The sequence below is a fragment of the Dicentrarchus labrax genome, unplaced genomic scaffold (assembly GCF_905237075.1).
Source record: "Dicentrarchus labrax unplaced genomic scaffold, dlabrax2021, whole genome shotgun sequence".
Taxonomy (NCBI): Eukaryota; Metazoa; Chordata; class Actinopteri; family Moronidae; genus Dicentrarchus; species Dicentrarchus labrax.
In genome coordinates, this window is record NW_026136715.1 from 5,133,536 (window position 1) to 5,205,624 (window position 72,089).

Consider the following 72,089-nt stretch of genomic DNA (forward strand, 5'->3'; position numbering starts at 1 on the left):
TAATGCCCTTAAAATGTCAATTGTCAGTGTGAGCATGCATTGCATTAGACATAAAGTACAGTTCACCACACACAAAAACAGCAGAGAGTCGCAGTGTTATACAGAAAGAAATAAAATATGGAGCTTGCACTTCCCTTTTCCCTGGAGGCCCTGCGCACTTATTATTTGTCAGAGTGACAGATGTTTTTCAAATGATGGTGTCTCATGTGTGCTGAACTTCTACCAAAGCCCTACCGTGAGAGACTGCCAGACGCTATACACCATCTGATGGTGGAAACCTCCATGGACTGAATCCCCGTGCTGTGAGGCTTTCTGCAGGGAAGTCTAACTACAGAGGAGGAGATAGTCAGGGTGGTCTGCTGAGGTGATCGCAACACTTAACTGAGCAGCAGCAGGCTCGGACCTGAGCCCAACTCACAGTACAGCAACACATACAGCATGCAGCAGCACAAAACTCAGAATCCACAGTTAGATTTGCTCATCAGAATTGAATTTGCCGAGTGCTGTGAATTTGTTTTGGTGGCTGCAACAAATATTATTTACAGCACAGACATAAATATTAATATAGACAGAAAACAAATTTGCAAGTAGCTCTGCGAATGCTCAGTCCCACAAACTGAGCAGGAAGAAAGAGGTCATTTTGCTATGTGCATTTTTTAACTGTGTGTGGGAGGAAAACACTCAGGTAGCATCACAGAGCTAAAATAGTTTTAGCGGGTGGTTGTCGAAATATGCAGTGTCTACCAGCACAGAGAGGGTCAATGAGGTATTTTTGCTGCTTTCTTTCTCACCTTCAGCTCAAACCATAAAGGGTCAACAGAAGCAGACTGCACATCAATTTTATTATGTTGGTTTTTTTTATTGATCAGTCAGAAACACTATACAGGAGAAGTGTTAATATGTATTGCACACTACATGGTTGCTTTAACAATTTATAACCTCAGAAACGCACAACCACTCTTGTTTTAAAATACACGTACTTAACTTGAGGATATCCCAGCGCAGATGTACTATTTTAGTTCCACTACATTTATGTAACATCTGCAGCTACATTGTAAAGCAACATTTTCCACATGTAAATGCTTTACAGCCCACTTAAAGAGAGAGGAATCACAGCAAAGTATAGCTGGATCACTACTCATAGCTGACCCATGGATGTGTGGACAAAGCGTTGGGCCTTTTCTTTTTGACATAGTGCATTTAAAATCAAGTAGTACACTGTATTTATTTTACATCTTTATTAGACTGCTTCCACTTTTGCACAGTAAAGTGTTTGTTTACCTCTATAACAGTTTTTATAAGATTGAAATCACACAAAGGGATACATCTTGCGCATTCAAGTATGACTTGTCAAAAAAAAAAAAAAAAAAATCATCCGGAGAGAGGGCTGTTTCTGTTCTACATACGCTGCAAATTCTCCCAAGCGAAAGTGCAACTTTGTTATTGTGTTTACGACCATTATATGATTTTTGTAATGAAATCACAGTGTGTTTTCCGGACCAGTGGGTGCTTTTAATAGTGTTGGCCACCTTTCTTTTTCCAATTCAAGGTGTCCTCTATACAGCATGTATATCCAGAGCAGCAGCATTGACTAGAGCCAGCACTTGTGAAGCGAAAATGCTTATTAGTCAAACAGTCCCCATCGGAATAATGCCACGGTCAGCCAGTGGTGAGGGATAACTCTGTGTGGATGACACTCCGGAGCCTATTCTGTAGGGGATCTGCTTTAGTACAGCGTGCACAAACATGATGTATGGACACACAAGCAGAGAAGCATCATGGGACCACACAATGGAAGAGCTGCAGATGAGTTACTGTAGCAAGAGCAGGGCTTGCATCGAACATGCACTTCAAAACAATGACAGTATGCTCTAGTTTCTTTTTTAACGATCCATTTGCCCCTGCAACCTTGATCAAAATGTGGCGGCAAAAATAAAGCAGTTAAAAATGAATATAGAATCATTATAGACAATGTTAAAGCCTACAGCCTCCATACAATCCCTTGATTTATTTTTTTATTTTTTTTGTGGTGGAAAAAAAATATAACCCACAGCCAAACAAAAAACAGGCATCCAAAGTCATATGTCTGCTTTTAGGTGCACAGTGAAATCCAGCGTGTTGTGGAAGGATGGAGCACCACAGCTAACAAGCTAAGCTAGCTTCCTTGGATTTTGTGGCTCTCTGTTCCCTCCGAGGTAAACACTGTCAGGACAGCCTGTTATTGTTCGATGCTACAAATGTACGCGTCAGAGTTCACCCACAAACAGTGCAGCTCTACATCCACTGGTTGTGGTGATTCCAGTGAAATGAGCTGATTTTGCTTGTTTTCAATGCAGGTGTGACGAGGCCTTAACAGAGTTATATTTAGTCTGACTTTCATTGCCAGGGCCCTTCAAGTTTAATACAAAGAGGTTTGTCAAAGCATCATATATTTATGTGGAACATTTGCTGCGTATGGGGAAGGGGGAAATCAATTTCCCGCCCCTCTTGATAATTGATCGTTTTTTCTGAGTGTACTAGAACGATGACATGCCAGGTCTATCATATTTTGAATGGTAGTAAAGCATCCAACACCTACTTATCTATCTATCTATCTATCTATCTATCTATCTATCTATCTATCTATCTATCTATCTATCTATCTATCTATCTATCTATCTATCTATCTATCTATCTATCTAAATAAATAACATTTAACATATATTTACACATATCATAAATAAATTCTGCTACGTTTCTGTACCCTGACAAAGAAATATGGTAATGATTAAAAGAACAGAAAACATTAAGCAGGGACAGGGTTGTATACTTCACTGATTTAATTCCTCATCTCCACTTAACAGTCTCTGAGACACCTCGTCATTAGCCAGTAAACCTTCTCAAAATAAATCCAATCCCATAAATCTACCTCTGAAGGAATCTGATACTTTTAAAAAGTGACAGTGACTGACCTTGAGATTTATTTTTGTCACACTAGAAACTGTCTCCCTCAGCAACGAGAGATGTGCCTGTCCAGATGGTTTTGTGTGGCATCGTCTTGCTAATTGTCAGTGATGCCATCAAAGGGATGTAGCAGACCTGACAACTTAGCTGATGAGCAATAAGATGAGTATGAGGGGGGAAATTAGAGCCAAAAACATGTGACAGTTATTTTGTGCAGCCTACCTATGCTTTTAAGGACTTTAAATCCTTTGGCTTCCTTTGTTTCCTCTATTTGTTACAGACTTGAATAGAGTAGAAAGCAAAGCTATTATTATTAAACTGGGGTTCAAAATTGTTATTTCTGTGTAATTATTATGTCTAATTACATTATGCAAGCTATAAATATCTTTGAAAATATAATAATGCAAAAATAATTGGTCCATAATAGCATGCTGTATTAAATAGGCTTCTGAAAAACTGTCTCTATGGTAATAATACAGTACATGTTTTTTGACGCTATCACCTGTCTAAGTTCCCTTTAAAGTTGAATTGGCTGCAGCACAGAGGCACAGCAGTACATCCCTGGTGACTGTAAAACATGCAAGACAAAACATATGACACAGGGGATGATCCTGACCTGAGAATGACATGTGCTAAAGTACATTATAGTCATTGCCAGGATAAAGGTCACATTGACTCCTGTTATAAATTGGACAGGACAGCTCCAGCATACATGGAGTGTCAAGTGTGAGGAGGTCTGAAAGAAAATCCCTCGGATGTTTCAGGACACACACACACACACGGGCGAACGGATAAAAGTGTCTACGTCTCGCTCTCACTTGTGATTAGCACACTTAATCATCACATTAAAGGAGAAGTCCGCGCTAAGTTCATCATATAATGGAGATGCGGTGAGTAAGATGTAGGATGAGCTTTTCCTGTCTTCACTTTAAACCCTGCTAGTGGTCATCAAAGTGATGCAGAAAGGTAGGATACGAGTTTAAAGTGCAGGGTTTATTATTGCTACTGTTTACCGCTAATGAGTAACTTCACAGTTGCAGCTATTCTGTTGCTGAAACAAATATATATTTACATGTTCATTGGAGGCATAATAGTCTTCTGACTAAGAATACCCTGCCTGGAACGACAGTAAGCACAAGAGCAGACTTTTGCTCTGAGATACAAAGGGAAGCGACTTGAAAGGAAATAAGCAAATGAATGCAATGCCTCATTAGGCGGGCTTTATTTGACCGTAGCCAATTAGAGAGCATCTGTAATTTAAAACAGTCAACCTAAAAAAAGACTCAACGAAGAACACATTTCTCTCGTGGGACTGAATCCTTTGCCTTGTTTTCATTCAAATTATTTTTTGCTAGTGACATTTTCTATTTGAACGAATATAAATAATACACAGAGGACACTGAAGTTCAGAAATATGCAGATAACCAGCCTACAGTAGGAGTTTGTAAGTTGAGATGAAAGCGTTGGGTCTGAGGGAGTCCATGGAGGTCAAGGTTGTGCACTGATTTGTTTGGCCTTGCTCTCGGCTGGCTGTGCTGACTTGTTTTGCCGTTGCTTTGTGATCAATATCTCTCCTCCGTCTTAATCAGCGACACGCTGAGGTATTTTCGGGCTGTTACCTTAATGACACAAAGGTGCACTTTGAAAAACAGAGCTGCAGTCAGGGCAGAGACTGACAGCTGTTTAGTCATGAATCACACCTGAGTGTAGATTAACGTGGTGCTCCTCACAAACAGAGACAGCACTGAAATATTGATAGGGAGAAGTAGATTCTGAGGCTTGTGTGAGTGATCCGCATCAAAAGATACCACCAAAACAAGATCCCGACTGCTTACTTTGCAGGGGGAGCCTCGTGAAAAATAGTAACACCTGTATTGCTTATACTGGTTGTTAAGCATTGGAATAAAATTTTGTGCAATATGCATAACCAAATGCTGGAATAATGAGCCATCTGTATGTGTGGTCCCTTCCTTGGAGATGCCAAGAACGGCACCATCTGTGATGCAGCTACCAGCTGTTTTCCTTCTTATTACATGTTTATTAAAAGCTGAAGTTGTCCTCTTCAAGAAGAGTAAAAGAGAGCACGGGTGGCAATGTTGGTTATCTGATTGCCTCCATCTCCATTAGAAACAGACTTGAGCTCCGTTCCTGGTCCTATAAAAATACACTAACTGTTTCAACAGAACAGAGGGAGTGCTAATTAAATACTCCTTCTTTTTCATCAGCGACTCGCAGGAAATTAAGAGAACAAACACAAGATTGACTGGCAGCAAAGCAACAAACATGAAAGAGGATGAATGAATCTAATCCACCAGGACTGGAAATAAATAAATAAATGTTGTCACTTACCCCACCTTCACTTAGCCCTTTGGGTTTGTATTTCAAAATCCCTCAGCAGGGTTTACGCGTCTTTTCTATTTGCATTGTTTTCAATTTTCAAAACCTATTAGCAAGATATCGATCGACCACAATTGAGCATTTATGCACAGCAGGCAACCTACATCCCTCAAGTCAGAATCAGATCACATCTCCCATAATTGAGGGTGGCAGAACTGCAGACCACCCTCTGCAACTGTCAACAAATTTCAGGAGCTCAAACTAAGATGCGTCAGGGAAGCATCCTGCACCGAGTGATGGACACTGAGAAGGAGAACTGGAAATGTCCATCAGCGTCCTCTGCCATGTGCTGAACAAGACAGGTCAGGTCTGAATAGACACTGACAAACCCAGGGTGGACACACTGTCGACGCAGACTAAAGCAATACCAAGGGACAAGTGACAGGCTGCTCTGATGCCTTACTTAACTGCAGCACACGCACGCAAGGAGGCAAAAATAGTGTGCGGCACATCGGACACCCACGTGCACGCCAGTCCATATGGACAGACAGGCCTCACATCCTTCAAAAGGAGATTAAACAAACTTCAGAGGCCGCGTTCAGCCTGCTATGAAAAAGTCAAAACGCTGAAGACTGCACTGTATGTTAATATGTGTGATGAGAATTGCAATTGCAGAATGCAGTCTAAAACAGCAAATTGATATTTCTGACAGTGCATCCATTTCTGAGGTTAGTGTGTTCACTCTGCTCAATGCTCAATAAAACAAACAAAATGCCATCTATTTCTGTATAAACAATTACCTGCCATAGATTGTAACCTTATTGGATCGAGTGAAATGTTTGAAATAAATCATTAAAGGCGCTGACAGGGCATTTATCTTCACTCTTGCTTTAATGCTCGGTGCACAACACAGTGGATGAAGTCAGTCATGGGTGTGTTAGTTTTTTTTTTTTTTTTTTTTTTGAGAAAGCCAGGCCCCAGTGTGCCTCAGTGTGTGTGCTTGTAAGAGCACCGTTGCGTGTGTCAATCCTCCTGTGGAGCCATGTTCTCAAAGCTCTTCATTTTGAAATCAAGCATGAATAATTAAGCCATTTCACAAGGCTGCTTTAACGATATATTACATGAGTAGAAATAGGTCAAGCAGCAATGTTAGAAGGATTGTTTGCATGGGTGTTATTGGGTTAAAAAAAACGGTGAACAATACTCCCCTCCCTTCGTGGCCCACATACTGTACTTACTCTGCAGAATGACTGACAGCGCCAGCTTCAGACCCATTTTCCTACAGATACGAGTTCAGGTTACATCTGGGTCATAGTGCCATTCCACCTGAGATAATATGACAACTTTAACCCTATCACTGGAGGTGATGTTCGCTAGCACACAAAAGGTTTGGACAAAACAGAAAATTATAGTACTTCAATGGGTAAATGTGCATTTCCAAGAATAAATATTAAGAAAATAAAATGACAAAAGACAAAGCTGCCAGGCAAGGCAAGAGGAAAAGAGGAAGGCCAAAGAAGTTTATGGATGCAATGAGGGAAGACATGCAGGTGGTTGGTGTGACAGAGGAAGATGCAGGGGACAGGAAGAGATGGTAACAGATGATCCGCTGTGGCAACCCCTAATGGGAGCAGCTAAAAGAAGATGAAGAAGGCGTCCCCTGTATAGGATAGAAACATTCCTACATACGCTGAGCAGCTTTGGGCTGTCTCAGACAAAAGTTTGAAATCGTGAGAGAAACATGGGGAAATCTTTGATTGTCAATCGACAGTGAGAGAGACGCAGCCACTAGCAGCCGATTTAGAGCTTTGGCAAACCACAGAAAAGAGACCGCTATGAATCCTCCACGTACGAACCAGCACCAATATCCAGCATGAAATGATGCAGAAAACAAGGGGCCGACATGATATTGTTGGATTAAGTGTAAAAAACAAGCAAACAGTGCCAGCACCATGTCTCTGCTTGCTTTTCTTTTTACATCATAGCACTACGATTCACCAGGTATTCATCGTACAGTCTGACGTGCCTCAAAATGACTGTGACCGTGATTTTATTAACGCCAGCTCGCACAGTGTGACATGCAATCAACCCGCAAGCTCTGTTAACACACAGTATGTAGGGGCCTTTGTATACATACTTTACATCCCAACTATAGCCTTTATTTTTGAGCGTGTACATTTTGTGATGCACAAAAAGGCCACGGCACTACCAAATCAGAAGAAGTCACCAAAATAATGGAATATTAGAGGAAGTGTGAGGCATTAACACCTGTCAAGAAGAGAACGACAAGCACCCACTTGTCAAGTACCAGCACTAGGTACAAACAGTGCAATAATATCACAATAGTGTCTGTGTCTCTATAGTACACTATAAAATTGTGAAAAAGAGTAAGTTCTGACTGAAGTAAAAAAAAAAAGCTCCAATGATCTCTGTCATCTGTTACATTCAGCCCTGAGGACAAACACGCTGAGTCCCACAAAGCTCCTTTAACTGTGCTTTCAACAACAACAACAACAACACTCACATCAGCTTGTTCAACCTCACCTACTTTCAACTAAACTGTGTTCTTCTTACACAGGATGGGACCACATACTATTGTGTGTATAACCACAAATACCCTTTGCTTCTTTGTGTTGTTGAAGGAATTGTTACACGGCAAACATGTCTTGAAACACGTACATTTAATGTTATTTAGTCTGTTTCTGGAAACGTTTCAGTGCTGTCATTAGAAATATACTGTACAGCCGAGACGTGATTCCAAGATGTGTTTAATAATGTTTGTATGATCACAGATTATAACCATGTTTCATGTGATTTGTTGTTCCCCAACCTTGAAACACGTTCATATTAGTCTTGCATAATTATATTGCTGCACTATAGTCGTGCTGTGAGAAATTTTATTTTTAACCGCTTGTCAATCACGCAACTAGAAACTTTTATTTTTTAGACATCCTCTGAATTAGTAATAGCTCTTTGTTTTTAAGTTATCACGAGCGTTACATGAATTACATGTTAAAATCAAGCAGATGCTTTTGACTGTATGCATATGTTGTTGTTCCGCTTTGAAAATTGTAAAACCAGACTTCAATCACAGGCTGTCCATTGTACATGAAATTTCATATTTGGATTAAAGACAGGTTTGGATTTCCTAGACCACCCTCCTTTTATCATGACTAGAGCATTATAATTAGACTCCCTATTGTCGAAAGACTGTGTAACTAAATAGTTCAACCGCATAATATGAATGAGGCCAGTGTTATGATATTGGAAACAGTCTCAGGTTGAGTCCAGATTTTGCTCAAATGCATAAGTGATCAGTGTGGATCCTCAAAAAGCTTTTGATGTTTTTAAATGTTCTTGTAAATCTCGTGTGAGCAGGGCTGTGAAGTCAGTATGACTGTGCTTGTTTGTGTTCAGTTTGAACTCACTCTGCTCCTGGACATCGATGTTTGTCAGATGTTTGTTGGAGTCTATTGCCTTGTCAGAAGAATCGTAAATTAATTCGGAAAGATTTCGCATTTTCCCCTGGATAATGTTTGCCTGGCAAAGCATAGTCATTATTTGGACATTGTTTCCTGAATTAGAGTTCTGACCTGGGGAAAACGTCCCCATAAATCTTGTTTGAGAGTTAATGTTTACCAAACCACAGGGTTATAATGAACAACCAGACCATGCTGTCGTTTCAAAATTGTTGAATTCCTGCAGAGATACATTGAAAAGGATTTTCTAGAGTACAGTTTTAAATACTTGAACTGTGTGAGCTCACATCCAACCAATTATACGTTTGAAATGTTAGAGAGAGGGAGAAGACAGACATAAATGTCAGAGATGAGAAAAAAGAAATAAAACAGCTTAATTGCAGTATTGTCCTCCTTCTCATTGCACTGGCTGAAACCAGAGTAAGAGTCCAAGTTAATTTTGTCTGAAGGCCCTTAGTTTCATAAGGAAACAAATCTGTAATACAGAAATCTGAAGGAACTTTCTTCTGAGTGCACATTGTGTACCTGAGAAACTTGATGAACATATTATTTTTTAACATTAATCGATTTGTTTGGCCACTTTGGGACAGCGCAACAAGCTGTAAACACAACATTTACTTATTATTGCCATATAAAGATTTATTGATTAACATGTGAGAAAACAGTTGCTTATTTACACATCCAGCTGAAACTATTCAAAATTAGCATTTATTTTATATCACGTTTCTGGCCATCCGACAAATATTCTCTCTCCTTTTCGTCTTTCGGTCTCCACCATCTCCTGCAACCGAAACTACACTGTGAGAGTGGTGAGACTCAACCAAAACATTAAAGTTGCGGTGCATAAAACCAAAACAATGAGCTAAAAGAAGCTAAAACGCCCCATAATGCTGAAGGGTAACTGCAGAGTCGGATTATAATTCTCTGTGGGTTCATCACTATGAGTGAATCCTTTCATAAATAAACTAATATTGAATATAGATTATAATATAGGTCTTTAAGGCGTTATTATATTGCAGGGAAAATGAGAAATAGGCATTTTAAAAATACAATGATCTGTATCTTATTGCTGGTCAGGTCAGTTATACAGGACAGTTAACAACAGTGTCGAAATGTATTGTAAGAAGTCAGATTGTACATATACTTACATGGGTTATTGGACCATAATCAATGCAAAAGAAATCCTGTTGCAAAGTTCACAAAATATCATCACTCAAACTGTCTGATTCGTAAACTCGTTGAGTTTGTATCTTTCATTCAGTCTATGTGAGCATACGAGGTGTCGTACATAAATTGGTCTTTTACTAGTAGCTCTGCCATGTCAGTGAATAATGTAAATACATCTCGATACTGGTTTTAAAATGTTGTTTATACTGCAGTGTTCTCTAGTGGTTTGCCTTAAGCCTTCAAAATATTCCTTGAACTTACAAGACAAAAATACAATAAATCATTGTAAATGTAACTAAGCCTGTAGGCTTATGTCAGCAGGCATGATTTACACAGTATGTACATTTTTGTTCCAGACAGTGACATTACACAACCTGAACTCCTGTTCAGATTGTGAACTCCAAACTGTCCGTTTTGTCTGTCCTGTACTTTCATCTCTGGGTAAAACACTGAATGTATGTTAGATTCAAGGTTAGCCTAAATCTCCACTCCAAAAACAGCAAATTCTCCACCTGCGAACGGTCCAGATTCGTCTGTGAAGATGAATCGAACTCTCTCAAAGCTAAGACGATAAGAGGTCAAAACTCTGGCTGCTGTTAAAAGATACTTTCTGGAGCTTCTTTGTTGACAATAAATACAAGGCTGAAGTGCCATGGGTGACTTCCAAAGAATGTGGGCACATTTTCTGTTGAGCTGACTGGAAATCGAGCTCACATGGGTGTAAAGGCTCATACAAACATTCAAAGAATGTAAAAACTGAGAACTTCCGGTTCTTTGTCAGATAAGCAGCTCCAGTTCTTGATGATAACTGAGACAGAAGAATTTGTCTGATTTCAGGTTTTGGGAAACATCTGCTTGTGTAACTCTAAAGATTTTCTTTCCTTTTTTTAAAATAAAATATATGATTTCAGTTCTACTTCAGGTTTATAAGCCTGTCATCAAACACAGGACAAAGTTCACAGCCATTAATTAAGTTTTGCTGTCTACTTTCTCTGCATGTGAGCTGCGTCTTTACTGCAAGGAGAGCCACAGGTGGCTCTAAAATAGCACTAACAAGACATATGTTTGTCACTTTGTGTTACAGCCGTGGATCCAACTTAAGTGAAATCTGTTGAAGTTGTATCCCGGAAAATCCTCAGGCAGCCAGGTATGAGAATTGCAACCATGTGAGGAAGGAAAAGCTCATCAAGACTTAAGGGATGACAAATTCCACCATCTGCACGTGAATCGGCCACCGACACTGATGCATGAATGGTTTGTAAAAAAGTTTGAAGCACAAGCGCTGATGAGAAAGTTTTTCAGAAGCAGTTTTGTTGTGGTGGGGGAGTCAGTGAGGCGATGCAGATGACGTAAGGATACAGTAGGTGTGAGCGGCAGTGGAGCGAGGCCATTTCAAGAGAGATAAGGTGAGGTGGCGGTGGGCGCTGGTGTAACGCCTGTCACCGCACACGCATGCTTTGTGTACACACAGGGTGTTAAGAGCTGTCAGACAGGTATGGCTCAGGCTTGATCTGAGCCGTGATTGATCGCTCAGGTTCAGGTGGAGTTCACGGGAGGTCTCTGGTATCATTGGCAAAATGAGTGACAGACACAAAATAGGGTGATGGAATATTATCAGGAAGCCATTTGTAATCCGGGGCGAGCCTGGATCTCTAAGGGGTGTTGTCTCTCTGAAATGAAGTCATCCATCACCTCAACTTCATATTTGATTAGGTCATGAGTAGCTTTTAAAGAGAAAGAGAGGCTTTAGTATTGTGCTCACGCTGGATGATAACCAAAGTTCACGGTTGTAGTGTAAAAAATACTCATTTGAAATATTGAGTATTGTAAAAAATATTCAATTTAAAGTAAAAATCCAGCGTTGCTCTTTACTGAAGTGGGAAAAATATACAAAAAAGTTATTAAAATGTCAACCTTATAAAAGTTTTTTACCACATTTGGATTTCAGTTGTTATGTGTGGTTTGCAAAGTCCTATTCTGTCCACATGAAGTGAAAAGTATATTTATTGCTCAAAAAATGGAAATACCCGCTAGAACCAAATTAAAATACTTATTTACCTTGTTACTTTTAGAGAATGAGATTAAATAAGATTTGGCATGATCGATAATCTGCAAATATTGCAACAATAAATTAAATGTAATTTGTTTTTGTTGTAAAAGCCAATAACCCCTAGTTACAGCTTCATTGTTTTGAGGATTAGCTGGATTTCTTTGTTTTATTCAATGGTAAAGTGAATGTTTTTAGGTTTTAGGAGTGAGGGACGACATCATGTTGGGCCTGTTTATTGACTTTACAGTTAATCAATGAAAATAATCATTATGTGCAGCAATAGATTAAATAGTTAGTGTTCATTTGTAACAATAATGAATGAGGAAGTGATCAGATCAGATAAATGTATACCTGAAACCACTGACTGAGAAAGGATAAAGGATAAATATGATATTTATATCTGATGGACATGAATGAATGTACATACAACATCCTGAAATGTCAGTTGGCCCAGTTGTTTTGATGCCTTCAAGTCCCCACTGTTTATATTTCAGTCAACTAGCCTGTTTTAAATAAAGCATGATTTATAAATTACACAAGTGTAATCAGATTACATTACACCCCCCTGGCAGTGTTCAGTTTTAAGTAATTGAAATTTTAAAGTAACTTTATCAAGCATGAGGGCTTTATCAGGGCCTCCCACAGAGTCCATTCAGTGTGGAACATTATTATTGTACCTTGTTTTGTTTATCTTGCAATGAGACACTGCTGGAAACGGCTCAACAGCGGATCGATGGACGGATATAATCTGTTTTTTTAAAGCAAACATGTTCAGATAAGCAGGTTTTTCCTTACATCTAGCGAGTTATTCTGTTAGCACTAACTGGCGTTCGTGACCGCAGCCGTCCATTCATATCTGCTGGAAATCTCACAAACTTTATGCCTTTCATTCAGCCAGCAAAAGCGGAAGCTGCAGGAAGGGATCTAAAAACCAGGAGAAAAAAAAAAGAGAAGAAAGAAAAAAAAAAAACCCTGCATGAAAAGACACCGAGCACAGAGTGATAGAAAGCAGCAGCCCGGCAGCACACAGCCTGCTCCACTCCTTTTCCCTGGCCTCTGTTCCTTTAATAAACTCATGGTTATCTAGTGTAACAAATGTCTCGCTGCCATCATCAAGTCCAGGCGAGGAGGGAGGAGTTTTTAATGTTCAGTTTGTTCTATGGATCGATGTCTGCTGGCATCGCCTCTCCCCCTCGCCTGCACCGTGCGTAATATACTGTACCATTACCAAACGCTTTTTACGCGCATTCCCTCCACATATTATCCGCCGAAAAACTGCCTGCGGGACTGACTGACACACGTCGATCAACATATGTGGCACTGATGGACAAAAACGGATGGTGAACGGAGACGATTCGCCCCCCGTAGGAGGAGGAAGAAGAAAAAGAAGAAGAAGGTGAAAGAACAAGCCCGATTTAACATCTGTTTCCCCTCCTGAAAACGATCCATAACTGGAATTTTTTTTTTTTTTTGTTTCATAGTGAGAGAGACTGAACTACTCCGAGAGCCAAAATAAAGACTCGCGCACACACACACACACACACACTCTCTCTCTCTCTCTCTCTCTCTCTCTCTCTCTCTCTCTCTCTCTCTATGCATGGACTATCGTAGACCGCATTCAGATTTCACCTGGGCACAGTAGTGAACTGCGACTCCAAAAAATGCCACGGAGGAAACAGCAGGCGCCCAAACGGGCTGCGGGTAAGCGATTCTTTTTTTTTTTTTTAAAGAACCTGTTTTTAATGTGAGTGTGATATTTGTGGGTTGTTGGTTGTTTTTTTGTTATGATTCTGCGGATAGCTTGCCTATAACACAAACTTTTATCATGTGGGACCCCCGAATAGATAGGCATCAGACCCCCGCATATACAGAGATATGGTCCCGAGAGCCTCATCTCAGCAGGTTTTTGTAGTTGGTGGATTTAGCAGGCTACAGAGTTATATAACTGTATGTGTACTGTGGTGAAGAATATGTGGATACAGTTGCCTATGTGTGCTTACGGGGAATTTAATAATACTGATATTCAACTAATTCTCATTTCATCTGGGATCCCTCTCAGGGGCTCCAGCAGGGGCCTCGGACCCCAGTTTGGGCACCTCACTGCTGTTAAAGTCAAATGTTAAAACAATAGGAGGGGGGGAAGTTGCAGCATCACAAGCTGCTTCTGCAGTGGAGGGTAAATTAATAAGACTAATAACGCAAACACACAAGGAAACACTTCATTTTGGGATTTAAAAGAAGCTGTGTAGTTTCTCCTCAATAATCCGATAATGTGTCACAGAGCATTTATTCATTCATCGATCAGAAAGTTTAGTTAGTTTTTTTGTTTTTTTTAACCACAAGTTTTTTTAAAAAACCTCCCTGGCTGTGTTTGATTTGACCCGCATGAAGTGTAGAGAGGGGCTGAAGGATGTGGAGCCGCTGCATCCGTAGCAGATGAACTCTGTTTGAACTCTTCATAATCTTATGGACAAATGGAGAATGGGTTACACTCACTCACACACACTCACTCACTCACTCTCACACACACACACACACACACACACACACACACACACACACACACACACACACATATATATGCACTCCATCCATGCTGCTGGCAGGGAGAGGAGGACACACACACACACACACACACACCTACAAAACACACAGATTTCACTTAAAAATCCGCCATATGCTTATGTGCAGTCTGGTGTTTGTATGTCACATTAGCAGTCTGGTGAATCAATAATCTCATCTTCAGGAAGGCCCTCATACGCTTTAGGCCAACGTTTCAGTTGTAAACTTGTCTTGTGTGTGTGAACGTCTGTGTTTATTATGGCTTTCTATAATGTAAATCCTGTAAGATTTTGCTTGTTTGGGACACTGAATCTCAGCGTTTCTCCTCCTCAGACGGACACCAACGCCTCCCACAAACCACATCTTTTTATGTTCGTTCCCCCAGAAGTACACAACTTCTTCTTAAGAAATTTCCAAATTCACAAGGTCACAAAATCAGCGCTACCCTTGACCTTAATTCTCTGCAGTCTCAGCCACTCTCTTAGTTCATTTGAATTATTATGTTCCCAAAAACTGCCTCATTGTGATGGAGTTGGCGGATTAAAACTAGATTGATCAATGGTATTTCAGCATATGAGGATGCAATTACTTGGTTGTGGCGTGTTGAGAAGTTATCAGTCTTTATTATGGTTGCGGATGTAGCAACCAGATGGCGATTGTTCTCTGCCAATAATAGCGTCTCTTTATACCCGCTTAAGATACTGAGACCCTTATCTGCCCGGCACACTCTCAGTTTACACATACACATGTATGCACACATACACATACGCTCACACACACACACACACACACACACACACACACACACACACACACACACACACACACAGAGGCACTCGTTGGCATACAGTCACACACTAAATATTTTTCCCACATTTCAGCCTCCAAAAGCCCCCTTTTCTTAAAAACAATGCCCCCAGTTTTTATTCAGAGAACTTTTGAGAAGATGCCTAAGTGATCCCTTTACACGCTCTCAGCTGCCTCGCCTGTACTCTGGTAAATGTGTCAGCCCTATAGAGAAATAAGCCTTCCAGAAGAGTTTCTTCATTGTTGAGGTAATTGTCTCCTCTTTGACAGGCACATTCATCAGTGGCTTAATGGTCAATCAAAAGTTGGCAGGCAGAGTGTTTTCATTCTTTCCTATCCACTACATTAGGAATACTTAATCAAAATGTCTCCCGGTAATGGCTGTGAAGAGTTCATGACTGACTGATCCGTTGTCTGTGCCGATAGAAAATTAACAGCTCGGCACTGGAGAGATGTGGGCCTGCAGATAAACAAATTGTGCATTAATATTTCATCTTCAAGACCTGGGATGTGCTATCAAGCGGTGGAATATTCCTGGGCTGTGTTGTCATTTTTCTCGTGTTCATTTTTTTTTTTTTCCTCCTGTATTCTTGAAGGCTCTTTGCAGCTGTAACTCATTTCACTTGATGACTTTACTGGGGTTACAGAGAGTGACGACAAATTGATTACCTGGCAGAGCAAGAATGGAGCGAAGAGAGACGCAGGCTGACAGTCATGTTATAATAATATGTTTAATGATGTGTGGAGGGGGAACAAGGAGAGAGGAGTATTGAAATAAGAGCATGGAAGATGCAAAGGAATAGGTTTCATTTTTTGTAGGGCTCTTAAAGATGCAGTATCCCTCTCGGTGGAAATAGTATTTGTAAAAAAAATACCATTCCCAGCTCAAGCATCAATTCAGAGGACATTCGGCATCCAGGGTGCTTGTAATCTCCTCTGGGAATTGTATTATTAATAGGCATATTTGTAAACGTGAGACCACAGACGCACTAGTAAAGGCCAGTTGTATCTGATTTACTTCCTTTGCATACATGGTTTGTATGGTAATTTAAAATCCCAATTACTCACCGCTCCAGGATAGGATGCACTAAACCTTTGCTTTATCACTGAGAAAGCATCACTAAGACAGAGGGCTATCAGGCTACAGATTCCAGGATGAAATTTGTGTATCAGGTTTATATATGGTGTAAACCTAAAGCCCTATAAGTGCATGGGATGCATTTTTGAGTGAAGGGAGCCATATGTTATTTTTCGGCCGTGGGAGTATTCCTCTTACTGTTTTTTACAATAGCTCTGTGCCTCAAACCGTTAGCCCAATTTGCTGTTAACAAGATAAATTGGAGAACAGACAAAGGCATTAAGTGTTGCAGTGCCAGCTAGTGACTGACAGCAGCTTGTGGGAATTGGCTAGCAGAAATTCCTCCTAAGTGGTTTGTTCAGAAAACATCCTACGATCAAGGCAGATGTTGTTTATCCAGTTTAGGTAGAAAAAGGAAGTCCATTTTGAATGACAAAAGCTGTGAGGAAAATGGCAGCAAATACAAGGGTGTCTTATTTTATTTTTTAATGCCAGATTACCACCCTCTTGGTTTTTTTTTTTTCTTCCTGTATTACCACACTACTCTTTTGTCTGCAGCCATTATAACAGCACGTCTTTTCTTCCTGTGATTTGCTTAAATTTGTTTTAACCATTGTTATGGATTTAGATCAAAAAGAGAATGATACTCTCACTGGACTTTGATTCAAATGGTTTTTTCTAGAATTTCAAAGTCTATGTGTGATTTCATGGATGTTTTTGAGGATACATTTGGTCTCTATAACTGTAACTATAAGGATGATGATGATGATTTTAATCATTTTTGCAATCACATGAGTGTGACAGCTCATATTTTCACCATTCTAAGCTTCTCCGTATACTCCACAATTTGATTAACTGCAGGAAACCAGAGTTCCCATTGGCTGTAGCGTTTCTTGTTTAGTATCTAAGTAATTAAGTTAACAGTTGAATTATGAAAATGACCAATGGAACAATATTATAAAGACAGATTACAGATGGACTGCTTCACCTTTTTTTCCTCTTCCAGTTATTGCAATATACAGTTGTGAGAGAGTGCAGCACATAATCTTACTGCTACTCCAAAATACATGAAAACAATGAGGCAAAGCTCTTTCTTGGCCTTGGTAATCATGTGATTGTAGCTGCACAAATAGTTTCAATGGGCCATTTTGATACTTGAATTCTAATATTGTAGAAACATGCGCTGCTGAGAAGCTCTTGTTCGTGTACTTTTCAAGGCTGAAAAAGGAAGTTGTGCATATTCACCAACTCAGAATCCATACAATGAAACGTGAAAAGCTCCACTTAATACCAGATCCGTAGTATGTAAGAGTGTTGGGTCACTTTGTCAGCTTTTTTTTATCCAGACCTACGTGCAAAACTCTGCCTCGAATGAAGTGATATTATCATTAGTGGGCATTAAATCTGTATTTTTCTCGGCACCGTATCTCTCTGGATTGGTGTCAACGAGGCAAATGTTTTGTTTTTGATCAAATCCAGCCGTGAAATATCCGTTGGCTTATGAGCACACCAAACCATACACTTACACTTTGTTGCAATGCTTGCGATTTTCTAACTTGCAGGCGCTCCCCATAGAGATACCCTTTAATAACTTTCTCCTCATCAGCTAGTTTTCATGCTGTATATTCCTACTACAGTAAGAAAGAAAAAAAAAAGAGTAATATAAAGTCAGGTGGTTTTAGTGTGATCTCATTGCATTTTCTCCTGCATGCCAGTTAGGTGACAGGTGTAGATAGCTAATAGTTTGCGAAGGCTTTTGTTTGCGTGAGAGGCAGACAGGGTGGTGCACTGTCTAGGTGATAAGAACCAAGACTCCTGTGCCCTCCAGCACAGTGATCTCTCTCCTCCGCTCTGCGCTCTCCTGTGTGGAAAAAACAGCCTGTTATGATTGGTCTCAAAGCAAGTGCCTGTGCAGTGTTGCACCTCTCTACAGCAACTGCTCATTCACCTTGCCTTCCCTCTGAGACCTGCACTAGTTTCCAGGCAAATGACACAATTTGATATGCCGTTGGGGTGATTCATGTGGATAATGTTTCCATGTGATCATCACTGCAGAAAAGAGACTATTTCTTGTTATGATTTTTTTTTACTCATTAAGTCTGACAATAACTAGAATATTGGGAGAGTTTATTGCGAGCAGGCTAAAACTCATTATTTCTGCTAGACATCCCAAGTACAAAAGAAATTATGTTATGGTATTTTGTCCAGGTCCCAACAGATATAATGATTTACAGAAGAAAATATGGGGAGGAGACTTTATAGCTTGGGTTGTTCATTTATGTGGATTTAGAGGATAAGAATGCAAGGCAAGCTTACAGTTAATACAGTAGCACCGTGGGCCTGGTATTGATTACACGGAGGAGGTATGGTAACAACGTTTTATATGGTTTATGGTCAAATGCACTGCACCTCATGTGCTTTGTATTATTGTAATGATAGACCATAGTAATTTATATCATCTGCAGTTTTGTCAAGAGCACGTCGTCTCTGTTTTTTTCTCCATACAGAGTCAAGAAGTTTTATGTGAGGACATCCATCTTGTAGTTATTGACCTACATGTTCAGTTTAGTCAGTCAGAGGGCACGCATGTTGGCCATGTGGTTAGGAGGTCTTTTAAAAGCCATCACAGCCAGATCAGGTTAAACTAACCTGAGATGCTTTTGAATGAGGCTTTGAATGAAGCTGCAATATCATTTACACACACATATATATATATATAATGTAAAAAAAAAGAAGTCCTTTGCAGTTTTAAAAATCACTGTACTCTGAATTCAGAGGTGTAGACCTTGTTTTTATTCAAGAGCTCCTTGGATGATAATTCAAAGCACAATTTGTTCAAACTATGAAGAGAAAGATCATGATTTCAATATTTTCCAATAGTTCACATGTTAAAAGTCATACCATATACCGCACAATGATGCAAATTGCCAAGAATTAATGTGACATTTCCCTTCAGTATGTGAGCGACAAAAAAACAGAGAAAACATTAATCTTAAGTTATCCGCGGTGTACCTGATTTGCTTCTTATCAAATACTTAATGAGCTTCAATTAAGATTTATTATGCAAATTAACCCTCAGCTGCTACTGACTGCAGGAGCAGGAGCTATGACAATATTGTGCTAATGGTGTGATCTGTAACAATTACAAAGGTAAACTGCTTTCACACTGCACGCTCCGCAAGTCTCTGAGAGGTCAGTCCGCTAAATTTGCATTCAGGTGTTTGGGAGATTTGGAAATTAGGAAATTTGTTTATTAAGTCTCCGTCATGGTGTTGTTTAGACAACAGCAGATACAAATGTGATCACTGATATAAGACATATATTGTTAGTAGCTGGAGTGTTTATATACTAATAATAAAGAATCTCAGCTATCAGCCTAAGTATATTCAAATCTAGAGAAAAATGATTATTGGTGTGTCGAAAACTAATTAGGCAAAATGGAGTTAGTAAACATGTTTCAATTTAATATAAGCATTACTTAAACAAAGCAAGAGTCATTTTATCAATGAAGTAATGTATGTAAAACCCTAAAATGTAGACGTGCAACCAGGATCAGTTTCCTGATCGCCACGGTGACCACACACTGTGAGGTTATGACCAGAGGAAGTGCTCCTGGACACTTTACTCGAGCACTGTATGAAGTCGTGAACCTTGCACCTTTTGTAACTTCATTTAGCACGAGGCTGATGGCTTCCTGACAGCTTTACAGCCTCCATGTTTTATGAGTCGTCATGCAGCGCAATTACATAGGACCTAATTTGATGAATCAAGTCAATGTTTCACCGGCTCGGTTGACCTCGCCGGCCTGTGATCTTCTGTCTCTCCACGCGGGTCAAACAGAGGCTTTCACACTTTGTACGATTCAGTCACACAAAAAGAAAACCTGTTATTACAGCCAATCAAGAATGTACTGATTTGTAATGAGCTATTGTCGGTTTGTTTTAAATGGCTTTGGCAAACCTTCAGTCCAAATGAATCAGTTAATCAGCCCGTCAAAGCAAATTAATGCATTTTTAAATTCCACCATATTGCAGTGCAAAATGATTCTTATGTTTCTCATCTTTGTTTATATTTAAAATATATGTTATATAGTCTGAAAATAAACCAGCAGAAATAATCCCAGCTGAAGGTGTTTAAGAGTCGCTGCTTTAACTCGCTGATTTAAACTGGTGTGTGTTTGAGTGGCACGGCCAAAGAGACAACATTCAGGGGTAATAAGGAGTAAATCACATTTAACATGGTGGAAAACATCAACTTAACTAAACCAACAAAAGAGCAAACAACATATACTGCTAACACAATACTTTAAAAGCTGTTTTTTATGTATCAAGACCTAAGATATTTAACAAAAAGTAATTAACCTTTAGCGTAAATAGACTATCAGATGGTTAAACTACATTTAAAAACATTTTGTTTAATTGTAATCCTACATATTGCTCCAAGAAAGCTTAATTAACAAATGAAAAACATATAATAGTTAAGTAACAATTTGAATTGGTACAATTGAATTGGAAAGCAACCAGCGCTGTTAGCTGGCTAATTGTTCCATGTATTGTTAATGCTTTCAGTGTTGTTATCTAACAAACTCTTCTCTCAATAGAAACACTGATTTGGAGGATAGAAACTCCAGCTTTCTAATTAGCGAAGCTTTCAAATACTGAATGGCTCATTTGATAATTTTTGTGAGCAGCAAACAAGTTTTAATGTCAAACTGAATGTAAAGTGACAAGAATAAAGAGTTTGTTTTTCCTCATGGCAGGGGGTCCAGTGGATCATGCACCCTATTAAACACATTAACATTTGGCCCCTGACACCTCGAGCTGCAATTTTGATGTTTTTGCTGAAGCCAAAATGTAGACATGAGTACAGTTAATTTATAACTAATATATATTTTTATTTATTTACTAAGATTATTATTTTTTTAATTGATGTGCTTGTGATTAAGATACATCTGATTGCAGAGTAATGTGTTTACACATAATTTATCTACTTTTGTTATGGACAGCATGGACACAAAGAAAATTTAAATGATACATTTTATAAAAAAATAAAATTGGCCGTACATTTTCTCAATATATGTAACAACTACACATTAACTCTTTTGCTAATTGGTCAGATATATTGCAGCACAACCATACGCCTACTGGCTACAGTATTGTTCTTGTCTTTTCATGAACTCGCCCTTGAACAAGACTTGTGTAGGTTCAAACATGCAGAAAGAAAAAAGGCAATAAATTAATTTAAAGAAATGTAAAAAACAAAACAAAGAGCAGGCTAATTTCCAAACATACAAAAGTGTGAGAAGCAGGTTTATATATGTATGTGTTATAAAGACATACTTAAAAAACTCCTTTGATTGTCATCTGAATAAAAATGCCGAACATGTGCTTTGTTTTAACCCTAATCCTGTACCTGAACTACCTAAGAGACTCTGCAGCGCGTTGTGTTTCGAGCCTGCTCCTTAGGGCTGTGCCTGCCTGTTTGTGTCTACAGTATGTGCTGAGCTAGTCTGTTGAAACAGCTTAATTGATACTCATTAAACAGCAGTGACAGCTTAGGTGTCCTTGATGAATGTAGAATAATTCGGTTGTACTTACAACTTGATTAAGGAGAAGCACACAACATGTCAGTGTTGTAGCCTATGGCTTGGTCTGTATGCACTTATGAGCTACTTAAAATGATCAGTCTTATTGGTCTACCTGCAAACCGCCCTTAAGTTAATCCGTTGCAATTGCGTGCGCCTGAAATAAACAACTTTTCAAACTCTAAATGAAAAAGTATTAAAAACAGTTTGTAGTTTATTTGACTTTGATTTTGATAACTTGGTGAGTGTAACACCTAGGAATATACTTCATCTAAAAATGTGAATTATGTTGACTTTTCTTTGTGTTTATTCAGCCACAGTCTGGCATTTCCAGACAATAATAAAGTCAATGGATGTCAGGCAGATGAAAAATGTGCATCTTGTATTATTTCAGTTAAAAATTAGGGGCAATTGGAATTGGTTCAAAATTGACTGTCTTTGTAACGAGTGCATGACGAATGGTATAATTTAGAGAAGAAAATGAATGCTGGGAAACCAAAAATATTATTCTGCAGCATTTTATATGCCATGATATTCCATGAAGATGAACTAATTTCACTAAATACCCCACGAAATCTACTCACAATATTTTTCTACATTATCATAAAAACATGGTTCACAGAGTGGAGATCAGGTCATCAGGGCATGTGGCACATACTCAAGTTATCATAATGATCTGATTTAGTTTTTTTTTCTTTTTGGTTTTGTTTTGTTTTTGTTGTCTTAGACAGCCTCAGAGCAAACTCTGCATTAAAATCCTTATCACTCGCAGATTTCAAGGCCCGTGTAGCTTCTCGCTTTGCTGACATCTGATTAAGCTGCCGTAACAGAAAGGGCCCTCTTCTCTCCATTTTGAGAATACATGAAAGATGGGGAATTTCCGCAGAGGAAGGATTTACAACTTTATCCTCACATGATTAATATTACACAGGGAGGTCTTTGTACAGGAAACAGCATGTCTAATTATGGTCCAACTGTGTCTGACTGAGAGCAAACATGATGCCAAAGACTGCCAGTAGGAACTGCACTGACACGTCACACAAACGCTTCACGTGGGTGCGGGCTGATGTCATAGTCACCCAGATTTCATGATGCTAAGCCCACAACTGATTGAGCAACGGCAGAAGTCAGTATAGTACGTCCAGCTGGCACCAACCTTCTAGACACACTGTAGGCATATGGGATTCAGCTTCAATAAAACCCAACAGGGAAGTGGATTTTTTTCCCATGTTTTCAAGGTTACGCATGTCTACCAAAACACATAATGATACCCATGACCTCACTGATGATATCTACAGTATGTCCAAATTTGCTGTACTGTTAACAGCAGATGCAGATTCATCACCCTCCCCCCTTTACAAGAATTTCTGGGACTCCATGTCCTCCCACGTTTGCCTGTTCATCATATATCTCAGCCCAGACATTCAAGAGGTTGCTAGCCAGGCCAGCCATAAGTCATCCTGCCTATCAAGACGAGACCGTGTTTCTCTGCTTGATTTTCAGCTGTTACTTGTAAACCAGAACAGCATTCTTAAGATTAACTGAGTGACAGGGAGGCCTCTAAAAGCAAACTATAATAGTACAATATGTTACAGTCATATTTTATGGCCTTTAGTGTGTGAGGCCAAGTGTGCGTATGTGTGTAGATGGATCAGCTGAAGGATCTAATAGGCCTGCATTGCACCTCAGGGAGCGTAGAAAATAATGGTGTTGTGTTACTGCTGTTTTTCATTAGGCTGATAATAATAACAATACAGGTGTACACGTCACAGGAAACCTGGTTGGACCTGGTCATCCTCACAAGTGCACATCAGATGTGACAAGGTTATTCTTTTCATTTTTTCAAAGCTTGTTTTCAATACGTCGAGTATTCCTTTGAAGAATGTGTTTTTGTCTTGAAGTGTGTGTGCACGCATGCTTCTGTGTCTGGCTGCGAAAAAGTCATTGATATAGAACTAACTGTCAAAATAAGTCGTGTTCAATCCAAAACCGTTTAAGTTGTCAAGGACACATTTTCCTCCTTCCCATATCCTGACAAACATTGAGTCAGCAATTGTCTGTTGTATTTTCAGTACTGGTATCTCGTGCTCCCCCCCAGGCCATTTTAAAGTTGTAGAAAGTGGTCATTTTCTCTGTGTCAGTAGGAGGTCAGTGTTGTGGCAGTCAGCAAAGCTATTCAGTCTGGTGAAACAGAGTCTATTGGGAACCCTAAAGACATTTTGTCCAGGGTAGTCGCTTCTCGCTGTCTGTCTTCATGCCTGTCTCATTGTACTCACGGCGCTCATAGAAAGTCGAAAAAAGCTTGAAACATTTGTGAGATTATTTCCAGATCTCCAAACTTTTTTTTTTCAGACCTGACGCACCTAAGGCTACTCAGCTGTCAACTGACGGAAATTTTAAACTCGCCCGTGAAATTGACATATAAGAACCCACTGAATATTTGCATTCGCTGCCTCTCTCAGTGTGGCCATTTGTCCTTCTGTCAAAACTAGTTCTTGTTATATCTAGCTCTTATTCTGTCTGAATATCTACCTGTCCCTCCAGCTCTCTGTCTCACCCACTCTGTTAGTGACTGACATGTCCTCTCTGAGCTGTAGTGTATCCCTGGTAACTGTCGCCTGGGGCCCAGTCATCCCTAAAATGTAACGGAGGTCACACACAGATCATTGCTTTCGCCAAAGGCCCTGACTTTAACACAGAGTGACCTGTGCAGGACAGTGGTGCAGCGGCTGGTCAGTGATGGATCTGGAAATAACACAAGTAGCTATAATCTGCTCCATCATCACTATTATAGAGAGTCTGGTGTGTTTGTAGAATCCTGGCTTGAGGGAAGAGGGAAAAGGTGAGATTGGAGGATTAACAGTGGTCGAGTCATATCTGATATATATATACGAATCACAGAAACATCTCAGATCTTATCTCCTTTTTTTTTCCCGATCAGAGTAGCATGCATGTTTTTCACACTTACTGGCTTATTTACACCTACAAGCATGCAACATGTGTTCTCAGTGTTTGAGCCTTGAAACTCAAATGGGCCTAGAACTGATACTAAACAAGTTATACTGGACATATACAACTTGTTTTGTTTTAATTTCACTATACAAATGATAATATTTAGGAAATTATAAAATCATTTGGATGAAAAATAGGGTGATTAATAACCCCTCAGTTTTACTTGTGCTGTGCCACTAACAAATTATTTTAATTAGCATGTTGCATTAAAGTCATCTACAAAACCAAGCGACTTTACTGCAGCTTTGCTATAGTTTTTTCATTTGTTCTAATCATCATATGTCAAAAATATTGAGTTAGGAGAATCAATTGGCAGAAATGAAATGTAATATTCAGAACTATGTATGTATATAATCATGTATAATCACCTGAAAATAAGAATAGTTGTTTTTGTTACCTAAGAATGAGCCGTTAATGTCTACAGGTGCAGCGGGTCGCCTTCCATGGAGTCCGCCATGTTGAATCAACATGTTTCCACACTAGCCCAGAACGTATAAACCAAACACTGGCTCTACATAGACCCGTTCACGTGCAATCTGCAGCTACAATGTTAGACGCTACTAAATCCTACAAACTGGTCCTTTAAGCTGCTGACAGGACAGCCTACTGCTCTTAAAGTCCGGATACCCTGATTAAGATCATGAAGATTTTAAGGGTGTAAAGATTTGACTGAAAGTTTGTGAATATTGTTTATCTATCACTCAGTATGTAAACACTGGAAAAAGACGTGCACATTGAGCTAACGCTACATTGCTTTTTTGCTGACAGACTTGTCACTCTGTTGGTCTTGGTGAACAAAAAAATAATAATTAAATGATCAAGAAGCAACAGAGTTACATGTGTCTTTCCAATAAACTATCTTTTGCACAGTGTAAAGACACCGATTTGAATGCACGTTAGGTAGATTAATAGAACTCCTGAATGTTGTTACTTCTTATGAAATCTAAAATGAGAAGCCTGCCAACAGCTTTGATTCTGCCCTTGATTCAGTGGAGGACAGTTGGGTGCACGGAGGTTGTAGTGACGGGTCATTGTCACAATGGCATGCTCTGGCCCAAACCCCGAACATTGCACCAAATTATTTCTAATCTCACTGTTGGTCTCTAACAACAGGATAATGGGACAGCTGACCTTGTAGGCCAAAACCTCATTAAATCAGCAAACAGCAACCTCAACAATGTAAAACAGTTACATCAGTTATCACAATCCACTTCATTTGTCACCGTATGCACTTCCGCCTTTTGGTATGTGGTTTGTTGCTCTCCATTCAGAGCCACAGCTCTTTTTGCAGCCTTGAATAGCTTCCTTTGAAGCCTGCTATAATCCCTAACCAGGAATTCCTCACTCCCTCAGTGAATTAGTTGTTGATGTGGTGGATCCGTTGCGCCCAACTTGCAGGGGGGCACTCTGACTCTCCGGCCTCACTCTCCTCAGCTGCTAGCTCATTGTATCCAACCAGTTTCTCTTATGCCTCGTCTGCCACATCCTCACATGGCACAGTGAAGCAAGTGGCACCCGTTGGTGCCATACGACTACTTGCAGAGTGTGATAACAATTTATTCCTTCGTTCTGAGGCTTGTTACTGAGGATGGCTTAGTAGGGGTTGATTAAGTTTCTGGACGGGTATGTCTGTGAGGGTTCATAAGGGTGCTTTTAATTGTCCTGTTGAAACATGAGAATTAAAGCCAGGTGCCACATGGACACATTCCTCTTTTAGTTCAGAATTTATCCTGATGGTTTTGGAACATTTGCTTTGTCCCTTTTAAACACACCGAGATGACTTTCATATCAGTATATTTTATATTTTGAGTGCCTGCCCTCCTACATTCTATTCACCTTTTCCCCTCATTTCTATAAGTTACAATGAAAAAGAGAGGAGTTGTAAGCCCTTTAGTTAATCAGTCTCTGTGTGCACATGCATGTGTGTCTTTGTGCCCTTGCAATTGTTTGTGTGTTTGTGTGCATGTTTGCATATGTTTCCTACATGCTCCATGGCAGCTCTCACACCCTGGCAGCGACCCAGCTGAAAAGTTCCGGTACTGTCCAGACGCATCCTTTAGGGACCTCATCAGCCCCTGAATTTCCTTCCCCTCACGCCTGAGGGCATCCATATTCATTTCCTCCACTGATTTGGGGAAAATGATGAAAGGCTGGCTTTTTTCCCATCTCTTATTTCCTGCCAAGGTTGCCTGCATTTCAATGCAACGTAAATCTGCAAAGACCTGCAAACACGTTCCCATTTGGACATGACCAGTTCCATTTTATTAGTATCATGCCGTGTCCAAAAGAAAGAGAGAGGCCCAGGCTTATTATTGTAATAATACAGTACGTTAGTGTCAGAATCTTTGTGTGGATCATTGCGCAGTACAGTATATTAGTCATTTCGTCTTAAAACTGGCTCATTGTTGAATTACTCAAGATTCACTATTATCTTATATTTACTTCACACGGTCTGCTTCTCATAAAATAAATATCTCATCCACCATCAAGTTATGAGGGCTTGATGATATCATGGAGATAACTGCATTGGTTTGAAATAAACCTGTGATTAAACTGGTGGGTGGGTATTTACTCTTACCGGAGACGGGAAATGAATGTTAATGAAAATAACAGTCACATACAGTAATAACCCAAGTCTGTAATTATTGGCATGCTTTGATGATGCCATATATACTCAACACACACATGCGCCTACTTAACTAAACCTCAGGTAGACTATTAGCTCCGCTAGCAGGATCCTGCCCTCCGCTATGCACAACAGCACTCAGGGCGGGGCGGCCCGGCCCAATGAAGGAACGGGCTTTCAGTTGCCGAGACAACCCTAAACACACATGTACACAAAGGGAAGGCCCCACTGTGAGAGAGGATCATCTCCACCTCTGGCTGGATAAAGAGCGGTGTCGCTCCACTCACTGGAATGCACTCCTGCCCTACAGGCGTATACAGCAGAGCATGTATAAGGTTTGCAAGCATCCCACACTGATCATTATTCATGACACATCATTCATGGAGGTTCATACTGACAGTCCTATACCTAGAACACATTGTTCATGTAACTGTTTCTGCATATTCAGAATTGAAGCACACAAGCAGTTATTACAAAATTATGATTTGCTTGAAATAAATGAGATCTTTTGTTGGTAATAAAAGATTACAGTAACAAAGCATGAAAATGTAGCTGATTGCAAAATAGTAAACCTAAACCTAAAGTTATTAATCTGTCTGGAGGATTTTCAGTCTGCTTTTCATTCCAAAACTGAAGATTGAAATCGCTCTAAAGTGGTGATCTGGACAACTTCATATCAGATACTTGCTCCGCTGTTTTGTTTCTTGTAGTCAGTGTGACAGCTCACTCTCAAAAATGGCACTTGATAGTTTTCACCAGTGGATTTATAGAGCTCAGAACTAAGTCTGTATTGTTGGGCTCCAAATCTGGGCCACATATGATAACAGAATTATCCTTCTGTACAGTAAGCATGAGGATACTCATGAAACTGTCTGTCATCTGAGGCCTGCAGGATGCAAAATAGCTTGTGGCTGTGGGTGTCTGATAGACTTCAGTTTCTTTTATAGTGCAGCTTTAACTCTACACGGAGAGTGTGTGGGCATGTATCACTTTGACCCAAACACACTTTTCCTGCTGACCGGTGCAGCAAAGTAGTTCGTGTTAAGCAGCCAGTGCGTCTCTTACCGTGAGGGCAGGTTATATTTTGGTGGACACGGTGTCACCTGTGTACTTATATAACGCAATTTCCTCAACACATTCCACAATCTGAAAATTAATACAGTTCATGTAACTGTAGAGGCTCAGCTTTAGTCAGATTTTTTTTTACAAAGTAAAGCCTGCCATCCCTTAGCTAAACCATATAGACCATTTTAAGTCCAGTAACTTTTTCCATGACTCTGTTTTAAAATTAATAAAATTCTTATTATGTGCAGGTTGAGCTGCATTGGGCTCACGCAGTATATAAAGGAGCTTCAATGTTAGGCCATCTGGAAAATACAGATTTTAAAGAGGGTGAGTAAAACTTAAGCGCCGCTACGGGAAACAGTTCAGCTAATTGTAAACATCTGCAGGTGATATCACCCCTCAGACTATAGAAGAAGCAGGGGCAAAAGGTCCCACTGAAAAAGCTCCAGATTTGAAGGAACACTGAAATCCAGTCTGACCTACTGAGGAAAATATAAAGTGTCTGTTTTAACAATAAATGATACCAATTTAGTCTGTCCCAAATGACAAATGTATTTTTCTGAACCGTCATGCATTTGCACTGCAACGTCCTACAGGCAAAACCCCCACTGAAAAGCCCATTAGAATCAAATGAATGTCAAATTCTGCTAAGTGTTTGCACATGACAAACATCTAACATGGCTAATTGCAGATAAGTGTCAGGGTGAAATGTGTTTTGGAGTCTAAGATGGTGCAAAATGGCGTCAAGTATTTTTTGTTTTAGTACAGTAGTGATAAAGCCTAAGGTCTAGTAAATGTGCTAAAAACATAAGATCGCTTTTAGAAACTGAAAAATGTTTGTCTGCATCCTCAGTGTTTGTCAGCACTGAATCTTAGTGGTTGTTAAGAAAGACAGACATCTTCATTTCATGTAAAAACAAAAAGACACATGCTACACAGACTATTTATAAAGAAAAATAAAGATCCTGGAGTTTTTTCCCCCCCAGCATGCAGTATAGTATGCATTTAACACCAAAGACTGCTGTATGTGTATGTTTAGAGTTGAAGCAATTAATCAACACAAATTAATCGGCAACTGTTTTAATAAAGAATTAATTGTTTCAGGCAAAAATGTTAAAATGTCACGTTTCAGTTTTTAAATGTGACTATTTGATGCTATTGTTTGTCATATGTAATAATTAAATTAATATTGTTTGGTATTGGACTGCTGCTCAAATAAAGCAACACATTTAAATATGTTAACTTGGGAAATTGTGATGGGCATTTTTCTCTTTTTTCTGATATTTAATGACAAAACCATTCAGCAGATTAATGAAAAGGATCATTTGTTGCAGCCGTAGACCATAAAAGTTTTCGAGTATTAGGTTGGTATTTTTCCTGACTTATGCAGTATTTCACATTGTGTCCCTGCGTCTTCTTGTGCTGGAGTTGTACAGCTTCCAGGGTTGCCATGTAGTATTGTGACTGGGCACCATCTTGTGTCCTGAGCAATAGCAGCAGACTGTTCCATGGCAGCACACCAGCTGCCTGTAGTAGAGAGGGAGAGAGGTGCTGGTCGCCGGCCTATCTCAGATTTGGGTCTGTGAGTTATTGACCCTCTTTGATAAACCCCTCTGAATGACACTGACATAATTCAGACTAAAAGTTTGCACTGTCACCGGGATGAGCTAACTGTCTTCGCTGAATATATGGGTGCAATTTTCGAAATAGGTTTATAGCAATTCTTGGGAGAGGAGGGCGAGATAGTGATATTACTGACTTTATCACTGCAGCTGAGCAGCATCTAGCACCTCTCCCCTCTGTATCTCTCTATTCCTCCGCTGTAGAGCAGTGAAGGATCACACAACACATATATTGTAGGTATTACTAAAGAGAAAAGAGTCAAGCTCCTAATGGGGGACAGGCAAATGATATGTCATTATTACAGAGATGCCGTATTATCCACTCTTATCATAATCTTACATGTTTCTTCTTCCCCCTGGTTGGATTTTGCATTAAGTTTAACTCAGTGTTTGTCTCATTGTTTGTCTTCTTGCAAATGGATATTGTGCTCTGGGTGTCTGGATAAGCATTTATGGTGTTTTTTTTTCCATCAGATTGGTCATTTTCTCTAAATTAGTATTCAAGTGCAGTTTCTTATGTTGCTATGAAGATGTCTCACTTGGCTGTTTTCCTTCTCAAATAACATAATCTTTGGTCTTACATGTAATTTAAGGACATTATCAAAATTTGCCAAAACTTTTTTCAGTTCATTCTGCCTGATTTTCTGTGATTATCCATCTATATTTATCCTAACAATTACTACTTGCAATGAGTGAAATAGTATCACAGTGAAGGTAATTTAATAATAATGGGAGACTTGTTAAGCAATAGGCAAAATAATGACTCATCCTGTCTATAAACTGCACCTTTAATCTCACCTAATTTTTCTCAGTCAGACTGCATTCTTAATGTATTTTCGTCAGTGTAATATGAACAGCTCATTGTTGAAATCTCACTGAATCTTTTTTTTTCTTTCTCCTTTCATGTGTCGAGACAGAATCTGAACCCGTAAGAATCTAATATACTGAGCCCAGTATAGTGCATCCTATAAATTGATTTTGACCCAGCCTTTGAACAAAAGGAACACTGTTGCATTGCCATCCACGGCTGATGCCACTCCCTCTTTGGCTCACACTGAATACTCTCCTTTAATAGTGTGATGGGTGGTAGCTGGCTGACAAAAAAGTGCCTTATTTAGTTGGTTGCGGTTGAGGTAGGCAGAGCGAGGATGGGGGTTTCTGTGACTGGCACCGATCAATCACTCTGTGAGGGGAAGCTAATGAAGCAGGCTATAGTTTATTAAAGGGTTAGCAGAGAAAAGATTACTGCAGGGCCTCAGCTTCCCAGAAGCCCAGGGAAGGAGGATACAGTGCACCTCTAATGGTTAGGGGCTAGCCATAAAGCAATCAGGGTGTTTACTCTAAGCTGGTTCCTATTATGCGATTTGGGTGTGAATACAGATGGTTTTAAAATCTGTCTTTTTGGAAAACGCGAGATAAAAAAGTAAACATAGCTCTGCTAAAGAATGTGGCTGCAGGTTTGGATGCAGATTTATAGTTTGAGGGTGAAGTCAAATTGCGTTGAATTTTAACTCAAAACAATAGTCTCCACAAGAATACAAACTGTACTGTTTCGCTATATTTGACCACTGCAAGTTCGCACTTGTTTTGGCATTTGCAAATACAGACCTGATTGTAGGCTTACGTTCATCAGATCTGGTCTGTATAATAACCGTATTCTGAAAAAATATGAGCACATTGAAACCAAGGCACTCTCTAAGATAGTTTGAAAGACAAATGAGTAGCAGGGGAGTGAAAAATGCAAAGCAGATGTTTTTCCCACCGTTTTTAATGGCAGCAAGACATTACTGATGCCATTACAGAGACCTTTTATGGCTTCTTTTAATCCCCTGGCCTGCCTGAGGAAAGAAACCCCTTGTGGTGCAAAGTAGCCTCTTTACTTCAGAACGACAATTTGAACCCATTTCCAACTCACTTCCCTAATCTGCCACGGGGTTTTACATGGCTTCCTCTGTAATTATTCTGCTCTGAAATCAAAGGTAAAGAGGCATTAAAATACACCTCATAGGTAAACATATGCTGCTCATCATGTAGGGCTTGACTCAAAGTGTCTTTTGCAATAAATAGTCCAAAATATACTGCAGCTTGTGCATTGTTTTTTTCCCCTTCCTGCTGCAGCTTATTTTGGTCATTTGGTTCACATTTTCAAACAAAGCAATCATTGATAATGAGATCCAATAACTATCTTATAACTCTAGTTCTACGTTCACATTTGGAGTGCTAGATTTACATGCGGTGCAGTGCTCGCTGTCTGCTTCCTGCATCAGACCCAACCTGTAAAGCTCAGAGGAGCACTTACAGGGGTCTGGTTAGGGGCTAAAAATGAGGAGGAGATGAACTATAAGGCTCCATCCCACAGTCCAGCCGACAGTATATCAGCGGAATCGCAGCCGCATGGGCGTGTGTGTGAACGCTGTGCTCATAAATATCTCCCCCAACCCCCCTTCACAGCACCCCAAAGGGGCCTCTCTGATGGTGATGGCGAAAGGATGTCGCTGTCTGGGTGATTGAGTGCTGCTGGTCCTGGCCCTGGGCACATCCCTGCGCTCTGAGCCCAAGTGGGAGGCCTACCGCTGAGCGTTGGCCTGAAGGGACTAGCCTGAAGGCGAGCAGCCGCCCAGCAGCAGGATGTGCCTCTCCTTCTGTCTCTCTGACACAAGAACACCAACTTAGTGCAACTGCTTCAGTCGCTATACAGACAATAGAAAGTATTACATTAAGTGAATGTTTTTATGCAAATGTTTTGAAATTAAAACAATATTTTATGCATTAATTTATATATGTTAAATGTGTTTGAACTAACCTTATCTGAACTTGCACCCCGTCTCTCCAAGTCTTTGTCATTCTCACTCGCTCAGAAATCTAAAACAATCAAGGCGCAGTAATTAGCCTCACTTGCAGCATTGTAATTGGGGGCAGAAGGAGGTTGCTCATTCTATATTTTTTTCCCCCTGTTTGATAATTGCAGACTTTGGCGTGCCCTCTGTTTTAATTTTTTTGATCCTCCTAAGCTCGTTCCCATAGATGCCGCTGTTATTTTAATGCGGTGGCTCTTGTGCCTTTCATCAGTCATCAGGAGCTCCAGCGTTTCGAGAGAGGGGAGAGTTCATTTTGGAAACCCACTGTCTATTCCCTTTTTGGGTTTCAGCGCCGTCAGCCTTCCCACTGCCTCCACCATGAGAGCCTTGACACTGTCCAGGTCCGTCCTACTTGGCAAGAGGGAGAGCTACAGAGAAAGGCAGAGTTTATTTCCTGTTCTTGTGAATCATATATCAGTACAATTCCCCTCTGTGCTGTTTGGCAACGGCGGAATGACGGGTGTCATTTATCATACGGACTGAAAGAGGCTGTGGGAAAAGGGATTTGAATTCTTCTGGAAGTGTGTGGACTCTCCTTAGTGGTGAATCATTAAACGGAGGAGTTTTTCAACAGGGATATGAGTAACTCCTTGCGCTGGTACTTTGTTCCACGTTTCACTGGCTGGCTCAATCATTAAATGTCTCAAAAATAAGATTTACTAGTTTTATATAAATTGTGAAGAGACATGGCATTTAACTTGTAATTGGGGATTTTGTCCTGCTGAATCCATTAAGTCGCTCCTCAGTCTTTGGTTTGCTGCATGCTGCCTGGTCATGCTTTGCAAGAATTATATTTAAGCTAATTTGAATTTACAAATTTGATTAGCACTGCATTTGTCAGCCTCTTGTTGTCCTGCTAAGTGATGACATTTTCATCTTCACTATACAGTTATTTTCTGCTCTCGGTTATGTTGACTGGTATTTAAGATTGTGCTTTATAAACATTTTGTGTTCCTTTGGATTTTTCTTTTCACTTGTCAGGGACGGTTACTATTTCCCACACTTTGAGTTGGGTGATCAAAGAAAACGACTTTTGATAGGCTGTCACCAGCTCCTCAGCTGCATTGGCAGAAATAAACGTGTCAAGCTTTAACTTATCCTCACAAAAACATACTCCTAACCCCTGCTGCTCTAATTGAGTGTAACTCCCAGAAACCTGTGAACACACATGCAAAACTGAGTAGATCATAAATCAGGCTTCTATAGACAGCCGCTGCCCCCATCCCCCCCAAAAGCCTCCCCAAAGGAACTACTGGTTTCCATGAGCTGGCTGGAAATCAACCTTTTCTTTATGATATTTTTGTACCCACCATCCGGACTTTTTGTTGTTTTCATCTGAAAGTTAGTTGAAGTCCTCATCAAATGCAAAGTGTCAATAAGGTATCGTATAGGGAAATGGGGCTCGGTGTGTTTCAGCTGTCAGCAACTGTTAGCTGTCTCTCATGTGCAGATCACAAAGTTAAATGTGCTGTCAGCAAGTCCTCAGCTAGAAATAGACGTGTTGAGGTTAGCCTAAGAAGCACCGCCACCCCCTGCTGCCCAGTAGAATGTGGATCCATCAAACAATGTGAACACATATCAAATCTGAGTGTAAAGGTGTAATAAAGCACATTTTCAGGTTTCAAGGTGTTGTAATCTGCTATGAAACAGAATGAACCAGAGCTACCTTTGGTATGTCTTTATGTGCAAGGCTGCATTAATAACACATCTGATGTTGATGTTATTTAGCAGTACTTAGCCATGAGGCTACGGCAGTATGCAATGTGGAGATCTGGGCTGCCTTCCTTCTTGCAGAGGGTTATATCTTGATGTTTTCTGAACCTAAGCTCCGAGTGCGTGACCTCTCCCAGAGGCCCAGAGTCCCGGGCCAGTATCTTGACATGTTAGCCTGCCACCGCCTGCTAAAGAAGAGTGTAGATGCCCCTGAGGTAAATGAAAACATTTGGTTCTTGCCAGACCTGTTCACATCTCAGCTGGGCCACATGAGCTGGCAGGTGACGCGTGTACAGAGGAGAATCGGAGACCGCAGCGGTGGCCTACTTCTTTTCTTCCACATAGGCCACGCAGGCCACAACCCAGAAACACAGATGAATATGTTCTTGGCTCAGAAAACACCCTGGTGAAACTGACAAAGACTGACCTCCATCCAGGTGAAATTCAGGCTGTATCTTAGCCATTTTATGCTTTGGGATCTGTTTCATTCACTACCTGTGATAGTGTTAGTCTGGGTCAGTATTTCCCCACTATAATGTCTTATAAAATCCCCTCTTTAGTGATTTTAGTAGTTCATTCAGTGGCTGTGCGTTCCTGCTCATCCTCCGTTTTGTTCTGTAATTTTCAGAAATAGACTTGACATTGTGTCACCATCTCATATCAACATCTGCAATTACCAGACAATCCACATTCAGGTCCCATGGGGAAGTATGATTGCAATTAAAAGCGCGGGGCAAATGTTAATTAAGTAAACTACTTGAAACTGGAAACAGCGCATGTTTTAAATGTTTTTACTTTTAACCTTGCACTTCTTTTTCACATTCATTTATATTGGCAGGCTGGTCCAAATTACAGTACAATTTTAAAGACGCAATCAACGTCTAGTTTTTTTTTTCCAGTCTTTAGTTAAGCCCTGAGATAAAAAACTAGAACTGATTAAATATATTCTCACGTTGAGCTTCTCTGCCACATAATGCTGGTGGTAACTGTTGGGATGTTGATCCACTTGAAGACTTGTGGTGGGTAACACTGCAGTTCATCGGGTTATTAAATCAGAGGGAATAACAGGCCAACTTCTGGCCATTCACGTGATTGATGAGCCAAGCTTTATTTGCTGAGGCGGTGTGTTTGTTCCTGTGTAATTGTCTACCAGATGGCTAAGCTAACTGTTCTTAAATGCCTTCAGACCTGCAGGGGTCCTGGGTCTTAACATTTTCCCTGCTAATGACATTATGCCTGCAAACATTTCATAGTTGTTGTTTTTTTCTTTTAACTTTTCTGATCTCTAATGTTCAGGATCAAAATGGCTTTGCAAGGCATTTAGTTCAAATTATTTTCTCTCTACGATTCTGTTTTTAATTTGTTCAAAGTGGATGTTTTGAAGTCGCTCTGTTGGTAAACTCCTTTGCGAAAATGAGCCCACTTGAATTTGAAGGGAGATGAGAGAGACAGAGGCGGGGGGGTTGGTGGAGGGAGGGGGGCAGGACTCCACTCTACCTGTGAGGAGTCAGATTGGAGGAGAAAATGGATCTAGGTGGCAGTGCGAGTCATCAATCACAGCCCCTCAAGGGGAGCTGCAGCTAAAGCTGCTCTGAAGTGCTATCTGTCAGCTGCTCCGATCCAGCCGGGGGACCAGAGAGGGGCCATATCGCCACCCATCAGCTCATACCCAGCACACAACTGCCATGTAAACATGTGCAGGTGCTACTGTCAAAATAACCCCCGTCCCAGTTCACGAGGTCGCACATATTTTCACAAATGGTCAGCCCGGCCCGGCCGTTTCATTGTGAGGAAGTGTCTTCCTTTTCCTTGTTTTTTTTTTTTTTTTAGAGAATATCTCCGGATACTGCAGTTCCTATAATAGGTTTTTGATTGTTAACAGTGTTGGGTGGTTTATTGTAATTTAAAAGTGAGTGCACTGTTTCTCCTGCTTTCCTCCTTCCCTCCCACCCCAATCCTGAATAAAGCCACCAAGTGCTTCTCCGCCGATGTCGAGCCGCGTCTGTCGATACCTCTCAAGATGGATAGTTGTTCTGCATGCTTATTGATTCGGCACAGGCCAGAGATATAAGTATCATTTGTCATTTCTGGAATTATTTGGAGTCCTAGTTAAAACCCAGAGTGGGGGGAGATGGCCGTGCCTTGGGGGGGTTGGTAGTTGGTGGGGGAGTAGCGAGTTGTCTGGGCTTTGATGAATGACTGCATGGGTTTTTGGTTTTTACTGCGAGCGCCGGGGCCCTTTAGCTGCTATTTGCTTTCACCATGGTCCAAGAAAAACAATGCGATGGGTCCAAGGACTGAGCAGCATCGTCCTGTCATGTAGTGTAACACAGCGAGCAGGGTGGTCCAGGCAGAAGAGTCAGGAGGAGGGTGGGCTTTGGACACTACATGCTGGGTTTCCAAAAGACCCAGTTGGTTGTAAGCCGTCATGCTGCTCTGTGGTCCCAGCTGACGGCCCCGAAACACATGCTATGAATTTGAATATTTAGCGTTTGGAATTTACAACGTAACAACAAACAGATTTCTCTTGTTTTTAATTTAAGAAAAAGAGGATTCAATGGCCAAGTGGAGGGATGTTGTTTGGTAACAGTAGCTCCAGCGTATCCAGTGTGACTTTGATTATGTCCTGTTTTGGGCATCAGGCCAGCAGCAGAGCTGGCTTCATTACTGTATGGATCATCTTTTAAGACCATTTAAGATCAACGAGAGCTATTGTCCACTAATGACAGAGACTCCAAGAAGTTCATTACACTCAAACCCTTTGATTCATTCAGCAGAACAGTCACTGTTCCAGATTTATTTTTTCCTCTTTGAATCAAATGAAATTGTTTCATTTTTGTTTTAAAGTGCGACTTGAAAGTTGAGTCAGAGCGTTTTGGAGTTTGGTGAGGAGAAAGTGTTTAACAGAGGAACGTGTTTAACAGCAACAGAAGACGAGAGAAGAGAAGCCTCAGACACATGAATGACAAGTAATTATTTCCCTTGTCCATCAAACTGTGTTTTGATGCAAGGATGCGATCAAACATGATATTAACAACTTCAAGCCTTCAAATGAAAACGATTCTCAAATCGTGCAAAGCCTGTGTGTGAGCTTTTGTGTTGCACTGCTGCATGAATCATTCATAAACACACACACACACACACACACACACACACACACACACACACTGGGCAGGGCAGCCTGACCAATATTATTGCCACAGCTTTTCAATGCTAGATGACCATTGTGTATTCATTTCCATTTTAGCTTGCCAAAATGTCTTCTCACAGCGGGAGAGGGATGGAGAGAGCGAGAGCGACAGCTTTGTGTGTCTTTCAGTTTGTGTCGGTGAATATCCCCATACGCAGTGGGCTGACCGACTGCCCCCGGTCTCCCTGCATAGCCGTCAAACAGGACAGTGCACCGGCCTTGCTATATTTTCATCACTTGCCCTTTCTCACATGGGCAGAGCAGGCTGCCACGAGGCCTCGAGAAACAGTGTGTGCTACTCTCGAACGCCTTTTTACTAGCTGTTTTACATTGTGCTGTGATTTCTCCAGAAGCCTCATAAACCGGGTTATAAAAAAATATAAAGTTTGAATAATTAAAAACAATCGTGGTGATATACTGTAGTATTAATTTACACACATGCTTGAAACAGTATGTCATGAAAGAGGGTATTTGCATTAGTAGGGCAGTCTTCTCCATTTTGTTTGCCAGAGCAGTGAGAGGACAGACAACAGAGGCCCTGCTTAATCCCTTTGGAGAACTAGTGCATGAATTGATATATCCTCCTCTCTCCCCGTCTCTCTCCCCTCTTGCTAATGTCTTTCCTAGAACTTGAACAAACAGCCTGTGCGTGTAGGACACATAAGACAGATGTTTAGGATTACTTTCACCTCATTGCTCTATTGTGTGCACTTTAAGGGAGCTCAGCTGATGTGGAATGCCACTCATTCAGCCTCTCTGCTCCTACAGGGCTCCTCCTGTTTATCAAAGTGCCATCTGCACTCAAGACAGAACAACACAATTTTTAGGTGGGAAGAATGATTCAATGGCATGTTGTTTTATTTTTTCAAGCGAGAAAAAAAATCCAATATCCGTCTCATGCTAAATTTTTAATGCTGTTTTATAGGTTAAAACCAACATGGCAACGTCTGTATCCGAAGACTGTCTGTGTTACGACTCCTATTTGTTTTTGCTTTAAAGAAATAAAGCTGGTCTCTCTTTCTCCCTGTCTCCAGCTCCTCTCAGTTTATGTGTGTGTGTTTACAGATGTAGAAACAAATGGGCCAGACCCACATTGATATTGTTGAGGGGTGACATTATCTTTTAGCAGAGCACTTATCTAATCTGGCTGCTGTGGGAAGCTGGAGGAAGTGGCTATGGGACAGGGGCCGGGGATACTGCATCTTTAATTACCATTGATATCGCAATAGAGAAGAGAGGGATAGAGGAGCGTAGCCGGCGGACGGGGGGAGGAGGAGGAGGAGGAGTGGGGGAGTTGAGAGAGGGAGAAGACCCGTGTTCACTTTTTAATTAAGGCTCCGTAGTGTAACTCGTCAATGTACATTATTGGAAGAATGAACGTCAATGCCATTGCTTTTTCTCCCCCTCCTTTATCTCTGTCAATGATTCAAAGACATGATTTATGGTTCGTCTCCGTCTTTCAGGATCATCCATCAAGCGCTGGCTCTGCCGCAGCGCCACCCGTTGTAAATCATTCTGAAAGCCTGTCACTCATTTCCATTAACCGTTCCTCTGTCGCTCTGGTCTCCGCCTCCCTCAACCTCCTTTTTTTCTCCCCCTCCTCTTCCACCCCTCTCTCCTCCCCCTCGGTGCACAACCTACAGCCACGCAGGGTATCAGTTCCGTTCCGCTGCTTCGTCCGCCTACCTTCTTTTCAATAAATTAACCACTTTCTCCCATGCAATGAATAAAAAGGCTCTGCACTCGTCTTCAGTCGGCACCTACTCCTCCTCCATTACAGCTGAACACCTTACAAATGTCACGCCGCTGACTCGTAGGCTAAATGAGGATATAGCACAGAGAAAATATTTTTGTTGCACTGACTTTTCCAGTGGAAATATTTGAACAGCTTTGATATGTTTGCAGTGTGGTATTAATTAACATATATCCCACAGGTACAGGGTGCTGCTTCTGGTTTTATTGTGTTCCCTTTTATTGTAGGTGATTTGAGGATAATTTGCCAAAAAATGAACAAACAATAGAAGCCCATGTACCTAGGTTAGACTATGTCCACATTGTTTCTTTTATTATTCATTCTGAGAATTACCGTTTTCAACTTTAACAGTTAATGGAAACAATATTATGTCTGTAATTATTCCATGTAGTAAAAGCAACACTAAGTGGGCAGTGCTGCCATTAAATGCTGTTGGTGTTCTGTAAATTCTACCAGCAGTTTAATTCAGACGCTCTAACAATGACTGTAGTCTTTAACCAGTTTTTATAGAAACAGGTCTTATGAACAGAAATAATTGGCTCAATGGAGTGACTGTCAATCTCTTACAATGGTTGATGTGCCTGCTCTGGGGAGCCCAATTCACTGGCTTCTTTTTTCATTCTAATCAACATCTAGATATCAACACAGCAGAATACCCACAAACAGCAGAAAGCCTGTTTTGAGGGGAAACTTTCAACTATTTGGTGCCAACACATTTCACTATTTGGGCAGCCATTGTTCTCAGAATGGGCTGTCAAAGTGACAATGCGCACCAGGCAAATCCAGAAGTTTGCACTTTTCAGAAAACAGCGGGCCCTAATCATTTTGTGGAGGACACTTGACAACAAATTTGCCATTAAAATGAATCTGAATAGGAGGGAGCGGGGCTGTTTTGAAGCGTTTCTGCCTCTCTTACTGTTGCTCGTCTTGTCCCACAGAGCTCCAGGTTTGGCGGGCTTGCTTCTCTCCCTTTATGCTTGCCATGAAGCAGCCTTTGGTCCCACTAGAAACTGACAGTACCACGCTTCAGCTGCAAATTCACTCTGTAGCCTCATTGTATTTAATGAAGGGAAAAAGTGGCAATCTACTATTAATGAACTTGGAATGTAAAAAAATGCCTCCCTTTGCTGAAAACTGCATAAAACTGCTTGTACAAGGAAAGCTTTGGCTGGAGCCCATCCAGAATCTAATGAAAGATCCATACAGGGACAGAGCGGCGGCAAGAGTTAGTGAAATGCAGATTGTTTTAATAGAATACACACAGTCTCTTCCAGCTGCACTATCAGATTCATCAAGCCCTGACCTTGATGGAGGGCTGTTGTTGTTTGGGAGGGCCAGTGTTTAGGGTTCATGCAAAGTTTATGATGCAGGGACTGTATATACGTCTAGTGATCTCAGGGGAAAACTAAATGGGACGCAGTCTGTGGAGCAAAGAGTGAAGGAGAGTTGCCGCTGGCTACTTTCTGTGATACTTACTAATATTATATCATGAAATAACACATGAGATCCCGAGGAAATAAACAACCAATTTAATATTAAAGATAATTAATTCCTGGATTCAAATAAATGCAAATGCAAAATAAAACGGAATCATACGATGAAGCAAGTGTTCATCGTCAGACAGTGATTGATTTGGAATTGAAAAGCTCTTTATTTGGTTTGGCTAGTGGGCATGAAAAACAAACAGCACGTTAGGTGAGTGTGGGCCATCATACCTTTCACTCAGTATCTCATAAAACTAGAACAAAGGCCTTATGTGTGCAAGGCAGTGGTCCTTTAAATGATGGCCCACTTTCCTCCCTGCTGCCACGCAAACATTCCTGACTGACATTCAATCAGGGAAATTTGAACCAAAGCAAGATGGTCTTTTATTAGTACCGCCCTGTTTGCTCGACTGGTCAGCTCCAATATGCGAAGCGGTTTGAGTGGCACACTGTAAGATGATGGGTTCACTCTCTGATAAGGGTGAATGAGGGGTAAACTGCTATTCTGCAGAAAGGAACCATCAGACCTCATCATGTCGCTCCTGGAGAGCCGTGTCACGGGCTCTTCAGAAACCAAGTGACAGAGCGGCGCGAGGCTGCTCCCCTCCTGCTAGTGGAAAATACAGTGGAGCTGAAGCTGCCCTGCTTCTGCTCCGCCAACTGGAACTTTGTATCAGTCAGGGCAGAAGAGATCATCTATAATCTGACAAATATACACTGAGGCTTTTAAGCCTCTTCAGTTGTAACGTTATCCTATATGCTCGCCGAATTGTTTATATTTACCTTTCCTTGTTAGCAGAAGAGGACAAATAGGAGACGGCCATGCTGTGTACAGTACATTTTCAACTGCTTAAACAAAACAGCGCAATACAGCTTATTCAGTGGCCAGTAGTTTAAAGGGTTTGTTCACACAAATTACAAAAAAAATGATTTTCTCACTTATCTCTAGTGGCACCCAGCCATGCAGATAGTTTTGAGTTTATTTGCCCTGGTTTTGACATATCTGCTGCTTCCTCAGTGGAGTGGAATTTGTTTTGGTGGTTCCAGATTTGCAGTGGTAAAAGATGTATTCAAACCCTTTACTTAAAACTGTGGCAATACTACCCTAAAAAGTGCTCCGTTGTCGGTAAAAGTCATGATTTAAATTCTTTTACTGAAAGAAAAGATGTATGAGCAACAAAATGTACTGAAAGTATCAAAAATGTAAAAAAAAATGTACTCACTATGCAGAATGGCCCCTGTCAGTGTTATGTTATTATATTATTGCTCCATTAACATATATGTTGTACTTTAATCATATGCATCATTGTTTTGTATTAATCTGAATGGGAAAATAAGTGCTAACGTCAAATAAATGCAGTAAAAATGTATAATACTAAAAAGTAGTTCAGTTAAAGTGTACTGTAAAGTACCATAAAATGGAAATACTCAAGTAAAGTAACGTAAAGTCTTACTTAAGTACAGTATTTAGTAGTATATAGAACAGTATTTGACTAAACGCACAGCTGGAGATTTGAAAAATCTTGATAAATAAAACCAAAAGTAGTAGTTTTGGGTGAACCAACCCTTTGAAAAAATGTTCTGTCCATGTATATAATAATATATTGTACCCAAATACCACCTGTCTTGGTCCTGCTGCTCTGGTAAAGGTCTATGAGACAGGATGGGAATGTTGTGTGTATAATTTTTTCTGCCGGTGCTGATAGGGGACCCTTTGGTGAGATGCAACACCAGGCAACTGCATGTGATGCGGCGGCTCTGGCACGTTCAAAGTGATGACTTAGGTGCTGGAGTGCAGATTGCAATGCTCTCCCACCGCTCACTTCCAATTAGGCAGCGGGCCGACTGATGCGTCTCGGAGCAGAAGCTTCTAGTAGGCATCAAAAGGAGCAGCATCGCTCAGTGACATCACGGAGGGGAAGGGGCTCCTGGAGCTTCAGGCAGGGCAATCTGATGTGGCTCAGTAAATGTAATGATTAGCATCCGTGCAAAATGCAAGCCCTGACTTTTAGATATTCCCACATTTGTATCGTTACATAAAAAATACCCCAGTAACTCAAACTAAACACGCTGAAAGGCTGTGCAGCTCAGACCGACTGCCTTCGGATATTTTTTTGTGATTTTTAGTGTGTTGGTTGTGCATTCCAAAGTTCTCTGTGTTTTTAGTTAACAGAATGTTGGTTGTGAAAACATTTTTGATTAATTGCCATAATTATTGTGATCATTTTTGCCCAAATGAACAGCCAGATGGCAGGATATGGTGTCATATTTGCGATCCTATCATATTAATCTGGCTCTGGGTCCATCTGAACACATTGTGCCGTTTGCTGTGTTCACAATCTGTCCTCAAGTTGTCCATGTCTTTTTTGAGCTGCAAGTTTTTATTTGATTATATTAGACTATTAAATATTAAAGTTGAGGGTGTATGAAAGCAAGGCATTTATCTGCATGAATAGCTTGTGTTTAGTGAAGTAAGTAATGCGCTTTAAGTAACATCTCCTTCATGCATACAAAAATTAACATGAGTGTTTCCGTCTCATGGTTTTGTAGTCAAAGCCTCAGAAAGATCCAACAAAACCACTTTGTGGAGGTTCATGGCTGCTTTTTAACCTGCTTTTCATTGTCTAATCTATGAATTGTCCTTTTTACTTTTTACCAGAGTGTGTACCACAATTATATTAATAACCATTTAATACTAAATACAACATGATACAGACTCAGTGCGGTGTGTCTGCACAGTTTTAAAGTCAGTTAAGGGCGTTATTGGAGTCATTTAAAATGGGTGAAATAAAATAATGGGTCAGATGGGAAATAATGACACATTCCTATTTAAAAGCAAGTCAAATACTATTTTATTCTGTGATGTCAATTAACCTCCAGATAAATTTTGTCAAAGGGAGCAGCCTGTATGTGATTGTTCTCTCTTTACTCTGCGGTGTCCTTGGGCTCGGGGAGACTGTTTCCTGACAGGGAACAATGAAGAGAGAGGTGTTTACAGATCTTTACAGATGGCTCCGGGGCTCAGAATTAGCTCTTCGCCATTTCTCATGTGATTCAGTTCAGACTTAACTTCAGATGTGTCATCAAGACTATCATCAGGATGTCTGACAATGTATCTATTTGATCTTGACGTGCACTGCTCACTGAGTTAGTCAGATATCACTGTCAAATATTAAACCTTGTGACATGTGTGTCTCATTCTAATGATAGCTCACTGAAGAAATCACATAATGGTGATTGTTTTTTTTTTCATAAACACAACACCCTGTTTCCAGGCACAAAAGAGCTTCACAACTTCGGAATTATGTTTTGTACACCGAGTACTTTTTGACTGACATTTCACACCTATTTATAACAACAGATGAGCGCGGTGACTAAGTGTTTTTAAATGTACACACACAATTAATTGGGCACATTGCTTACATGTGAGTGAAAACAGGAAGGAGAAGCAGATGATAGTTACTGAGACAGCCTGGAGATTGTTCAGTGATCCTGACCTGCGTTGTTAGCGTGTTCTCTGCCTATCCAGCAGGCCTCTCTTTTTTTTCCTCCTTTTTTTTCACTACATGGCATAAATCCGGGAGATGAAAATGTCATGGAGCAGGTTCATTTTGCAAAGAGGTTTTGATTGCCATGCGCGTGTAATTGATTGTTCCAAGGACAGGGGGAAATCTAGAAATGTCATAACAGTCCTGCTTAGGTTGGTCCCACCACTAGGCAATCAATGAGAAGTAAAAAGAGATATTGATTTGCGAGCAGCAAAAACTGTAGCTTGAGACAACCAGAGAGCGCTGGGGAAAGTGGCACAGACGTGCAGACCTGTCACTGGCACCTATGAATTACCCAATCTTCTCTGAAGATAGTGTTACCTCGGATACTCACAAAGTCCTGCGCTGGGTATTGCAGCTGTCCATTAGCTAAGCTCCTCAGGCTGCTAACTCTCTGAGGCTTGTCAGATTAATGAAGGAAATGTTGACCTTCCAGGGGATAAATGTTGATGTTCTCAAATTTACAAAAGTTTCTACTGGCATGCTAACATTGGAAACAGAATGCCCTTTTACGGATGGCACACACATTTCTAAAATGATTGACACATTTTGAATAGACTCACTTACACAGGGGAGAAGGGATTGTGTGCTATGAAGATACTAATGCTTAAAGTTGAGTTGTAAAAAATATTGTCATGTAAGCCTTTAGCAGCAATCCAGTTGGACAGCAGGCTGCCATGAATGTAGCAGTAAATGTAATCTACTATTTCCTATGCAGTTAGCTGGTTTCTCTAGATGTAGGGAAAAAAGCCTTTTGGCTCAGAAACAGGCTGCTGCTTCTGTAAATCCAGGCCTTGCTATGCCAAGAGTCTGTTCTAACGGATAAAGGTTATAAACACTTCAACTGCCTGATTTATGATGGACACCTCAGGTTTTTTGACCTTTGCATATCTCTGTCTGAAGATATAAATTTGTAGTGACACAGATTGGAGGCTTTACAGCAGTTTATGACATGCTAAATCTCAGACAAGGCATGCCAGCCTCTTGTTTTGTAAGACTAGTTAGACTGGGAGTTGCCTTGCTTGGCCTCCGAGACAACATTTTCAAAGAAGGCATTTCCTATTTCTTTCTAAATTGTGAAAAAAAAGTGCTTGAGAATGTGCCTGCTGCTCTTCACTTTTAGTTTACACAATGACACACCAATTCTTATACTTTGAACAATGATGTTTTATGAAGCATCTCGGCAGTTCTATATTCTTGACAAACTTGTTTGTCATTATACAGTGTAATGACCTTTTGTCTGTTGCTGTGGCTTTGTCCTTGAATATGATCTTGTATTAAAGAGTAATGCAGCTTGGCATGGCAGCAGTACTGTGGTAGACCAAGAGCTGGCAAAGCACAGTTACAAATGGTATAAGAAGCAGAGTTAGACATGTGGGTATCTTGGAGTGATCCCTGCCAGAAGGTTAATTGGTGCCTCTGGATGTCTGCTACTTAGGGCATCTGATAGAAAGGCATAGAACAGCAGGAAGGGCAGCTGTTAATCTCTGTCAATTTCATCCTCAAATACGACGATAAGACACAAACATGCACATTAAAACTGATATAACTACATGTAAGTGGTTATTTCCAGGAAAACAGTACTTAGCCTTTCTTTGTAAAATGCACGTTTATCTTACAAACAGTGTAGGTGGAACTGAACTGCATGTATTGGTGAATTTTAAGCTACATAAAATATGCAGGAAATAGCTTTTACATGATGGTTTATACTAGGAATGAACCACTTCTATTAAACCATCACTGAACTGGAAAAATGCTCATCTCTCCACTTTGGTGTACGTTCTTTCCAGTCTTTCAGTTTTAGTGACGGCTTTGAAGAGAGAGGACATCAACTGGGAGCTTGTCATAGCCATTGGTGTTCTCCTTCACTGTGAATACTATATATAAGACTATAAATAAAACATACCTCTGTGCTCTTGACAACTCTCTCCCTTAGCATCAAGGGTGTTTTGGAGGCCATCACAGTTCTCCGTTGGCCAATCAAAACATCTCTCTTGCGGTGGATCAAGGTCACAGCACATTGGGGCTCTTGGGTGTGAGTGTGTGTGCAGGCTCTTGTCCACGAGGCCCCATTCTCCATGTTTGTTTTGAAAGTCCGAATCCCATCTCCATCTCTATCCATTAGCTGGCAGGCAATTCACCTCCAGGGTTTCTCTTGAGGCACTTGTGAAATATTGATAAAAAAAAGTCTTATTTTCAGAAGGCAAAGAAGGGAAGACATTCTATGGGCTGCCCAGTGTGGGACTCCTGAGTGCTCAGCTTCATCCATCCCCACATGGAGTGCCCTCTATTCAGAAAAGAATATTAACCATGTGAAATGCATAAGTGCCTGGACAGGGCTGTTATGTCCTATTCATATTTAACTCAGAGCACATCTGCCACGTCTCTCCCAAAATGCACATTTTCCAGCATGAGTATGAGGCGGAAAATATCTCAGATATGTGACAACACTGACAAACTGCATTTATTGCAGGATGTCTTCAAAAGATATGCAAACATTGGTTGTGATATTGTCGCGTGGGTTGTCGGATGGTTAGATTTTAAATAATCTGAAATAGTTATTGTCAGAAAGGACACTTTAATCTTCTGTAGCTGTGCTCATATTATGTCGAGCAGACCCTGCAGCCACATGAGAACCCGCCATGCTGAGTCAGAGTTTCCACTAATTGGATGATGGGAAATATGTCAATTAGAAATACTGTTGTTTAATTATCTGTTAATTGAAGCAATAATGTTTGTGCTCTATGAGTTGGGAGAATGAACAGGTGAATAATGAAAGAAGTAATTGCTGTTTATGAGACTGTCAGGGAAAATATAATGACTTGACAGATTGCCAGTAATTTTTTGAAATTGTCTAGTTTTAACACTGATAATTGAATCAGTTTTTCCACCAGCATGATCAACATCTTCATAAGCATCAGTATTCACATTTGCAACATACTTTTATTTTGCTGAATGTCTTCCCAAGTAATTCTTTCTCATATTTTGCAGTCAAGCCTTTTAATTGATTGTTAGAGCAATGCAGGACATTAAAATGTCTGAGTCAGTGTTAAGCCGTTCCTCACATGTGGCTTCAGGAGGTATTCAAGAACAGAAGGCTTACACTTTCATTGCAGTTTTGAGGCATCCATAATCACTATGGAATAGGTCATTTACAATAACACTTAACGGGCTCCAGAAGAATCAATTTCCTTTTGTCACTCAGTGGCCAATGATTGTTGTAAACATCTCAACTTGAGGCCAGAAAAACCTTGGACACAGCACTAAGTCAATGGCCTGTCGTGAATCACATGGTGCTGTTACACCAGAAGCAGTCTGTTAGTAAAGACATTATGTCCAGCTACACTCTCCAACCTCCCAAGGCACAAAACAGCCACCATTATGTTGTCTTAAATGGCTTCTGTGACTTAGTGTTAGAGTTAGGGTTTAAAATGTATACTTAATGCCGTATGTGGGTCGTCTAAATATTGTACCTTAAAAATTAAAGGACACATTCATAAACCTGCTGTTACACAGTGTGTTTTAATGTCATTAATTTTGATGTCTCTTCTTTTTCTAGTGTACATGCCCGATGACGACACTGTTCTTCAGGATTCCATCACTGAGGAAGATGGAGAGAACGACACTCAAACTGAAGAGGAATGCTCAGAGAAGACCAGCCCAAAAGTGTCTGAGGACAGAGAACTAGATAACAAGAGCACTAACACTTATAGCAACCAGAACTCTCCCATTAGTGTCCTTTCCAATCAAGAGGCAGAGTTGGAGTCACGCCTTAGCGACAGCAGTGACAGACTCTCAGACTTCAAAACCTCCTCGCCACCTGAGAGCCAGAGAGATGACGAAAGTCGCAGCTCCAAACATAAAGAGGAGACAGGCGGCAGCTTGGAGAAAATGAGGGCAGCCTATGCAAACTTTCTGTCTGACTCTTACTGGACAGGGATAGGAATGGACTTGAAAATGGGAAAAAACACCAGCAAAGCCAACTGTGACAGCACCAACGGAAGCACCAAGAGTGAGTTTGACTGGCACCAGGATGCGCTGTCTAAGACCTTGCAGCAGACACTTTCCCCAAAGCCTGCATCCAAACCTAACCTCTTTAGCTCTGTCCACCTGTACAGGCAAACCACCAAACCCTGTGGCTCAGTGTTCACAGGAGCCAGCCGATTTCGCTGTAAGGATTGTAGCGCAGCTTATGACACTCTTGTGGAGCTGACGGTCCACATGAACAAGAGTGGACACTACCAGGACAACAACCACGGCAAACAGAGTAATTCCTCTGGTTCGTCCTCTAAATCTAGAAAACGAAATTTGCACGATATGGAGGGAAAGGAGGATGCACAAAAAGTTTTGAAGTGTATGTTCTGTGGCCACTCTTTTGACTCACTCCAGGATTTGAGCGTCCATATGATTAAAACTAAACATTACCAAAAAGTGCCTTTAAAAGAGCCGATCCCAGTCATCACACCCAAATTGTTGCCACCGTCAAGGAAACGGGCCTTTGAAACAGTGAGACCTTGCTCCCCTGACTCTACGACTGGTGTGTCTGGCTACACTGAGGCACAGCGGGCTGCCACCATTTCAAATGCTAACAATAATCGCTATGGTTATCAGAACGGAGCGAGTTACACTTGGCAGTTTGAGACATGCAAGTCTCAAATTCTTAAGTGCATGGAGTGCGGAAGCTCCCATGACACCCTTCAGCAACTCACCACACATATGATGGTTACTGGACACTTCATCAAAGTCACAAACTCAGCCTCTAAAAAGGGTAAACAGTTAGCGCTTGACCCCCTGGCCATAGAGAAGATCCAGGTTTTAGCTGAGCCTGTTGCCAGTGACACTGAGGGAGAAAAGTTGTCTCCAAAAAATCCTTCTCCTGGGAGCATTGAGAAGGATAGCCAGGGGGAAGGTACATCAGACAAAATGGAAGAAACTGAAGCTAAAGATGACAAGCAAGAGAGTGAGGATCAAAAGGCAGGCAATGGGGCTTTTAAGTACCCTTATCTCCGTGAGGAGGATCTTGAACAGGACTCAGGAGGAGGAGGGGACATTCTTAAATCTTTAGCCAACACAGTGGCCTCTGCCATCAATAAAGCTCAAACAGGGACACCAAGCTGGAGTGCCTATCCAAGCATTCATGCTGCCTATCAGCTCTCCGGCATCATCAAAAGCGCCCCTCTCTCTGCATCTCCCCCTACTCAGCTGAAGCAGACATTTAACCACAAGCTGAGACCAATTGCCCCAAAGGGGAAGTTATACCACGGTGCTGTGGGAGTTGAGGCTCCCCAGGGACAGCATCAAAATGTGGACATCAAAAAAGAAAAGGTTGGCATTAGCGATGGTAAAGAAAGTCAGAATATTAAGTTTGATCTGGTGGAGAATGATGACAGCGATTGTCAGGATGATTCCTCTTCCTCTTCAAAGCTTGATGCAGACTGTGTGAATGAAGGGAGTGAAGCGATCAAAGGGAAGTTGAGCCCAGATTTCTCTGACAGAGGCAAGACACCGAGCCCCTCTGCCAGCAATGGACGCAGCACTACTTCAGAGCCTCTCAGTGACACTCCCGCTATACTTGGCATAAACCCTCTTAGTGCACTGCAGTCAGTTCTGAACAATCATCTGGGCAAAGCAAATAAGCCCAATAACTCAAGAGCAGATAAACTATCTGCTCACACCAAGTCTATTTTTGCTGACATTAACCGAAGCAGTGAGAAACCGGCTTTAATGCTTGGAAATGCTATAAGAAATAGACCTGATAACACCTTTCTCTTTGTTAGTGATGACCAACCAATAGACCTGACAAAATCTAAACACAGCAAGCAAAGTTCCTCGCTATTACATCCTTCCACCCCGATGACACAGAAATATGCTCTGTCTGACATTGCAGATATGGTTAAAGTTCTTCCAAAAGCCACAACGCCAAAACCCTCCGTACCATCAAGGATCCCAACTATGAAACTGGAATCAGATGTCAGGCGCTTTGAGGACGTGTCTGCCGAGGTGTACTCCGTCCACAAGCGTAAAGGTAGACAGTCAAACTGGAATCCTCGCCATCTTCTCATCCTGCAAGCTCAGTTTGCCTCCAGCCTCTTCCAGACCTCTGAGGGGAAATACTTACTCTCAGATCTCGGCCCTCAGGAACGGATGCACATCTCCAAGTTCACTGGATTGTCCATGACCACCATAAGCCATTGGTTAGCAAATGTAAAATACCAACTGCGGAAAACTGGAGGGACCAAATTTCTGAAGAACATGGACACGGGCCACCCGGTGTTTTACTGCAATGACTGCGCTTCACAGTTTAGGTCACCGCCCGCATTCATTTCCCACCTGGAATCCCATCTCGGGTTCCAAATTAAAGACATGTGCAAAATGCCGGTAGAGCACCACACGAAGGTAGAGGAGCCAGAACTGTCGAAGGCCCTCAGTGTCAGAGCCACAGAGGCTCTAGTCACGGAGGAGGACATTGACGCAAAGTTCAGATGTAAGCTTTGCTGTCGGACATTTGCGAGTAATCACGCAGTCAAACTCCATTTGAGTAAAACTCACAGCAAATCCCCTGACAACCATTCACAATATGTGGAAATGGACAAGGAGTAGTTTTTTTCATATTATTCTCACTTCTTTTCCTTTTTTATTTTAATACACGGGTCAGATATTTCAACCATTTTTCAATTAGCGTTGTGTAGTGTGCGTCATTATGACATTTAATACATTTCATGGAGTACAGCAAAGACACACTGGTTAGAAATTGTATAAGGAAACACTAAGAGATACTTTTGCACCCTGCTCAAATGCATCACCAGTAATGAAATGTATTACTGCTTGAAGAAACATAATTGCTGATGTTTGCATGCAATAGCCCTGGCTATGACTACTATTTATTTGTATGATATGTCAAGTTTCAATTGTATTTCAAAGACAAAATAATGAACTAATTGTACTTTACGACTTCTGTGATACAGTACACCTGCATAACCGTGCAGCTGTTAAAACAGGTAGCCCGAGACATGATAACACACATGCAGACCTGTACAGTGTATTGCTATGTAAAGATGTTTTGTGTTGCAATGATAGAAGAGAAAAAAAGCACTTTAATAAATGTTTAATCACCAGTTTAGACTCGGATTCTGTACATGACTCAAAAATACTTAGGATATTTCACATGTAAATATATTTTAGAAGAAAAAAAACAGTGCGTTTCATGCAACAAGGATAACAGCAAGACAGATGACACCTGTGATACCTGCACCTTTTTTTACTTATTCAAATAAAGAGTTAACATTTGATAACAGCTTGTAAATCTCTTTTTTCTCTCTAATTGTTTGCATACAAAGTTAACAGCTTGAGTTTGTTTTTTAAAATGATTGAGATTTTGATGAAATGGTGCACAATAAATATACATATAATAAAACTAATTCTACTCAATATGTAATTTTCATGTTCATATTTTCTGATAAGAGCAAGGTCATATTTGTCTGCAGGCAAACACACAATTCAACATATATGGAGCGCCAATAATACATAAATAACAAATTATTATTTACTTTGGTTTAAACTGAGCCTTTCAAATCTAAAATTTTTCTCTATAATTAATACCAAATAACATAGTTCTTTCCAGCAAACTTCTGAGAAAATGATCACGAAAATATAAAAAAATTATGGACCCATAAAGTGAATCCCATATTTAAATTCCTAATATCTTTCTCTTCTATTGCTAGTTTTTAAATCTATGAGGAACCTCAGTGTGACAAAGGACAGCATCTTGCTACTGTACAGAAAGCTGCATTCTCTTTTTTTACCTTGTGGTTTTTAGATACAACTCAAAGATAGATCTTCTTGTCAGACTTTATTGCTTTCCTGTGAACGCTGCTGCTGTTGCTGCAAGATGGTATCATAACAATTAAACATATTTCCTCCAGCTCTATTATTTCAAGGCTATTAAAAATAATTGCCTTCTAAATTCATAAACATTTTATGCAATTCATCTCTTTTCAAGCAATCAAGTCCTCAATTACCTCCACCCATCAAATCTCTATTTTATAACGGCCAACTGACATTTGATGTTAAATGGGAAAAAGCACATGGGCACTGTGGTGATTTGAATGCTGTGACACCAACTTGCCCCCTATTGTTGGAAATGAGCAGGCAATCACGTTGTTCATCAGATGACTCCTAATGCAGTTAAAGTATTCAGCTATAATTTCTCCCTGCATTTATAATTACTGTCAAAGACCACACACCTCAGTGAGCAGATTAAAGCTATAAATTATTTAGTGCCTTTCTCCGCCGATGGATCTCTGATTTGTCTGTAGGGCCATTATGTTTTAGAGGAGCAACTTATTCTAAATTGAAGCAAGCATTGTTCTTAAGATGCAGCAGAATGCTTTTGCAGTAATAAAAAAAAAAGAATATTACCGGTTGTGTTTATTAATTGAAATCTAAAATGAGACTCTGCTTTTTTACTAACAAAAGGAGACATAATGCAACACAGAATCTTTCATTTTTATTGAAAATTTATTTTATTTTGACTCAATGTTCTCCACAACAATCCCCTATATATAGATACAAACCATTATTCAGTGCATATATAGGCTACAAGTACATTTTGAGGATTCAGCACAACCTAGATTCACTCACAGCTAACCAAAGAAAAATGCTATCATCAGTGCAATCAAGGAAGGAAATTAGTTGTCTTTGACCATAATTTGCTCTAATAAGTCAAAGTCAGTGTGGGATTTATTGTTAGTACACAAAATGCTATATGGCTGCAATCTAAATTTAAAGCAAACTTTGCAAGGTTAATATGGTTCTTATCATGCAATCACTTGAAGGTGCATGAACTGTGATGGGTGGAAATCAAAATACATATCAGCTGCTCCCATTTCCCAAATAAACATAATGCTCTCTAATAGGAATACCTGAGTTATTAAATACGGATATACTTCAGGTAGCACATCACAGGTAATTAAGTGAAATAAACCCATAATTCTTTTGATGTTTTATATTAATTCATTTAGCATGTTTGCATATTAACACAGTTAATCACACCGTATATCTGGCATGCCATGGCTAATTACAAAACCCAGTCAGCGTTCTGGAGTTACACACACACCCCACACACACACACACACACACACACACACACACACACACACACACACACACACAGGCATACAATCTTGGTTTTAAACTGATTGATTATGATAGATATTAAGCAGAGTAACATGCTCAAACATGGACACACACAGTTTATACAAAGAAAGTAAACACATTTTTTTTGTTGCAGAACTTTACATTAGCCAGAGCACTGGGCAGATGACAGTGATGAAGCTTGGCTGTAAATGCCCCTTCAGTACGGTTCCTCTCAGTAAAAATGATAAGACAAATTGTATATGGATACAGTCATGTCTCAGACCTTTACTCTCAAAGAAATCACTCAAAATGTGGTGAGGCCAGTCGAAATCTACTGCCCACATATTTATTATTTTCATTATCATTATTACCAAAGTCAGAATTTCTTAAAGCTCTGGGAATGTCTCACCATCTAACTTACAACATCAAAAGTGCTCACTTTTTTCCCAGCTTGGAGTTACTTTCTAAAACAGTTCTAATAGCTTAGTTGAAAAATCTAATTATGCACATAAGTACACTTGCATTGCAGACGCAGTGAAACCCGACCTTAGCAAAATTGACGCCAGCTCGCATCTACAAATCCTTTGTCAATCTGTCATTAAACATGCTATCAAATAATGATAAGTGTACGCTCCTTGCTTGCACTAGCGTGCATCTCGCTGATGCTGATGTGCTGTAATAGGGCAAATGTGCATCAGAATTTGCCTGCTTGGATACACACAAAACATTTACACTGTGCCTGACTTTGCTTCGCCCTGTGCCAGACAAGCATGGATTCTCTGCATCATCTGGCCTGTAAACCAGAGGAGGGGGGAAGTAGGGTTCAAAATGTTCATCACACAGCAGCAGGGTAATGACTAGCTCATGTGTTTAATGAAGGGCTTTAGAACTTATAGCTATAATGACCCACATCCTAACTCCCTTTTCTCCCATTTATTCTCCCTAAAGTCCTCAGGTTATTACATCCCTCTGAGAAATATCCCAGAAAGAGCATTACATCTCTCCATTCCTTTTCACAGAGATATCAGAACATTTGTCCTATTACCTGCATTGTATTATTGCAGATATAGTGACATGATATTATATTTAGAGTGTGGAGGAGCAAATACTTGGAACATGAAACTGCGAAAAACAATGTAAATAAATGCCATACCTCTTCTTTTTTTTTGTAAATAATAAGCTGTAAAATATGCTTTATGATGAATTCTGTCTCCTGAGAACATGAGCGCTAACAGACAAAGAGGAATGCATGTATGTCTGCTCTCCAACATACATCATATCTTCCAAATAGCCCATAGTCCTCCACTGTTAATGGTGTTGCTTCAAATATGCTAATTAAGCAAAAATAAGTGATGAATGGAATACATTTGATCAATCAAGTAGGCCTAAGCCCCTGGTGCTGCATATTCATTGTACATCATGAATATGAAACCAAAGTCATTTATCAAATATCAGTTGCACATTTGTATCTTATTAATCATACATGCTGAAACTTCTGTCTTGTCAAAAAAGCTGAAGGTTGATGAAGCACTTGCAAAAAGGATTAAACTCAGGGAACTCGGGGTAGTGCTTCAGTTATAATGCATGAGGTATTTTCAAACTTCCAGAATCTTAAACAGTCAGTCGATGCTCGCTCCCGATAACGTTCAGATAATCCTAACTCTTTCCACGTTTGGCTTTTTAATTATTTCGCCCCCTTTTTTTTCCTGTCTTTTAGATATTCACTTGTAATGACTGCTTAATAATGACAGATATTCACTAATGCCTTGCTTTGAAAAGGATTATTGATTAATTTCAGAACTTTCAAGGTTTTACGAGTGAGCCAGGCTTTGATTTCACACTAAAAATCTCTGGGTCAAAATAGACCTATTTCACGGCAGCCATTTTGGCATGAAGTATTAGGGTAAACACAAGTGTTACTTATGATACTAATTAGGGTTCTGTTTCATTCAGTTTAGCAGAGTCAGTGAAGGCACAATAGCAGCACCCTGACTCTTAATTAGCGTCATTGGTAACACCTGTGTTTACCCTACAATTTCATGTCCTGAAAGCTGCTGCTGTGAAAAAGGAAGAATCAGCATAGCACCAGTGCAATGATGGGTTAACTACCCATTGGTAGAACACCACCCAAGACAAGGGCTTGTTCTGACCCAGTGTTAACGTTATTTATTATAAATTATTGATGTTTTGTAATTTTTACAAACTAAAATATGATTTGTTTGCAAACGTGTTAAATCTGCTCTAGCACTTTTTAAACCTACGTATAACTATTTGTTATTGATTCATTGATTAATAATACATTTGTGAGTTTGGGAAAATGATCCAACGGTAATATGAAAGCAATATTTAAAAAAACAACACTAACACTGGGTCAAAACATCTCACTTGTATAGGGTAAAATTGAGCTGTATTCAGTGTAATATGGGATTTTTATATACTTTACAAAGTATCTCCTGAAAAGACATTTACTGCAGCTGACAGTGACCATTGAAAACCAAAATATCCCCACCCCCTTTCTTTTTCTTATACATTTGTTACAGTGCTGCATGTTTGGGAGAAGCATTTAGCAGGAACATACATGAATAATTGAGTCATAACAAGCGAACAAAAGATGAATAAATAAATCCTTCTGTTTTTTAAGCTGATTTATGATATATTAAAAAAAAACAGATACCATTAGCTGTGGCCAAACCTCTGTGTAACAATGTGTGGAGGTTTTCATTGCCATCATATAGTGGATGAGAGAACTAACGTTAACACTTGATTGCCAGCAGTTCATCAGTGCATCCTTCATATTTGTCACCCAGCCCGCCTCAAGGCACCGTGCTAGCTCAAATTGAAGCTGACATCTTCCAAATATGAAAGCAACAAATCACACATTTTTATTGGGCTTAATCTCCAGCCTAGCCCCTTGCAGACGTCAGCACAATCATGGATGCTGCTCTAATTCTTGCCGACTGGCTGCTTGTGCCTCCCAAGCATCTCTGGACAAAGCAAACGCAAATGGCCAGACACCAGAGATAGGGGTGACACCTACGCTTATTAGGAGGCTTTAATGTGGTGGTAGGAACATGTGCAACTCATGTAACAAGATTGTGCTTTGAGTAATCCATGGATGAGCTGTAAATAGAGATTATATCTGGAAACATGCTCGAACATATTGGATCTCGTGAGGGATGAAAAGCGGATGTCCATTTGACTCACTGGATTATTCAGTTGTTGGACTTCCACATTCATGTTTGATATCTTTAATATTGTGTATATGAATTTTTAGGAGGGAGTTTTGTGGGAGTTATCACTGGAATTTAAGAAAAACACTGTAACCAAGGACAGAATGGAGGAAAAAACCCACATAGGATAGCTAAAAACTTAACACAAATACATTTATATACATTTAAAGCAGTTTTCTGTTTCCAAGTCAAGGTCTGAATAAAAGTAATTTTAAAAACTAAAATTTTTCAGAAATAAAATCCTTTTTTTTCCTGTTCAATAGGCAAAAATGTGACAATTCCTTCATCCACTCCAGCGTGACCAGATCTTTTTAATAATTTACTGTAAATATACATTTGTGAATGCAGTTCCCATTAAAGCGTAAACGCCAATTTTACACATCAAAGTCTGTGTACAGGTCCGTAAAAAGCTGTTTTTGGCTCCAGAGGGAACTCCGTGAAATCTGATAAATTGCCTCAAGCGATGTCACTTGAGTCAGCGTCAGGTGGAGCTGACGACTACATGTTGGTGTGGGGTTTACCAGACCACTGTAGCCCGCCCCTCATCTCCCATTGAAGCTAGCTGCTCAAGGCTACTATCCGCTACTTGCAGAACACATCTAAATCTCTGACCAAACTGTCAGTGATTGAGTTGCATTGTGGGTAATGTAGGCAGCAGTTTTTGAAAAGGAGGAACATGTGAAACAATAAACAACATATTCTCTGGTTCTGCTGTATCTTGTAGCTTTTTATTGTTTTTTGTTTTTTTTACTGTTTAGCAATGTTATAGGACTGCAATGCTAAATCAGTGGAGACCACTCCTTTAAGATAATTCAGATCACAGCATACGAGTAATTATATAGTTAAGGCTAGAAACTACAATTAAGTGTAGATGTAAGTGGTCCAGAAATGCGTAACTGAGCTTCCTTGCCATACATCCTGCACTGAAAGATGTGTGGACAACAAAGACACACACCTCTCAAGAACTATATCCCTAGTAAGAATCATAAAGACTTATTGCTGGGAGCAAACTCATTTTTTGTCAAATTCTAGCCAACAGAAACCCATTTTTCGTGAGGCTCTGATACCAGAGAGTGCCAGTGTGTGTGACATGGGGGCTTTAAATGTTCTTCAAAGATAAACTGAACTCAACAGCCGGTGCCAAAGAGAAACAAGATAGCAATTGACTACAGCTTTCTGTAGGGCCAGGCACCCACTAGATGTATTGTTGGTGTAATTTCCAGCTTGACATTGGCCACAGTGAAAATTCGTCTCATTTTCACACTATAAGTCGGGTATCAAGTGCATGTGATAATGATTGGTACATTCCAGGTCAGGAGCTTTAGCATAGCTGCCGATGGCAGCAAGTAGAGCATAATTGGAGACATTTGCTGTTACTAACACTTCCCTACAGCTCAAACAGTAACTGTAACAGTAACAGTTTTCTCATTTGTTAGCAAAGACAACATACTTGTTCCACCACCAACATTAGCATGTTGAATAATAGCAAGGGTTGCTATGCTAGCGAGGGATGTTCTGTTCGAAAAATGGCGTTTGGGGTTGAGTTTAGGATGCAGTGACTCCGGGATATTTAATAAAATGCTTGAAAAAATGTTTTTAAAAACTAATTTATTCTTTGGCTTTTTGGGTTCAGAAGAAACATGCTTTAAACACAACAACATATTATTATCTTATAAAGAAGTTGGCGAACATTCACAATCAACATTAGTATTCATTTGGAGTCGTGTTCCTGCCCACTTGATGAATGAAAATCCAATATTCACTCCCCTTTTAGCTCTGTTTAGGTCTCCACCAACCAAACATGCAAGGTAGATAGCGTACAGCCATTTTGACATGAAATAGTAGGGTAAACACAAATTTTGAGGTTCCGTTTCAATCAGCTTAAACAGAGCCAGGAGGCTACTATTGTGCATGTTGGCTCTCTGGAAAAAAGGTCTATTGAACCAAAACATTTGTGAGCAGTAAAACAGTGAGCTTACAGTCGCTGAAATGCTCCATAGAGCTGAGGAGCATTTGAGAGTTGGGTGACAACTCTCACATGGAGTGATTGCTTTAACATTATGTGGTGTAATTTCATCGACTGTTAATATAAAAATACTTGTTTAGCAGCTTTAATAAATACTGCTAACGTTGAAGATTGACGGAAGAGTCCCAAAAGAGAAAAAAGGAACAGTCTTTCAAGCAAAAAATGCAGTGCCATGTTAACATTAAAGTGATTGGCCCATTAGAGGGACACCACAGCATTTACTTACTTGTTGGATTCTGATGAAACTTGGAAGAATGATGAAACTCACAGCTGTGCCTTCAGATTTTCAGAATTACACAGATGAGCCCAAAGAGGACCGTTGCAACATCTGTTTGCTCATTTATGTGTCAAGTAAAAAACATCAGATGTGACTGATCTCACTTTGACAAAACTTGGAAAATGATGCATCTCACCACTGCTGTCTGGCATTTAGAAATACACTGATTGGTCCGAGGGGAAATTACGTTTCAAAATAAAATGACATATTTATTGCTGATTGGTCCAGATGGGGACATTTTGGGGACAACATGATAACTATTACTTTGTATAACCAATACATTTTCAGAGGGGTGGATTTTCTTAGACATTATAGAATATGGAAGTTTTGAATCGTTTTGTTTCATGAACAACCAGCTGCAAACATTTTAATACTCTTTGTTAACATCATAGCACAGTGAGATATAAGATATATAAAACCCACGGAAAGAGCCTGGAAAGAATTTGACTGTCAGCACTGTGCAAGGTCGTCCTCGCTGTAAACTAACAACCAGAATTGGATAGGATTGGATTTGGACCCCTCCGATACTGTCAGGAGAATTCAGGGTTTGTTGGCTCTGTTGTAGCCAGCAGTCAACAAGGGCACAAGAATGCTTTCTTTTTTGCCACTATAAATTTGTAGACCAGCTGAAGCATTTTCCTTTGCTCTCTACTGTTCACACCTACCTATTATTAGATCACTTCCTCACTTGCAGCCGTGTCGACCCTAAAGCCAGAAACACTTATTCCTCACATGTATTGGGCTAGAATGTAATTACAGCTGCTACTACCACATAACAATGACCTTTTTGATTGACAAGCATTTTCACAATCTGCTGCTTTGCACATGTACCATAACAAATATCACTCATCGCGTTCATTTGGATCCTAATCCTAAACACATGCAATGTTATGGTACCAGCACTTAAAAACTAACACTGAACCTGTTACATAATACCTGACAGAGCTGTATTATTTTAACAACTGAATGTTCTCATTTTCCCTTGTCTATCAGTCAGCCTGAGTGGATGGTGGTCAGGAGGGGGATGGGTTGATGGATGGATGGAGGGATGGGGGGGTTGAGTACAGAGCTCTCCACCTCTTGCCCTCCTCTGCTGTCATCTGTTGCCCCACAGCAGGCCAGAGGTTGTTGGCGTTTTGCTCACTTGTAATCCGTCTCACTGTCTGGCTGCCGGCTCTCGGGTCACCTGTCACTCAATTTGACATGAATCAGCATTGACGCCAGCAGATTTAAGCTATTTCTCTCAGTCTGTAAACACAGCCTGGGTCCATGGGCCTCTAGCAAAATAAAACAACAAAAAAACCCACCCCTCACCACCCACCCAAAACAACTGAATGCTGTCTAATGACCCATAAGAGCTTGAATATGGTTAGACATGTTTTGTTTTTTGTGATATAACTCCAATTAAACGTGGAATGGTAATCAGGTTGTGTTAATGTGACATGACATCCTGCTGCAACTCACTTTTCCAGCTCCAGACGAGGACACAGTTTCAGACTGAGAAAACACAGGGTTCTGGCAGTAAATCTCCCATCAATCGGACACATAATGTTTTGACGATATAAGGCAGAATTACCACGAGGTCCAGGTACTCTCAGAAAATGAAATTCTTGTTACTTAAATATAAATTATCCTCAAGATACAGTGAGTTCCCACCAGTCTGAGAAGTTAAAAAAATTGGAGGCAAAAATGGCAGAGCACAGCGAGAGAAGTCAGTGTATAGTTGATGCTGCTCTGCTCCACTGGGATTTGCTGTCATTTTTTAAATCACTTTATTGGCAATTCAAAGCCAAAAACTGTCCATATAATGTTTTTGTGGATATCATGACCATGAAATTAAAGATGCCCTGTGGAATTTTCTTGTAAACAAACAAAAATTATGTATTTCTCACCAAAACACGTCTGAGGCCTGACAAAATGTTGAACGTATTCACAAAAAACATTTGCAAAACAATAATTTTTCTTGTATTTGTAACGCTTTAGATTACAGCCATTGACAGGATATCACTGGTGGACTGAGCTTTTGGGTCTGTGGCGTGAAGCCAACGTAGAAGTGTCTTAAACCTGATTTTTTTCTAATGGCCAGCAGGGGGCAGCACCATGGGCTGCAGAAATAAAGCCATATAGAGTTGTATATATAAAAAGTATATCGAGCTGACATTGTTTCACGTTATGGAAGAATCGAAACCGTGCAGCCAATGATTTGGCCATAATGCCAAACTCAAGGTTTTAACAGTACTCCACAAACCAATGGATGATGTCACAATAGGTTCACACTTAATTGCAGAATGAAAAACTAAATGTTAAATATCCTGTACATATGCAGGGTACAGTACCTAAGTAAATAAAGGAGTAAAACATTTGCATTTAGGAATACCTAGAGATTATTTGCACTGCAAGAACTTTTAAAATTATCTAGTAACAGTGGTGTAATGTAATTAATGTTATGTAAGTCAAGTACTTTACTTAAGTACAATTTTGACTTACTTAGCATTTCCACTAAATGCTGCTTTTTACTTCTACCCCATGTATTTCCGATGAAAAATTTATTTTTCCATCACTTTATTTATTACAGCAATTTTTTAAAATTAAAATTTTACACAAAAATCATGACATTTAGGTTACTTAATGATATTGTACATAAACATTAAATAACTTTGTTATATAATATTTGTAATGTTGATATTATGGTATGAAATATTGTTGATTAGGCATGCAGTGCAATTTTAACAGTCATTTGTTTAGTCTATCTTTTGATGAATTGAGCTGCAATTAATCATTAATTAACTAGTAAATGCCCAAAATATCAATGGGACACATTTCTGACACACGTTTATGGCTGCAGTGTATATTTTGCAAGGTGTGATTGGATCTTTTCATTGCCATTAAGGACACTTTCAAGCTTGTTGATGGCATGCGGAAATGTTACATGTCGTAACCCACAAGCCTTACTTTATCTCTTAACTTCATCATAACAAATGACCCATTTTCAGAATATTCTCAATCGTCTGTATATTTGAAATATGCCTCCTCTCCAGCCAAATGTGTGAACTAATGCCACAAAGTCATAACAGCTTCTAAATTTATGAAAAAGCTACCTCTCCAAGCGTGAATAGCAGCTACAGTAGTGGCAGCTCCGTGATCAGTCGAAAACAAAATGACACTGAAATTAGATATACATCTTGCATACTCTTGCTGTAACATACAGAAAACATTGCAAATGTCTACGGTTAAATAGTTCTGTAAAAAAAAAGGCATCAGATATCTTACAGTGTTGTTATTTTTATGCAGAACATGTATTGAATATCAGAGATCTAATGATGCAAATGTAAGCAACAGTGATAGTATGAGCTGCAGAGGCAGTTGTCACTGTGGTCAACATTCAGACATGTGCAGTCTTAAAAACCCAGCCACTGTGCAGACAGGGAAATCAATACAGCATTTTGTTATCTATCTCTATCTTGCAACTTAAAAGAGAAGGATTATATGTCATAGAGTGAGCCCAGGCAGACTTAGGCGTAGATCTATCATTGTAGAGAGTCACAGGCCTTTTCCTGTGTAAATCATGTGTCACATGGGCAGCAAGTTCATTCTCCGGCCATGGAATACATTTAGGCCTTGGACACAGACTTCCATTTTTCACTTTTGATCGAGTGCTTCCCTGCAGTGCTGGACCTGTAAGTAGATTATTTTCTAACATGACGCCTTCATTGTTCGTTTTGTTATTGCTGTCCATATCAGATCAAATGGAGGGAAAAATAGTGCTAAAACAAGTGATTGATACATTTTAATTACTCCACTTCTCTTAGGAGTGCAACTGTCAAAGCTGCTGAGGTTTTAATGTGACAAACGCTTGACAGAGAAACAAGAAAGGCAAATGACACACCTGTGGCAAAGTTGTGAAGATACAGAATTCCTCCCACCTGAGCCGTCAGTCCTGCACATGTCAGAGGCTTCAGTGCAACCACAGCATCCCCATAAACAAAACCTCAAACGTAGCTGAGACAGTGAATGATCCGACTTCATCGTTTACAGGACCCTCATCCTTGTGGATGTTTCTGAACCATCTCTCATGTGGAACTTAATGCTGACCGTGCGAGGTGGATAAAGTGAAAAGTAGCCACAGAAAATATGAACTGTCACGCACTGTAATACATCCTTTCAGGCAAAGATAAAGGGCTCTGCAGAAGATGCTGTATGTGTTAAAGGCCTTTGATAAAAAGAAAGAAATGTTGTTATTAAAATATAATGCAAGCAGTGATTGATTTTACATTTATGGCTGTTCCAAACCATAAAGACATAAAGAAATTGATCCCCAGCTTCAGTCTCACCTCTTAACCCTCTTGTGGTTGGCATAAGAAGACAATCTTGTGGTGTAGCTACTGAGGTGGGAGCTGTATTCTTCAGGTACTGTATATTCTAAGTTATGGGCACAAAGACATACCAGCAGGTAGTCACTCATTCAAGACATCTATATTACATCTGTGAGATGGGGTCTTCCAGAGACAATCATTCCTACGATTCACTTTCAGCACACAAGAATCATCTTATGTCATGAAAGTATGTGAGCGCTGAAATTGTCAGACAGCTCCCACTTCTAGCTTTCATCATCTCTTCCCAAAGCATTTCGATTTAATTTAAGTGTGCCGGGAAGTGCTTTCATTTTGTTTTAATGAAGTTTTAAAAGTTGGCTTATCTGTAATGTAAGCTGCTGCTGCGGTCCAACTTTCACTTACCTATCATCTGTTCTCTGTGTGATTGCCACAGAATACAATATGATGACCTGTCAACCATTACACCGTGTGGGGGATATTCCCGAGTTCACTCAGAAGTTAATCACTGGTGCAGAGAAATAAGTCTGTCCTCCAGTTTCTCTACTATGATGAAGAGCCATACACATATGGAACAGTAAGTACTCACCATATCTATCTATCTATCTATCTATCTATCTATCTATCTATCTATCTATCTATCTATCTATCTATCTATCTATCTATCTATCTATCTATCTATCTATCTATCTATCTATCTATCTATCTATCTATCTATCTAGGTGGATCAGTGCTAATGTTCCACAGCTAAAACTGAATACAATAACTATCCACAGTTAAAGTCAACATGTGCACAAACACAAAGAGCCCCCCTGAACATCCTGAATGTGAGCACACTGTGTGGGAATTTGCCTCTTCAAGTCTCGCATTGCTGAAAGTGACCCAAGATTATGTGAAACAAAGACACAGTAAATGCCGTCATCTACACAAAGACAATGAGATGTTACGTCCAATGTCATGGCATTATGTTGGAGAATTTAAACAAAGAATTGAACCACAGACAATATCTGCTTGGAAATGGAGAAGGGTCTTAGCTGCCACATCAAAACGGAGAAAAAAGGCATAGCATTTGAAAGCCTAAAGGCTTAAACTAATACAAAAAGTCTAATCAGACTAGCAATCCCTGATGTTAATGAAGGTGTCACACATTGCACAAAGAAAGTTGTGCCTGGCAATCTTCCATTTTTCGGCTGCCTACACCAGTGACATTTCATCTCACATTCAAAGAGCGCTGAGGCCCCTTAATGAAATGCATAATTAACATATTCTAATTGTGCTGAGCACAGTGATGGTTTTGACAGAGCTCACTTTCCATGTCTAATTCAATGCTAATTTAATCTGTTCTTTTCCCGCCGACATGACCTTTCTTGATTGAGTTTCACCGCAAAGAATTTTTTGATGGATTGATTTATCAACCTCGTGGAATGCAACAAAAGTGCCAGTTTTAGACAGACGAGAGAGGAAAATGACGAAGACGATGGCAGACAAAATCAGGTGACTGTGGAGAAAAACAATTTGATATTTTAAAATTAAATGAAGCCAGGCGAGCTATATAGAATTACGTCCGATGATACATTGTGGTATTAAAACACTCTGTACAAAACATAGCATTTTGAATCCTGCAGGTCTAATGGCATCATTTCTCAGTCACAAGCAGAACATTGCTTAAGCCATTCGGCTGGCGCACCTTTAACACAGGGATTAAGAGGAATCTAAAGGCGTCTTTATGACAGAAAGAGCAAAAGATACCAGCACTATTCATGGATCTTCTTAATCTGAGTATTTACCAAAGGTTGATGCTGAGTAGGCAGCTAAGAGTATCTCTCGGCCCACTCAGCTGTTGAAATTCCCATTCTTTTGTAATGGGAAAGAGAAAATTATATTCAACAGAGGAAAAGACACTGACATAGCCTATAGAAGACTTTGTTTAGCTTTGAGCTTTGGGTCACAAATTGTAGAGAATATGTTGTAAGCAATGATTTATTTTCTCAATACACACAACCTGCCTTTACAGTCCTTCAGATGTCAGATAATACTTTTCTTTTTCTTTTTTTTTTGTTGCACTATTCTAAATGGAAATGGAAATGACAGATATTCCCTCCAATGTCTGATTCCATGTCCCAGTATGAGGCAAAACCTAGGTAGTGAAATTAGGGGAGAAAGCTGGGGATGAGGAGGAATGTGGAGCTGTCAGTCAGTCAGTCAGTGGGAAGGGGGATTATGCAGAGCTCAGAGCGGTAATTGAACACCGTCGGGCCCGCCCTCATTTACATCTCTGCCTTCTGCTGGCTTTGATTGGCAGCTGTACATGAAATGCCACATCAGTTGAAAGTATGTTGTGAGCTGGCACTAACAATCCTGTGGCTCCGGGGAGACCTGCCATATTGTAATTTGGTTATCAGGCATGAAGGAAATAATTCTAAGTGCCAGGAAATGTGTGGCAGAATAAATGCTTCATTGCTGCAAGTTGCCCAGGGTGACAGTTCTTATTTAATGTACAAGAGCGTCCCGTTGCCTGTAGATTTGGGGAGCCGAGAAGGGGAAAGGGAGATGTAAACTAGGAGGTGGAGAATTTTCACAAAGCTGATGGAATCCTGCAGAGAACAAAAATACAGATAATCAATAAAAAAATCATTATGCATAATTTTGGGGTCAAGTTTGTACTCTAAATAAAAAGCAACACAAATGCATAATAGAACACATTTGTATTCAACCCCTATTTTTAGGCTCACACATGGAATTTCCAGACAAAAGGCATAAGCACAGAAGTAATGCAGATTTGTGCGTGCCGTTGCATCATTTGGTTGACATGTAGTGAAAATGGGTCCTGAACGCAGCCACTTCTCTTAAGTGGCTCGGGCCTTATTTGTTTTGATGCACTGTTTTTGCATGGGGAGTCTTTTCTCTTGAGATGGAGCTGTCACATTGTAAAAAGAAGCCCCTGATGCTGGCAGCAGCCCCCGGGCAAAATGAAAACAAGTAAGTGGCATAGATAAATCATGCCAGCCAACGTCTTGTTGATGAATCAGATAAGACCAGAGCATCTCAGGAACACTGGGCTTAATGGAGGTCCCAGTGGCAGCTGTGGGTGGGTTTATAATGACTGTAGAGAGTTTCTTTTGTTTACTCGCAATTATAACACAGATTCAGGGTGAGATAGATAGATAGATAGATAGATAGATAGATAGATAGATAGATAGATAGATAGATAGATAGATAGACAGACAGACAGACAGACAGACAGATAGATAGATAGATAGATAGATAGATAGATAGATAGATAGATAGATAGATCACACAATTTCTTCTCAAACTCATCAGATTCAGACTTTTTCTTCAATCCAAGTAATCCAGGTAGTTAATGTCTATACAGCATGAACAGGAAGCACTCCTAGCCGATGCAGCATGACTTTGCTGATTTGCAAAATACAAACAAATAGGTTATAAGCTACACAGATGTATAAATACATTAAACTATTATATTTGACAAGGTTAATCTCTAATAACTTTTCATCTGTTAGGCAGAGGCAGGATAAAGCTTGACTGATGGTGCACAGCTGTTACCTTTACCTCGTGATCCTGGACTGAAGCCTGCCACTTTGGTGACTTGACAGTAAAAATGAAGATGAAGTTAGAGAGCGTCTCAAAAGTGCATGCAAAACAGCTTTTTCAGATTTTCTATTGTCAGAATGGAAATGTAATTGCTGTCTGGATTATGTTCACGCACAACATTTTTTTCGAATAAAGGAGGTGCTTTATTTCAGCTGGTTGAGTTGGATGGCATGTGCTCAAAATGCAGGATCTTGAAGTCCAGTGCTTTGTTAGGTTGAGGCAACATAAACACTTAAGATAGTGGTTCCAGTTAAATGTGATGATTAAAATGTGATACAGGGGCATTAGGTTTTCTTCAAAATATATTCTATACACAGCCTCCAAAAATGTTTTGGTTCCCGTGCCTTTATTACAGATAGTAGAGAAAACAGGACATTTTATGGTTGTTGTTTTGACCCCTCGGCTACAGGGGCTCCCCCCTGTTTTAAAAGAGAAAGCATGCCATATGGCCCAATTCAACTCAACCACGACTGCCTCAGTTTAAACTTCTTTTTTCTTTTCCTTGTTTTTGTTTAAATGCAAATAATATTTTATTATTTGATTCATGTAGGTCAATGGATTTTTGTGAGCAGCTAAACTTATACAAATATATATGAACACAGTAAATGAAGCAGTCTGGATGGTTTCTAACAACATTCAGTATAAATCAGAACACACATTCACAGTTTTATAAAATACATATTGCAGTGTTGTGTTACACCCCAGATAGATAGATAGATAGATAGATAGATAGATAGATAGATAGATAGATAGATAGATAGATAGATAGATAGATAGATAGATAGATAGATAGATAGATAGATAGATAGATAGATAGATAGATGTGGATATGATGGTATGATACCATTAAAAATAGTGATCCAATTTGTTGCTACTGGGCTAATTATTCATAAACCAATAGGGTTAAGAGAAAGTGGCCTCTGCCATCATCCCTCATGTGAACAGACTGACTGAGAGACGTGATGGCTGACATTCCCTGGCAGAGTGCAGATCATTTGTCCACAGGAACAGGGGCAGCTCAGTTCCAAATGCCATGGTGTGGGGTGCCCAGACAATGGGCTCAATGCTGGGCTATTATCCCCTGTGTCAGCAGGGATTGGCCTCCCATTTGAAGAGGTCCACTCGTCTGCATCCATGCCACTTTGAGGAGCATCATTAGGTGGGCCTGTCAATTTCCAACCTAGTGTTATCTGGATGCTATAAATACTGTGCATCATTCCTGCTTATATTTGCCTTCATACCATCCATCCAGCTGTCTGCAGTCCTGAGTAGATGGTCTGCTCGGTGCCAAATGATCGCTATTTGTTTTTAATCAAAATAGACAAAATAGTTATGCCTAATGACAGCACACTTGTATTGTTATTTGTGTCTTCTTCTGTGGAAAATCAGCATATTGAAGATGAGCGTGCATCTTTGTTTATAGACTTATCTGTTCCTCTTTCAGACCATCTCTCCCTCTCTTAATTTTAGTGCATAGAGTGACAAGTGACAGGCTGACAATCGTATATACCTCAGTTAAATAACACTTATGTTGATCATCTGTCAGACTCACGATGGGATTCAAGCAGGTAAATACTGCTGAATGAATAGTGAACTTCATGTCACACTGGATTTCTACTGTACCTGATCAAACAGACCTGTGAGAGGCCAAGACAGGCTTAGACCATCATTAGTCCATAGTGAGGTTGCAGACTACTAGTAGCTATCTCAGCTCATGGCCAAATTGGCTGGATGTCAGTCTGTCTGTGTCTTGTGAGGTGTTAAGAAGCCTAATGATGTCTGGTCTTGGCTGCTCCATTGTTTGGATGTTGATCTTCCTCTGCAGGTAAGGTAGGCAGCTGAATGTTACTGAACTATAATCTAACACAGGGTGAATATCAGTGATGAGATTTTTTTATTTTTATTCATGTTATATGACATGCCGATGTGACTTATGGATGTGCCTCAGTGGATGCATTTTATAGCGCAAGAAGAAATCATTAGATTTACGGTGAAGCCTCAAAAATTCCCATCAGTGTTTAAATTGTGCAATTAAGAGAAATGAGCCCAGGCAGGAGGGAGAAGGTGAAAGAGGATTTGATTTTGTAATGTTTTTGTTTGCAGATTTATATAAGGTGCCGTTTTCTGACACATCTCTTACTCACGCTTTTGGCTTGTCTTTAAACCTCCCTTTGGCATTGCCAGACTAAGTTATGTGGATTGCCTGTGAAGACGTGATATCTTGGAAGCACTCAGACTGCCCCCAGAGAATTGGCCTGTAAACCATCATTAGCGAGCGGAGAAGTGTAAGTCTTTAAAATGTTAGATCCAGCTGACGTGCCATATAACCCCTTTTATTCCCAGTGACAAACCAAACCATCTAAAATCATGTATAATTATGGCGAGGCAAATCCAATTTACCCCATGTGAATGTAAGGTTTTCTAAATAAATGAAATTATAGATATAGAAACATAAAGCAACTGCAGTATTTCACAAAGACTATGTCTGGATTTGGATCCCAATTCAACTTGTGTTGTGCAAATAAAAGAGATTTTAAGTGATTACTTGATTTGTTTGGAGGATTTTTGATGTGATGGATTCAGTCCAATAGACTTCTGGCAAAATATGGGATTTTTAACCGTCTTTCTGATCTTATGGACTTGAAAAGAAAAATGCCCTGACTTTTGATGCAGTCATGGCAAGACGGAATTTCATATTTAGCTTTGACATCTTTGACAATTGGGGAGAGGCAACCTTCACAACTTTCAAGCGCACATAAAACTTAGATCAGCTGTATTTTTAAAGGTGCAAAGGGAAGTCACTATACTCAACCGAATCAACATTTCAAAGTCTTCATGGAGCCCTTGACTTTTGTGGCAGATCACAGAGGAGTGGATTGGCAAGACTCATTTACATTGTTCAGAAATCGCTGGCTGGTCTAACTTGAAAAGAAAAATACCCTTTACAAGGCTTAAATATAACCTTTTGTCTCATATACCACAGAGGAAAAATAATAAATAAATAGCGAGGAACATAAAATCAGTCATAAATAAAGTCATACATATATCCATGCCATTGAAAAACAACAACAGGACCGGGAGACATGTTAATGTTCTAATTTTTTCCCTAATATTAATGTTCCTTAAAAGGAAAAATAGAAAGAAAGTTTGAGTGACTCCTTGAGCACGCCAGATCTGTGGACCTGTCAGTTGATTAGTCCTCTTGATTACCATTTATAAGAGGCCCCAGCGCTCTATTATTTGCATTCCTATTTAGCCATGATTTTGCAGAGGGCACACCGTGATTAAACTTGTCAAGAGGCCTGATTGACAGGGTCAAATCTTCACATTCCGTTCTGCTGAAATGAGAAAAAAAGAAAGTAAAATAGACACTGAATGTGTCAGCTTCCCTTCCCTTTCCTTTTCCTCTCCCACCAAGCTCAAGCTCAGCAAACTCCCCCTCTCCCTCTCCCTCCATCCCTCCCTCCTTCTCGTTCCCTCTTACAATCTCGGTCAGGAATGTTTTAATTTTAGGGATAGATTCTGCCTGTCAAGCGAGGCTGGATGGCCTGTAGTTCAGACGATGAGATGTGATGGGTGTAAAACAATAAAAAAAAGAGTAGGAGATGGGAGAGAACAAAGAGGAAAAGAGCTCACTTTATTGGACAGATTTAATTACACTGAATAGAGATTAAGGCAGGCAATCCACTGAGGTGTGAAATTAACCCTTGATTACTGATGAAGCTCTGAACAGAGGCTGAAAACAACAAAAAAAGATTGACCACTTGGAAGTGGTAATTATTTCAGATATCACTTTTTTTTCGAATCTGGATAGGTAATGTTAGCATGCATAAATGAACGAGGATAGGTAACTACATTATTAACCAGGCTGAAAACGCTAACACAGGAAGACTTGACATGATTTGAAATCTAGCAGCTTGCTTGCATCAGAGATTACTAACCTTTCTATTAGACTGGGCTCTTTCCCTGGAGGGGAATGAGGCCATGGAAGAGGGAGAAAAAAACAATTAAAAATGCAGAAATTAGTTGATGCAATCTGCTCACTCTAAATGATGTTGTGGACTTATTCTCATGAAATCTCACTGTATGAACTGTATTTAGAAAATGGACAGTTGTGAGTTGCAGATACCTGAAATAAGTTATTTTACACACTCAAAATAAATGATTGTATGCTGCTTGAAACACTAAGTTTATTAACATATTCAAAAATTCAGTGTTTTATCATTCATTGCAAACAAGGTTACAAAAAGCTTTACAAAAACACAAGGTGTAAACTGTCACATGAAAATAAAACGTATTATGTAAGAAAAAACAAAATAAAAGAATAAAACATGAGAGCATCATCAGTTTAAGATAGATTACTTAAGCTGTGTTTCTACCACAGTGATGTTTATTCACCGCTACGCATTATCAGCCAGTCATCCAGGAGGGAAATGGGACATCCTCTCGTTCAGACCTGATGTTCACAACTCAGAGACAGCCAAATGCACTGCCCCGACAAGGCTAGCTGTTCGTATAATTAGCAGTAATTAATGAACAGAAAGCGAAGACTCGTTTGTATTTTAAATGATCTTAAATGATCCCATTAGCACTTGTCATA

General features: G+C 40.0%; 1 protein-coding gene across 3 annotated transcripts; it reads left to right on the forward strand.

Annotated features, from left to right (window-relative positions):
- Positions 1 to 12,963: 12,963 nt before the first annotated feature.
- LOC127377255 (teashirt homolog 2) lies at positions 12,964 to 52,172 on the forward strand. Of its 3 annotated transcripts, none has more exons than XM_051424974.1 (3): positions 12,964 to 13,372; positions 13,458 to 13,677; positions 48,438 to 52,172. In XM_051424974.1, the coding sequence occupies exons 2-3, from the start codon at positions 13,638 to 13,640 to the stop codon at positions 51,476 to 51,478; spliced, it is 3,081 nt and encodes a 1,026-aa protein (XP_051280934.1). In that variant the 5' UTR covers positions 12,964 to 13,372; positions 13,458 to 13,637; the 3' UTR covers positions 51,479 to 52,172. The 3 variants fall into 3 exon arrangements, with proteins under 3 accessions (XP_051280934.1, XP_051280935.1, XP_051280932.1); XM_051424975.1 differs by having other exon boundaries at positions 13,588 to 13,677; XM_051424972.1 differs by having other exon boundaries at positions 12,964 to 13,677.
- The last annotated feature ends 19,917 nt before the right edge of the window (positions 52,173 to 72,089 follow it).

Excerpts from the sequence above, each read along its gene's own strand:
- LOC127377255 (XM_051424972.1), top strand. The coding sequence starts at position 13,638 with ATGCCACGGAGGAAACAGCAGGCGCCCAAACGGGCTGCGG. Across the intron at positions 13,678-48,437 it reads GGCGCCCAAACGGGCTGCGG|TGTACATGCCCGATGACGAC; the intron begins GTAAGCGATTCT and ends TTCTTTTTCTAG.